Source organism: Halictus rubicundus, unplaced genomic scaffold (genome assembly GCF_050948215.1).
Source record: "Halictus rubicundus isolate RS-2024b unplaced genomic scaffold, iyHalRubi1_principal scaffold0292, whole genome shotgun sequence".
In the NCBI taxonomy this organism is placed as follows: domain Eukaryota; kingdom Metazoa; phylum Arthropoda; class Insecta; order Hymenoptera; family Halictidae; genus Halictus; species Halictus rubicundus.
In genome coordinates, this window is record NW_027488833.1 from 162937 (window position 1) to 235025 (window position 72089).

The 72089-nt window shown below is 40.3% G+C and overlaps 3 protein-coding genes and 1 pseudogene across 5 annotated transcripts; 1 reads left to right on the forward strand and 3 right to left on the reverse strand.

The window, feature by feature from the left end:
- Positions 1-6067: 6067 nt before the first annotated feature.
- Positions 6068-9065, reverse strand: LOC143364137 (uncharacterized). Of its 3 annotated transcripts, none has more exons than XM_076804636.1 (8): positions 8774-9065; positions 7973-8268; positions 7515-7566; positions 7346-7439; positions 7145-7244; positions 6895-7082; positions 6772-6822; positions 6068-6585 (listed from the first exon to the last, which is right to left on the reverse strand). In XM_076804636.1, exons 4-8 carry the CDS (start codon positions 7430-7432, stop codon positions 6502-6504), a joined length of 510 nt encoding a protein of 169 aa, XP_076660751.1. In that variant the 5' UTR covers positions 7433-7439; positions 7515-7566; positions 7973-8268; positions 8774-9065; the 3' UTR covers positions 6068-6501. The 3 variants fall into 3 exon arrangements, with proteins under 3 accessions (XP_076660751.1, XP_076660749.1, XP_076660750.1); XM_076804634.1 differs by having other exon boundaries at positions 7515-7594; XM_076804635.1 differs by lacking the exon at positions 7515-7566.
- Positions 9066-33270: 24205 nt separating this feature from the next.
- On the reverse strand, positions 33271-34121 carry LOC143364130 (uncharacterized). The gene is made up of 5 exons (XM_076804628.1): positions 34118-34121; positions 33951-34022; positions 33695-33882; positions 33572-33622; positions 33271-33385 (listed from the first exon to the last, which is right to left on the reverse strand). The coding sequence occupies exons 1-5, from the start codon at positions 34119-34121 to the stop codon at positions 33302-33304; spliced, it is 399 nt and encodes a 132-aa protein (XP_076660743.1). The 3' UTR covers positions 33271-33301.
- Positions 34122-34161: 40 nt separating this feature from the next.
- Positions 34162-40412, reverse strand: LOC143364131 (uncharacterized; annotated as a pseudogene).
- A 25682-nt stretch (positions 40413-66094) lies between these two features.
- Positions 66095-69408, forward strand: LOC143364132 (52 kDa repressor of the inhibitor of the protein kinase-like). The gene is made up of 3 exons (XM_076804630.1): positions 66095-66101; positions 66201-68018; positions 68210-69408. Exons 1-3 carry the CDS (start codon positions 66095-66097, stop codon positions 69004-69006), a joined length of 2622 nt encoding a protein of 873 aa, XP_076660745.1. The 3' UTR covers positions 69007-69408.
- Positions 69409-72089: the final 2681 nt, after the last annotated feature.

A 72089-nucleotide genomic window follows, 5' to 3' on the forward strand; every position in this document is an offset into this window, starting at 1 on the left:
ATACACTTCCGCGAGATTTTATCGATTTAATATAGAGCGATCTATGTCTTAATTATGTACTTCGATCAATAAAATCGATAAAAATAGTCCCATTTACATAGTGTTTGGACTTATTTTAATCGGAAGAATCTTGAATGTCCATTGGTATTACAATTATAAAGATAAGACAACAATTACTGAAAATAAAATTTTCCAGTCACCGCATTGCTGCGGTCAATTTTCTTTATTAAGCATTTCCACAATGAAATGTGAATATAACTCGTATTTTTATAATCTTTTGTAATGATTGGCACCCAAAAAGACAAAAAAATGTATTTAATTAAGCATAGTAAGCAAAGACATACTTGAGTGGTACCAACGTCGACTACGCATAGCGACGGCCCTGTCGAGTCGCGAAAAGGCTGCAATGGCCGTCTGGCGCGAACGCGTCGCGCACACGCTGTCAATTAACATTTTCTGATCCTTCTCGTACATTAAGGGAACCAAATACTTTTCGTGAATGGTTTCTTTACCAGAAATGTCTGTAGAATGCATTCCTGTATAGTAAATTCCTGCTAGATAAAGGATTTTTCACATAAATACAAAAATAGAGCGTACAAAGTACCCGCGTCGGCATATTTTCAAACTTTAACAACCATTTACAACTATTAGGAAGTACATAAAAATATAATTGCCTATATGAATATGTAGAGGAGAGTCCCCTCTATCTCTTGACTCAAATTTGAACTTTCTCGCGTATTTAGTTTTTGCGTAACACGTCGTTTCGTATCAAAATCGGGCATTTTTACAAAAACCAAAATTTTTCGAAAACGTTGCGTGATGGAGCAATTCTACTTTCAGATTCGGTTTTAGGATGACAAAGTGTATAAGAATCACCCAACAGGTATTGCAAAATTTTTTTGGTGTTGGAAAGTGTTATCTGTCGAAAAACGGGCGCCGTTGTCCCAGCGTTGGAGCAATCCCACCGGCCGCCGTTGCCCGGCGGCTGAGCAAGCGGCTGATCATTACCAAATGGCCTTTCGAGACCGCGTTGACAGTTCCCTGCTGTGCGTGGCACAAAAAAAATGTTTTTAGGGGCTCCACAGCTCCTTAGGTAATCTATCCGTATCTCTCCTTTACGTCACCAAGGAAATAGGAAACGTTCCTGGCACTTAGTGAATCAGCATCGCACATCCTTATACAGGGTGGTCCACGCAATTGTTTCAAGTCATAACTCCGTTATTATTGCATTTACGACAAAAAGATAAAGGAGAAAGATAAATGGTTCGAAGAGCACTACATCTGTAGGCCTTTAAATTTCTTTTAGATGCAGCAGTGCATGTGCAATTAACAATTGCATCATTTCTTTAAATAGAAATCCATATTTTTTTTGCACAGATCGATTCTTCCTTTCATTCTACGTAAAAAATGATTAGGGTACCAGGCAAAAAATTATTAGATCTCGAGATATTTTCAAAAAATGTCTTTATTGAAGAAGATACTCAAACACTTCATAACTATGTTGTAAAGGTAAACACCCTTTCGACATTGTTATCATAACAGAAACCGGTTTGTACGAGTAACCATTTCATACTTCAGTAGCAATTCACGTATCGTAACTCGAGTACGAAAACTAAGATTTTGAGAAAGTGTAGCTGTATTTCACTAAATACAAGAAAATCTATGACATTTTTTGAAAATATCTCGAGATCTAATATTTTTTTTGCCATGGTAACCTAATCATTTTTTACGTAGAATGAAAGGAAGAAACGATCTGTGCAAAAAAAAAATATGCATTTCTATTGAAAGAAATGATGCAATTATTAATTGTACATGAACTGCTGCAATTGCACATGAATCGCACATCCTTATATGTATTTTATCATACGTAAATTATACATATAAAATTATTTTTAAATAATTTATCATGTTATACGCAAATGTAATTTCTTAATGAAAATATATTAGAAACATCTTTGTTCTGGAAATTCTCCCACCGGTTATAAAGTGAAAAAATTTTTTAAAATATGGTCGTACTCTACGATTCTTCCTGTTTGAAATTCCGTTTTTTAATTCGCGGAGCATCAAAAATTGCAAATATTGGGTACTTGAAACTGTTATAAAAATATATTAGATTGGAGGGAAAGTTTTGCCGTATTTTAAAGAAAACATTTGAATCAATTTATAAAACTACGTGTTTAATATTATTCAATGATATAATTTCCATTATTTGTAAGGACTTGTTGCCATCTTTCAGGTAACCTGTGCATTCTTGTTTCCCAATGACTCAATAGCAACATGTGTTTTTGATTCACAAACAAAATTACCTGCCTATTTAAAATACGACAGAAGTTCCCCCCAAACCCAACATATGGTAGCTCGAACCGATAGCTCCGAAAGGGAGTACCGTATTATTAATTATTCTGGTAGCTTTTTACACTCGGCAAGTTTTGGGACGGGCAGCAATAATGCAGGTAAAAGGTGTTGAACCGTTCGCCCGTTAGCTCAAGCCCATCAATTTTACGACGGGCAAAGTCAGATGTTGGGGTCAACTGTAAAGATGAGGCTAGCGTAAAAATTAGTTTCTGCGGCAAGTTTTAATTACTTAATGTTCACCGTCCAACGAATACACGAAGGAAAACACACGGCCAACACGTGCTGGAAGGGACTCCATCTCGTAGTAAATCATAATATCGCACCTCCTAGTCGGGAAACATAACAATAGATACTAGTTTTACTAAGAAATTCCCATGTGATTAACTCCATGATATTGGACGTGAGCTGTGGGTTATAGGAGAGGGCTAAGATATTAAACTGTTACCGCCCACTACTACACGATTGTGGGGGGTGACAAGACGCCATTTCGTATGGGTTCGAAATGGTGACATTGTATTGATGCGAAGCTTAGAAGAAGGTTCCACGGCAGGACTGCGGAGACTAATCTAGATACGAATGCGCGGCCGATTGGTTCAGAGTGGAATAGGCAGGCCTCGTTTCACACGCATTTTCGGCTGAATTCGAAATATTGGCTACAGCGGTCACACATACTGTGTAGCGTGACGGCCTTCGGCGTCAAAACATTGGGCCACCAGCTGCGGCTGAGATGGGGATAGGCGTACCTACGATAGACTCGGTTTGTTTAGGTACCCTCCCCCGGCGCACAGTGGTGCCACGGCGGCAAAAAATCCATTTTATAAATTTTCGATTTTTATATTAAAAAAAAGACAAGCAAAGCGGCGGTAAGCAAGCAAGCGGTTCATTTGCTTCATGAATAAGCAAAGGACTCAAGCGCGTATAATTCCATAACGCTATTTCCGAGAGCTTCAAGTACCTACAACTCGAAAGTTCAAGCTGTTATATCACATCATGGAAGTATCTGACAAAAAAATGTTTCAGACAAAATTGACTTGTTTTTTCCGGTAGAATCTAAATATGTAACATTTTATAGGGGGTTCCATTTAAAATTACAAAGGTACCTCCCCTCCCCCGTTAAAGGGGAAGGGAGGCCACTTCACGTTTATGTAGTCAGAAAGGCCCTTCAGTTCCATGCAATTTAAGACTAAGAACTTTAAAATCGATGGCATAGTTTTCGAGATATTGAGCGGTTCAGAGTTATGTGGGCCACCCTGTATATTCTAATAAATTTAATCATTTGGGATTGAAGAAAGATTGAACAACAATATTTATAATAAGTAGTTTTGAACATTATGTAAGGATAATTAAATTTAAAAAACAAAAAGAATGATTTAAAAATACAAAATTAAGCCCGATTCTTTTTCATTTTTTCAGTTTAAATTTCACTTTGGTATCTTCTTTAGTTCAAAAGTTATAGCAAAATGTGCAACCGGGAATCCAATGCATAGCTCATTCCTGACAGAGTTGGGCACTATTTAGATAACAATTATGTAAATAACGATTCGAATAAAACATTTTATATTTTATCTTTATTCGTTATTCGAAGGTTCGAATAAAAAAAAGTATTTTTGTCGAATAAATAATTTTATTCGACGAGAATTTATCGGACGAATAAAGACAATTTTTATATTCGAAGCGGATTTATTTGAACTTGGAATAAAGTTTCATCTTTTATCTGTATCTTTTATTCAAAGACTTCGAATAAATCTTCGAATAACTTTTGTCAGCTCGAATAAAAGGCGACGAGGTTCGACGAACGCCGATCTTCAATGACCCAGCGACTGACAAACGGCATACAATGTAATCAGATGGAGAATCGCGCACGAATGAAAGTTCAAATTTTTAGATTTTTCAATATACCTCCATAAAATTGCGATGAGTGAATTGAGGGGCTTTTCCTGGTGAAAATGAGTCCAAACTCGAGTGTAATCGAACAATTTTATTGATACGTAATGTTACGATAAAAATTACGTAATAACAACGTTATTACCTTATAACAATTCCTTTCGGCAATGATGTCGACAAGCACTCTCTTGACCATCATGCCATCTAATTATTTAGTAAAAATAAATTATAGAAACCGAAATATAGAATAACTTTTAAGCCATGAATATTCGCACGCATTAATTTATCGTACGAAATTCACTGTTAAATTTATTATTTCTGGCTGTTTAATGTTTATAACAATTCCTTTCGGCAATGATGTCGACAAGCACTCTCTTGACCATCATGCCATCTAATTATTTAGTAAAAATAAATCATAGAAACCGAAATATAGAATAACTTTTAAGCCATGAATATTCGCACGCATTAATTTATCGTACGAAATTCACTGTTAAATTTATTATTTCTGGCTGTTTAATGTTTATAACAATTCCTTTCGGCAATGATGTCGACAAGCACTGCCTTGACCATCATGCCATCTAATTATTTATTGAAAATAAATTATAGAAACCGAGATACAGAATATTTTTCGAGCTCGAGGCCGGCCTTGGGTGAACGAACGGAGACGTAAGCCTTTTGTTTACGTCTATTGTCATACTTGTCGCGAGGCCATTGTTTCCCAAATTCTAAAATATCAAATCCGCTGCCCGTCGTCCTTGGCTCGCTTAATTTACCGCCTTATCATCTCGCCGTTTGTATAAACCTTACCTCCTGTTATAATATAAATGTTTATAACAATTCCTTTCGCCAATGATGTCGACAAGCACTCCCTTGACCATTTTGCCATCTATTTATTTAAAGCAACGATCTGCTAGAAAATCCTCACTGATGACTCTATTAGCAGATACCGGAAGGAAACACTATCAAGTTTAATTTGAAAAGCCCGCTCTACCTTTGTTCTTAGTGAGTCATCTGGTGTCGTATCACGACACTAAGACATAACTCTTCGGTCACAAGAGTTCTTAAAACACTTCTTACACCGTGGTCTACAATGTTTATCAGAAAAATTCAAATACTGTGTTCCCTTGTTTTCATTGCATTGGTCCAAAAAGATATTGTCAAGTAGAAGGCGGTGTATACATATTTGATATCTGTTGGCAAACAAAGACAAAAATCGGCGTTCTTCACGTGAGATTACACGTATTGTATTTTTAATTTTGCTCTTCTATTTGTTACTGTCCATTTGGTAAATGCCGCATCAAACCAGAATTATTTCTCGAAATTTAAGAATGCATTTTTGTGCTAACATATTTAGTTCACCAAATTAGGTTAAAATCTATAAAAGAATGTTGACCAAATACTCGGTTTCATACACGTTAATTTCTCAATTATTACGGTTGTGATGTAGGCATTCGAAGTGTTAAATGGCGTTATTTTTATGTGTTTTATATCGGTTTTTTGCAGTGCGATATGGTCGTTGACTTATGTGTTTTATATAATTAGTTCTACAAAATGTTGTCAAGAATAGAAAATAGATGGAAAGATTACGGAATTATATTAACGTTGTTACATTCGTTTTATTTGGTAATTTATTCTTTCTTGCTTGAAAAAATATAAAGTTTTTTCTTATATTACATAGAACGAATACATAATCTCATTCGGATACTTGCGCGAAATACAGTTACATTAGTCGAGTTCTTAAAATATATTAATTTTTAGTAAAAATTGTACTAACATTTGTTACTTATTTCAATCAATAATTTCTTAAAAACATTAGGGCACTGGAGTATTTAAAATTTGTATAAAAGTTTATTAGATATACATGCATATTTGGTTGTGTAAAGCAACCAGCTACAAAAATTTTCTATTACATAAGTTTGTTAACAGAAGTATAAAGATCTTTGAAATTTGGACGGATGTTTTCTTAGACCAATATCAGTCTTCTGTTATAAAATGAATGTCCCAGATCTTTGGATATGGGACTAATTGTACATTAATGACACTTAGTATTATACGTATTGAAATAAATAATTATAAGCAAGTCAAACATGGCAGATTATTGTGTTTTTGCTTAATTCATATTATTGTAAATAATGCTGTCGATCTGGCTATCCTTTATAAAAATATATAAAATAAAATCTGATAAACTCATCTCTACGACATTGTATCTTACTTTGGTGCCAATCAATGTACTCTGTGACTCAAAAGTACTTAAGTTAATACTTAGGGCCACAAAAGCTCAATATTCGGAGACTGCAGCTTCTCAAATATTTTGTACATAGAGAGAACAACCAGCCAACAATATACCTATAAATTAAATTGAGAGAAGTTAGAAATACATCACTATAGACTCCCAGGTTTTAATGGCTAAACTTTGTCTACGTATGTTATGGATCTAATTTCTTATACAGTTTAGATTCTTACTTGGCAATTAAAATCTAAGACAATCTGTATATTATAAGATGAGAGACAAAAATATTGTCTTATACTTACATTATATGACATCCAAAGCCAGAGACACATTGCGGCAAATGTTGCTTCAAGCTGGAAAAATTAATACCAACATATTAATTTGTAAATTCCTGAAGACTATTTAAGATTCATTCAAAAACTTACGTAGATATAATATCCTCCTACAAGCCAAAGCCCAAAAACTAGTTCGAAAAGACATGCGATAAACCACAATATAAGCCAAGGCAGTAACCAGCCTCGTATTCTCTCCCTTACTCCATGTACCATTAACAGTGCGGATGAGATGAGAAGGATGAAATAAAATATGAAGAACCCTCCGACAATTTGCATTGCTAAAAATGGTATGTGTAAAAATGATATTATCACATATATATATATATGCACTAGAACTTACATTCCCTGACATCAGCTTCAAATAAAGGGTTATACAGTTGTGACGATTCTCCTCCATGTAGTTGATAAGAAACTAATGTAATGAGTATTATACATATTGCCTGAAAAAAGAAATTTCTTGAACCTCAATAAAGAGTGATAAGGAGATTAATGTATCACAAACTTAATATAAAGAAAGTAAAACTGATATATAAATACATACAATTGTGTAAAAAGCAATGGCTTTGCATCCTGTTTTGACACTATTAGTCCAAACAAAGGGTGACCAACAGGATTCCAGAACTGCCATTATTATGCTGCAAAAAAAAAACGTGTATATTGTTTACCGTTGCTACAAAATACGAATAATGGAACTAGTATACAACACCCACTTGTTATTAGTGCATTAAATGCTTGGGCGTCGACGCGCAACATGTCTGCCAACTGTGAATATGGTGAACTATGGTTCTAGCTGTTAAAATGAAACGGAAATTCGAAATTGTACATAAATTACAAACTAATTTGCATCTTGGTATGTCCACTACGTTACATTCGTGATTCATACCATCAAATTTTCAAGAATTCAATGCATCAAAATTAATTAAGACGTACACTAGAATTATGAGAGAAACTTGTCCAGAAAGGATGAATCAGTTCTATGAAGGATATAAGTATAAAATTGTACAATCATTATTGAATTAAATATTTTAAATGATTGCAAGTGAGATCTTTAACATAGAAGTAGAATATTGTACAAAATAGGCTGCAGGTAAATGGACCAGTTTGTCATCAGAATCCAAACAACGTGCTAGGAATCACTGTAATGTAGTGCTTTATAAAGTCTACTTACTAATCGTTAGTGAAAACTTGTTTGAAGTTCTGCTCCGCTATATCTTGGGGCCTCGGTCACCAAGATTTGAACCTCTTAACCATTTAGAAGATATTTTACGGATAACCAGCAGGGCTATGCACGCGTCGGTAAGCTTACTGTTAATGGCGACGCGTTGCCAGCTAAATCCCCTCCACTTTGTAAGCGGGTCACGATGCCGGCTGTTTCGAACAACAGATGTGCTCATCTTCCAAGATTTACTGTTTCTCAAATTATCATCTTGTTTAGCGACGATGCTCCTCCACCATGGCAACAAGCTAAACACAAAAATGTCCAACATCGCTACGAATAATATTGCCCACAAAATATAAACATCATTACGTACATTTTTAATTTTGTATAGTACGTAAAAATTTTGATTGTATACACAATATAAATTTAGTAGTTTAGCTAATAGAAAAATTAAATACAAAGATGCCTAATATCGAGTTCAATTTTATTGAATATTCCTACACTTCCAATGACATTATTTTCCGCAAAATATAAACACTAATACATAATTGTTAATTTCAAATAAATCAGATGAGCAATTCGTTTGTCATGGAACGTTTGAACGTTGCCAAAGGAACTTCTGCAAAGACGTGCCTCTTTTGCATGGAACAAACGTTGGTTTTAGCAGACAATGTCCAAAGGTGACGATGATAAAACGCACCTTGACAATGCAGGGCTAAAAACATTGCAGTCTACATACGCGTATTAGCAAGAGGCAAGCATTGTCGGTGATTAACCCGTAGAAAATGTAGTTCAATGGTTTCGAGTTACCTGGTTGCGGTTTCCGCGGCGAGCAGCCATTTTGGTGCCGCAAAAGAAAATAAACCGCCTGAAACCAGATAAGATCCGCGACTGATAATGCAGTCATAAAGAAAAACGAGCCCCGTTGAATGCATTCAATGTTCACTCACTTAGAATTACGCCTGTATACAAGGATAGGGATCTCCAATCTAATTGCACGTACGCCGATACTTATAGTTCCGGAACTCGTGAAACAATGAAGTTATAAGCGTGATAACTATGTCCATGGAAGAATCCGTTAACTTTCTAAACCCACACACACACAGACTTACCGTGACCAGAGAAACACAACGAAAAAAACCTTTCCAGGTAATCTAATTGAAAGCAACGCATTTGTTCTAAATGTTAGGTGAATCTTCCGATAGAAACTTACTGTTGGAATGTCAGGATTCTACTATACAATCGAGTGGAACGAGGCGCAATCTATTCGATGGTTTTAAATTCCTATAGTCATCGAACACAATAGCGCACTTTGTAATGGATGTACCATTCTCCGGGACAATAAAATTGTAGGGTATCGCCATAATATGCTCACCGTTTTCGTCGTGGGAATGTTCCGACTACGTAACACAGGCTCAATTGAATTTGTGCAATTATTCAGTGAAGGAAACGGCGCGAGGCGATAAAATGAATGTGTAATTATTCTGTAATTAACAATACATTTGTAAAATTAGTTAAGGTACCATTAACCCCTTATATTAATACAATCTGTTAAATACGCAGGGTAAGGAACCCAATTACTATGGGAATTTTTAAAGCATAATGAATATTAAAAAAGGAGTATATATATTACTGATTTTAATGAAAAAATTTAATATCTCTTTTTTAATATTCATTATGCTTTCAAAATAAGCATAAGCGATATGAACGGACTGCGAATTTTTATGCAAAATAAACTGAAAGCACTGAAAGTGTGCATTGCAGTTACTTCTTCATGGGAAGTTGTAAAAATGGGGTATGCAAATACTTTCTCGATCCTGTATCGGCTGCTACTCTTTCGAAAAAAGAGAAATGCTGGCCTACCATACAGAATAAAATAAGAAAGCACGAATTCCCTTCGTACTAAGACGCCAATCTTAGAGCAGCAGATGCGTTTCGTAGTCCCAAACCGGCTAGTCCAAAAGCTATAAATATGTGAGTATGAATGCGTGGAACTCCTCTCAATACCTCGGACCATCAAAATCGTCTGTCTTGCTTCAACACACTGTTTCCCCCCATCCATTTCTAAGATAGTCTGTCACCATGTTGACAGTTTTAGAGGGCGATCGTAAAGTACGGTTCACACTTGGACACTCTATGTTCGAATTGAATGATAACTTTTGAACCATGAATATTCGCACGTATTAATTTATCGAACACATTTCACTGATAAATTTATTATTTATGGCTGTTTAATGTTTATAACAATTTCTTTTGTTAATGGTATCAACAAGCACTCCCTTGACCATCTTGCCATCTAATTTTTTAGTAAAAATACCCAATAGAACTCGAGATACAGAGTAACTTTTAAACCATGAATATTCGCACGCATTCATTTATTGAACACAATTCACTGATAAATTTATTATTTCTGGCTGTTTAATGTTTATAACAATTCCTTTTGCCAATGATGTCGATAAGCACTCTCTTGACCATCATGCCATCTAATTATTTATTAAAAATAAATTATAGAAACCGAAATATAGAATAACTTTTAAACCATGAATATTCGCACGCATTAATTTATCGTACGAAATTCACAGTTAAATTTATTATTTCTGGCTGTTTAATGTTTATAACAATTCCTTTCGGCAATGATGTCGACAAGCACTGCCTTGACCATCATGCCATCTAATTATTTATTAAAAATAAATTATAGAAACCGAAATATAGAATAACTTTTAAGCCATGAATATTCGCACGCATTAATTTATCGTACGAAATTCACTGTTAAATTTATTATTTCTGGCTGTTTAATGTTTATAACAATTCCTTTCGGCAATGATGTCGACAAGCACTCTCTTGACCATCATGCCATCTAATTATTTAGTAAAAATAAATCATAGAAACCGAAATATAGAATAACTTTTAAGCCATGAATATTCGCACGCATTAATTTATCGTACGAAATTCACTGTTAAATTTATTATTTCTGGCTGTTTAATGTTTATAACAATTCCTTTCGGCAATGATGTCGACAAGCACTGCCTTGACCATCATGCCATCTAATTATTTATTGAAAATAAATTATAGAAACCGAGATACAGAATATTTTTCGAGCTCGAGGCCGGCCTTGGGTGAACGAACGGAGACGTAAGCCTTTTGTTTACGTCTATTGTCATACTTGTCGCGAGGCCATTGTTTCCCAAATTCTAAAATATCAAATCCGCTGCCCGTCGTCCTTGGCTCGCTTAATTTACCGCCTTATCATCTCGCCGTTTGTATAAACCTTACCTCCTGTTATAATATAAATGTTTATAACAATTCCTTTCGCCAATGATGTCGACAAGCACTCCCTTGACCATTTTGCCATCTATTTATTTAAAGCAACGATCTGCTAGAAAATCCTCACTGATGACTCTATTAGCAGATACCGGAAGGAAACACTATCAAGTTTAATTTGAAAAGCCCGCTCTACCTTTGTTCTTAGTGAGTCATCTGGTGTCGTATCACGACACTAAGACATAACTCTTCGGTCACAAGAGTTCTTAAAACACTTCTTACACCGTGGTCTACAATGTTTATCAGAAAAATTCAAATACTGTGTTCCCTTGTTTTCATTGCATTGGTCCAAAAAGATATTGTCAAGTAGAAGGCGGTGTATACATATTTGATATCTGTTGGCAAACAAAGACAAAAATCGGCGTTCTTCACGTGAGATTACACGTATTGTATTTTTAATTTTGCTCTTCTATTTGTTACTGTCCATTTGGTAAATGCCGCATCAAACCAGAATTATTTCTCGAAATTTAAGAATGCATTTTTGTGCTAACATATTTAGTTCACCAAATTAGGTTAAAATCTATAAAAGAATGTTGACCAAATACTCGGTTTCATACACGTTAATTTCTCAATTATTACGGTTGTGATGTAGGCATTCGAAGTGTTAAATGGCGTTATTTTTATGTGTTTTATATCGGTTTTTTGCAGTTTTATATAATTAGTTCTACAAAATGTTGTTAAGAATAGAAAATAGATGGAAAGATTACGGAATTATTAACGTTGTTACATTCGTTTTATTTGGTAATTTATTCTTTCTTGCTTGAAAAAATATAAAGTTTTTTCTTATATTACATAGAACGAATACATAATCTCATTCGGATACTTGCGCGAAATACAGTTACATTAGTCGAGTTCTTAAAATATATTAATTTTTAGTAGAAATTGTACTAACATTTGTTGCTTATTTCAATCAATAATTTCTTAGAAACATTAGGGCACTGGAGTATTTAAAATTTGTATAAAAGTTTATTAGATATACATGCATATTTGGTTGTGCAAAGCAACCAGCTACAAAAATTTTCTATTACATAAGTTTGTTAACAGAAGTATAAAGATCTTTGAAATTTGGACGGATGTTTTCTTAGACTGTGACGACTACGCGGCCTCTCGGAAGGACACAATCCTAAGCCGAGAGCGCGGGATCTCTCTAGTCGTCTTAGAATTACACCCCTCTGTAACACTGCTTCCCCGACGAGCAAAGCATTAAAGGAACAGTTGGCTTTAAATAAAGACTATGGTTTCGAATAGTTAACAAACCATGTATAAGTGTATATATTCACGCAAAACAAAGAGAAACAATCGAGCGTACAGCTAATATCACCCGCACGGTTGTAAAGGACCGGCAAGGCCACGATCGAACAATCAACAATATTACAACTTGAATAAAATACAACATAAGAATATCACAAATGTAAGAACAACGGAAAGCACTCACCGATAACAATATCTCTCTCTCCACACAACAATAGGGATTAAGACCCTCGAAAGAGAGTGAGAGTGAAAATACAATCCGCTGGCGAACAGTCACCTAAAAGCTAAAATACAAAATAACCCAACGCCAAACGAACACTGTCACGCGAATCGGACTGACGCGGGACTAATGAGGTTACGATCAAAAGACTAAAATTGTACTTAAATCTACGAGCACCATGGCTCGGCAAAGCAAATTGAACTACAACTACTTAACGAGAAAACTAGGACTTTCCGCCCGGGCGTTATGGAAACCCTGATGCGAAACTCTGCCTAAAGGTCGCCCCAAACAAGACGGGCAAGATGCCGAAGTTGTTTGGGCGGCCAGATTCAAGAACACGGGCTAGAAATTTGCCGGTCAGGAATTGGTCTTCGTGCTCGAAATCTTTCCGGGGTCGCCCCGACGTCGTTGGGGCCATAACTTTGAACGTCCAGATGGCCTTTCGAGAGCACGTTGACACGTTCCCTGCTGTGCATGGCACAAAAAAAAATGTTTTTAGGGGCTCCACAGCTCCTTAGGTAAACTATCGGTATCTCTCCTCTACAACATCATGGGGATAAGAATTGTGCCTGTCGCTTGGTGAAACAGCATCACACATCCTTATGTTATACGTGAATTACACAATTTTTTTAAGGAAATATCCAAATTAGGAAGGGGGTCATTCCATGTGAATTAAATCTTTTTTTGGGGACCATGTTTCGAATTTGGATGAAACTGAAAGATTGAGCCATCATTTTGTAATCTTCGAAATTGTTTAAAGGATACGGACCATCAAAGTTTGCTATTTGGGATGAGTTTTACGAAAACTGCCTACACAACACATTTTATACCACAGATAAAAGACATAAAAACAAAAAGATAAAAACAAAGATAAAAAACATTTTCTTTTTTTAATCATCATCGCAAGAGACTGTTCTTTTTAAATAATTCATCATTTTATATTCGAATGTGATTACTTAATGCAAAAATATTACTAATATCTTTGTTTTGCAAATTTTACCATCGGTTGAAGTGTTAAAAAATTTGAAAAAATATGTCCACATTTTACGATTCTTCCTGTTTGAAATTCCGTTTTTTCCCGAACTATTAATTGTTTTGTGTCCATTAAGTTGCTGGATATTCTTTAGACATTTTGAAGTGAGGGTCGACAGCGTCTGCCCTAAAATAAAAATTTTCACGTAGTGAAAAGGAGAGCACGGGGAAGGTAATTTACATATTTTACCTAAACTGCTGTTAGGGTGTTGTGCACTCCGTGTGTACAGTAAAGGTTAATGCCATCCATAGTACAAAGGACATTGGTTTTTCCAAGCCTGCCGGGGAATAGCGGTCGATCAGTCGGTGCACTTGCAGTTAGCTACCTGAATCGCCGAACGCCGCGTCCTTCGCCGGTCTCACCTGGCCGCAATTTTTTAATTTTAGCCTTGCTATACGAAAAAATGTACATGGAAAACTTCAGAATTCTTATCCATAATTACTTAAAAATGATTTACGTTCTCCGTATTTTTATTTTCGTAGGCCTTTCCACTCGGCAAAGTATGGTACGGACGGCAATAATGCAGGTAAAAGGTGTTGTATTGTTCGTTCGTTAGCTTGAGCCCATCAATTTTATGACAGGCAATGCCAGATGCCGGAGCGACGAAATGTAAATGATTCTATGACCACCATCCCACGAAAACACGAAGGAAAACACACGGTCAACACGTGCTTGAAGGGACTTCCTCATACTAAATCACAATATCGCTCCTCCTACTCGAAAAGCGTAATAATAGATGCCTATCATTTTTACCAAGAAATGTACCAAGAAATATATTTAATTGACGCCACAGAATCTTAGCAATTTCTGTGTAAGTAATTTCCGGGATTTATCTCTTTCCTTGCAATTGTCGTGAGGAATATCGAGAAGTAGATAGTATAGTATTTCTTGACTGTGCATATTATGCAATGCGTTATTTAACCTATAATCGAAGTACATTGAACCTAATCCCGATATTATCTGCTGTCGATCGCTGTCACAGTCTTGCCCGCCGATTTGTTAATGCTCGGAGTACTCTAATACTGTGGGCTAAGCTGTTCAACAATTACCGCCCACTCCTATACGATTGTAGGGGATGGCAAGGCACCATTTTGTATGGGTGCAAGGCGGTGACACAGTATTGATGCGAGGCTGCGAAGAAGGTTCCCTGGAAGGAATGCGGTGACGTGTCTATACCTTGTCCAACGAGACGAGGCAGTAGACGTAAACATAGCCACTCGAGTGCGACAGAGTTGGTACTTCACTGCCTCGTCTCGTTGGACAAAGTACAGGTACGAATGCGTGGCTGATTGGATCCTGCTGGAAGAGGCAGGCCTTGTTTCACACGCATTTCTGGCTATGGTCAAAATATTGGCTACAGCCGTCACACATACTATGTAGCGTGTGACGTCGAAACCAAAACACTGGGATTGCGGGCGCGGCTGAGATGGGCATAGGCAGACCTAACGATAGACTCCCCAAAAGTGGTGACACTTTAAAAAATGGCGAAATTAAAATTATTCTCGGACGGCCGACGAATTTATACCACGTCTTTATACCATGCACATAGATGTGCGACCGCCGCTGGATTTAACACCGTTATGAATTAATAAAATATAAATTGTTGGAAACATTAACTGTCATTGCTCTATGGACATCGCGAGAAAGTAGAGGATTCGTTTCATTGGGAAATGATGAAACAGAGTATGAAGGAAGTGTAGATTCAAGACCTAAGAAATAGGATTATTTCGGTAATATGCGGCCAGTGTAGAAAATATTCGTACACTCTTTATAGCTTCTTAAAATTGGCCCAAACGTCTTGATTTTGTTGGAGATGATAGGATTAATTTACTTGGGTCTTCAATCACAGTTTCTTACAATTCTTGCTATTTTCAATCAATTATATTTCTTAGCAACCTTGATCGATTTTAATGAAATTTTGTGCATGTACATTACTTACTTAGATCTACAAAAGGGAACTTATAAATTTTCAATACAAATACAGATAAAAAAGTCAAAAATCGTGACTTCTACTTTTTTCTTCGCAATTACAAACAAATTTTTGCAATGGGCCGCTGAAGACTCGGAGCGGCCCGATCCAGGCAGGTCTGTTGCAGGTCCCATTGTGGTTCTTTACCCCAATATAACCAATACCGTGTTTCTTACCCCCACTGTGATGCTAATTACGAGGTTACCTGCGACGAAAGTTCGTCGGAAAAATCAGTTCTACTTCCGACGTTAGACAAGTGCAAGTGACAAGTGGTTCAGCAAAATGGAAGACGAGCGTCTTATCGAATGTGTCCGCAGTCGCGAGTTTTTATACAATTTATCTCACAGGAAATTCATGGACAGCAAGTTCAAAGCAATCGCATGGAGGGAGATAGGCGACGAATTGAATCAACCAGGTTAGTACTTAATGTATTTTAATAATTGTTCAATTAACTAATAACACAATTGCTCAAATTAACCTTAACTTAATGTTAATAACTAATTAACTTAAACTAACTTAAACTAACTTAAACTAACTTAATAAGTAACTAACTAAACTTAACTTAAAATTACTGGGTCGAATATAAAAAGTTTTTGAATGTGTCCCTGACCGCGAAGGACTCCCTCGTCGCGTTGCCCGCTTGATTACTAAAGGCATCCCACGCTGCAGCTTCTGTCGGTCCAGTTTCTGGCGTTGTCGATCCCTCGTACTTTCGTATGTAATTGTGCAGGATGCACGTAGTTATTATTATGTAATCAATATTTTCCGTCTTCCCCTGGATCCGTCGGTTATAAATACGGAATTTCTGGGATAAAATTCCAAATGCGTTTTCGACTGTTCGTCGAGCCGTTGACAGGCGTTTATTAAAATGTGTTTGGTCTTCGTGACCTTCCGCTACTCGTCCCGGATACGGCCTCAAAAGATTCCTCTTCAGAGGAAAGGCTTCATCGCCGACGAAGACGCAGGGCGCACAGATTGATGTGCCCGGCAAATTAGTGTCGGGCAACATCCGATAGGACCCGTCATTCATCCCTTGCCCTATCAATGAGTGGGCAAAAACCCCTCCATCGCTGTTCCTTCCGTACGACCCAACATCAACAGCTATAAAGTTAGAATTGGCATCAGCCACAGCCAACAAAACCACTGAAAATGTTTTCTTGTAATTGTAATACAATGAGCCGGAGTTCGGTGGGGCTTGGATAATTACATGTTTCCCATCAATGGCCCCCAGACAGTTGGGAAAATGGCATTTTTCCCAAAACTCCTGCTTTATTGTTTCCCACATTTCCATGCTGGGTGTTGGTATGGCCTCAGACCTCAGTCTCTCCGTAATGACCCTGCAGGTTTCCTTCACTATTAATTCCACAGTCGATGCACCCATTCTAAAACTATAACTGATAGTTTTGAAGGAATCTCCTGTTGCTAAATACCTGAAATAATAATAAAATGTTAATTAGAAAATATTTCTTTTACAGCCGAAACATGCAAAAGTAGATGGCAGAGTCTACGGGATCAATTTAGGAAATTCCGCGCCAGAAGCAGTGCGGTGCGGGGCGGGCAGGCGGCGGACAACGCATTGCGGAAATATAAATATGAAGATGCAATGCAATTTTTGGTCCCTTTTTTCCAAGAACGTCAAACGCTTTGCAGTTTGGAGAGGTGAGCAATATTTCAAATAATATTTAATATTTCAGACCACATTATTGACTATTTACATTTATTATCCCATTTGAAATTATTTACAATTAACTAATTTAAATATTATTTTTCTCAGCTCCGTCAGCTTTAGTGGAGACTCTAATTATTGTACGACAGAAGAAAATAGGGACGTCAGCGGACCCCCGCTTGAGAGCGAGGGGGAAGAGCCGCAGGACAGGCAACCTCCACAAAAGAGGAGACGTCACCGACCACAACAGAACGAATGCCGCAATGATGGAAACGAGGATCGCTATGCGGCGATACATAAATGAAGTTTTGGAATGTGCCAAGCAGCTCAAGACTGCTACGGAGGCGGCGATATCGGGCAACCCCGGAATGTCGCAAGGAGAAGAAGATGGGGTTAAAAAAGAATTGCAAGACTTCTTCCGGTGGATATGCTCGGCCACTTCGAACCTCAAGCAAAGTACGCAGGAGCGATTCAAGTTGGAGATTATTGAGCGTTTGGCTGCGGCAAAAAAGTCGGAAGAGACCTAGGCGGTACTTAAGTTAGATTAAGTTAGATTTAGTTAGATCAAGTTAGATTACTTTATATAAAGATAATTTAGGCTAAGATAATTCTTGGTAGCATTTAATTGTATAACATGTAGTTTGTAGCGTTTTAAATAAAAATAATTTTATAAGGATTTAATTAATTATTTTACGCTCACTTACCGCAAGCAAACTGCCAACCGTTCCTCTGGCGCAATTGGTGTTTTCCAAGGCGTACAAGTTTTTGTCAAATCATCTTTGATTTTCCCAAGTAGGGCATAAAAACAATCACGATTCATACGGAAATATCCGTAAAATTTTTCCTCGTGATCCAGCATTTGCCTGAATAGAACGAATTCTCCTTCGATGGCTCGATTTCGCCACAGCGGGTGGACACCGTAGCGCCTTCTTCCTCCCCGACTTGCCTCCTGTTCCGACTGGCGCTGCTGGTTCAGTTTGCGCAACGCGAGCAGTAGCCCACTGAATTTCACCATCATATTTACCAATCCTACAGAATTCGGCATTTTGTCTGAATGCTGGATATTCGTTCTCGCGTGCTAAAGGTCGTGTTTTTTGGCCAAAAATGGTGCTGAAATCTTGGTTCACAGCCCTTAAATACACAACCGGTAAGGGGGGTGAGACATCCTCGGCCAGATGAGTGGCAATCAAATTGTATATTTTTAAAGGGTGTACGGAGACCTTTCTGATTTACTGTAGGTTGCTGTCGGCGTGCGGGTTGCAATAAAACATTTGGCCGCCAGATTTGCCGTTTTGCACGTGAGGGTCGCCATGGCGTGTACATCGAAGGTATCTATTAGTTTATTGCCGTTCCAAGGACAATTTTTTGGTAACATATTTCTCTGCGCGTCCACCGTCAACGTGTTTCAGGAGGACAAAGAGTCAGATCCTTCCGAAATTCTGCCGTGTTTATTTGACTTCTTTGACAAATTGTTTCATCGTGCCGATATCACGACCAACTCCGAAAAGTTCTAGTTTCACTCTCGACATCAATAGGAAAAACATCGGTGAAACAGCTTTTTAAAAGTAATACAGTATTTATAATGTTTTACACACACACACACACATACACACACCCACCTTGCATGACCTTGAAGGTCACTGTGCAGTATACGGATGAATTCGTCTAGACATGCGCTTTCGTGCGATTCAAAAAAATATACAGCATTCCATTTAAAAAATTGAAGGTCGCCTTCATATCTAGCAAAATAGTATAAACAAAAAAAAATTACACACGCCATTGTGTTGCATATAAAAAACAGTACCGCTTTTTCCTCTTTCATTTTTTTCTATTATTCACTATTTACGAGAAAAATGCTGGCTAGTAATTGCGTGAACAACCTGTATATTAATAATTTCATTTTCTGTGAATAATTACACATATATAAATAATTTACCAATATAATTAATATACTTGACAAGAAATTAACAATTTTCATAACAAAATTTATTTTTAAAAACTAACAAATTCAAAACGAAATTAATGATAAATGAATGTTATTCGCTATCCGACTCATTCTCAGTACTTTCAATGTGATCCCTGTTCACGTTCTTCCAAACAATCTGGATCTATCTTTACATTCTTATTATTTTCGGATAGGTACGAAACATATAGTAAAAGCAAATTAAGAATAAATAAAAATGATTGACATATTATTATTGCAAAATTGTTTATGCATAGAAATTATTATTATATGATTATTAATAACAATTTCCATTCTCATATACATACGCATTTAGTGTCATACGCATTCTATGCAAAAGGAATGTATTTAATATCGTGATATACACGAATATTGAATTTTTCCAGTAAATTCTGCACCGTGACTGCGTCCGTATCCGCAGAGATTTCTAACGCTGCTCAATCTTGTCTGTGGGTTGCCCGTGGGCAACACGCTCCAGCATAGGCATCTCGGGGGTGTAGAGGGGAGTAAACAGTTCTGCGGTTTTCGGCACTTGGCCTTTGTTGCGAGGACCGTCGAGCGCCTCTCAAGTGGCCTGTCAGTTCGCTCGGTCCTTATGGACAGCGACTTCGGCCGTTCGAACAACTTCGGCATCTTGCCCGTCTTGTTTGGGGCGACCTCATAAGGGTCTCTGCATACTTGCCGGGACCGGAGGGTTTTACGTACGGACTATAGGTCCAAATGCCATGTTACCGATATTTTGTCGAAGCTCGAGCGCCTTCGTTCCGGCCATTGGACTATTCCCAGAGACCGCCGTTGTCCGGCGGCAGAACAAGCGGCTGATCATTACCACATGGCCTTTCGAGACCGCGTTGACAGTTCCCTGCTGTGCGTGACACAAAAAAAAAGGTTTCTCGGGGCTATACAGGTCCTTAGGTAAACTATCGGTATCTCTCCTCTAGAACATTATGGAAATAGGAATCGTTCCTACCTCTTCGTGAAACAGCATCACACATCCTTATACATTAACGTAAATTATACATATATTGTAAAAACGAGAATAGTTGTTTTTTTTTATAGGAAGTATTCACGTTAGGAAGGGGATCATGCCTTGTGAATTCGATCATTTTTGGGGGACTATGTCTCGACTTTTGATGACATTGAAATGTGTTGTGGTCCAAGTGAAACTGGAAGAAATCCGAAACAATACACCCAAAAGTGTCCGATATCGTGTGTAATGACTCAATCACATGGTAACTTGTAGAATAAGAAGAATTAATTCCACATAAAAATTGCATCGTTTTGTCTTACGACACGAAAAAATGTACATGGAAACTTCTGAATTCTTGTCCATAATGACCTAAAAATGATTAGATGGAAGGTTCCCTGGCAGGAATGCTATGGCGTATCTATATCTTGTCCAATGAGACGAGACAGTAGACGTAAACATAGGCGCACGAGTGCGACAGAGTTGAAGTTACCCTTGCAAGACGATTAGCAAAGGACGCAAGCTGGGTGCTTCACTGCCTCGGTCTCGTTGGTCAGAGCATAGGTACGAATGCGCGGCCGATTGGATCAGAGTGCAAGGGACAGGCCTCGTTTCACACGTACTTTCGGCTATAGTCGAGATATTGGCTACAGCGGTCACATATACTATGTAGTATGTGACGTCGAAGCCAAAATACTGGGACTGCGGGCGCGGCTGAGATGGGCATAGGCGGACCTAACGATAGACTCCCCAAAAATGGTGGCACTATCCACTATCCTGCGATAAAATCCAAATATTTTTAATATTCTTCATATGAATTACTATTTTGAAAAACTATTTTAAAAATCTATTGCATTGAATAAAATATTTTCAAAGTTGCACGCATGCTTTAAAACAAATAAGATTATTTACTATTTCATTTTTGGGTTGGACAGGCCTGATTTATGATGTACACAGGCTTGCGATAGTAATCGAACGCCCTTTGAAACAGCACAACTTTTTTTTTTAATTGGACCAAACGACATGACTACTTCTTGAGCAATTAGAAAAATTGGTTTACCGAATGACGCGCAAAAAAAATTTGGAGTAAACACTGTTGCTAGGAATTCTAAGAACAAATGAAAAAGTCGAATTGGACAGAGTCGGTGACAATCGCTGTTCATTGAGGTATCTTCCTTGGGCCTGATTATCCCTGCCATCCCTTGCGCTCGAGGCGCACCTTTACGGGACTGCTAGGTGTGACCGTGCAGGTTGTATGATTAAGGGTCGGCATGACCTTTAAGAAATTTGGGGGTTTATGATGCCATCATTTGCTATTAAGGCTGGGAACGAAAGATTCTGAAGGACGAGACATGCAATGTCTAAAACATTGTCTACATCATTCACTTGTCGGTTTTTCGACATACATCAAAGGGGGTGCACGCAAATTTGTTTGCGAACGTGCTAAAATCATTGAAAAATTATTCCTATTTACTGATAGGTATCACTATAATAATTTTTTAATTAAGTTTAGTGCAAGTTTCATCCCAATATCTATATGCATATATATATATATTTATTATATATATATATATTAATATATATATATATATATATTTATTATATATATATATTAATATATATATATATATTAATATATTTTTTATTATTTTTTATTTATTTATTTATTTATTATATTATTTATTATTTATTTATTTATATTATTTTATATATTTATATATATTTTTATTTATATATATATATGTATATATATACAGTGGCTCACGAAAGTATTCGAACGCTTACGTTTACAATTTTTAATGAATAAAATAAGATGTACTAAACTAATCTGTATAGAACAATTTGGTATCTGTTGTAAGATTATATAAATATATCATAACTTCTGCCTACGCTGTTGAATCCTTTTCAAATTTTACTGACATAATCTTGAGACTTCCCCCTTACAACAGATATCAAATTGTTCTATACAAATCAGTTTAGTACATCTTATTTTATTCATTAAAATTTGTAAACGTAAGCGTTCGAATACTTTCGTGAGCCACTTTATATATCTATTTCTTCCTCGTAATTTTCAAATTTTTAAAAAGGCCTTTGATATGAAAACATTGCATTTGTTTAATTAAATTGGAAACACCCGGCTAGATCCGTTTACAAAACTGGGATAGGGAAGTTGATTGGTTGGAAAGAGAGAGTGGAGTTAACAATATCGTTGACCAGGGCTAGTAGAGTGGGAGCAGGGGTTGTAAAAATAATGGGAAATCACGAATTTTCCTAAACGGTCGTCCGAAGCGCATCTTCGAATGACTCGCCCAGGTATGGTTGCAATTTATATGGTTAGGGCCTAAGACGCTGTGCTATGTGCTAATAAAAAACTGAATCCTCGGCCCGCTGTTCGTCGCAATGTTCGTCGAAATGTTCAGGTCTGTACGAAGCTGTCAGTCAAAATTATATCCAAAAACTATATAAAGCGATACCAAATCGTACAGTAGAAGTAATAGAAAATAAAGAGGGATGTACCCATTATTAAATAAGTGTATATGTTTGATAAGTAATTAGTGTTAGTTAAAATTTATGTTCATTATTATTCATTGCTTTCTTTTTGTACATTTGCTATCATTTCTTTCTTAAAATGAAACAATTTTTTTGTTACACACTAAACCTTGTAATATTTTAAATTATTTTCAACGACCCGCATATTCTGAGCTCATAATGTTTGGATATTATACGTCACAAACGTACAACTTCACATGCGCATTGAGAAATTAAAGGTAGCACACCTCGGCTATCTTTTTGACGAGGAGTGTATTTCTTCCGCGATTAAGAACAATTCGTAACGTAAAGACCGATAAAAAGTTTCGTTACGATGACGCCTGTTCAACGATTTAAATAATTGACTGTGTGCAAAAATTTCACGAAGGGCCGCCGGAGTCTCGCTGAGCACCCCGATGCAGGTAGGTCCACTGTTCTTTAGCCCAATCGAATTTCGTACCGTATTTCCTACCCCCACGCAAGGGTTTGTTACGAGGTTACCTGGGACGAGAAATTCGTCGGAAAAATCAGTTCTAGTTCCGACCTGCGAGGATTTAGATATTCAGTTCCGAGAACCATGCAGGACGAACGTCTAATAGAGTGCGTGAGGAGTCGGGAGTTTTTATATAATTTGAGGCACCCCAAGTATTCGGATGCCAAGTACAAGGCCATTGCATGGAGGCAGATAGGCGACGAGCTGAATCAACCAGGTTAGTAATCACTGTGTTTTAATAACTCCTTAGTTAACAGTCAAACCTGTGTTTGTGCAGACCTTTTCTATGCCATTTTTCCAAGCGGTCTATGAATGCCAGCGGTACTGGAATCATAACACCCTTGTTATAGCTATTTATGACGTTTCTGAATATTTTTTTGTGCGGTTTCGTTTGTGAGGTCCCTACCCACAAAAATAGGTTTGACTGTATGTGTAGTGTACGTACGAGCCCCTTGACGCACACTGACAAAAGGTTAACTGCAAAATATGTTTGTTGTAGCGGCCGCGTGCAAGAAACGTTGGCAAAATATGCGTGATTTGTTCCGGAAGTACCGGGCGAAAGAAAACGCGGTACGAAGTGGCCAGGCGGCGGGCAGCTCCCATCGGAAGTACAGGCACTGGGATAGCCTACAATTCCTGTCTGCGCATTTCCTCGAAAGGGATCTGATATCGAGCACACAGGCTTCTCAGAGGTGGGAAATATTTCATGAATATTTGACAAACATTTCAAATTGTATTTTACATTTTAAATTTTATTTTACAGCCTCGAAAATCGCATCGAAGATGACAGCGAGCATTGCTTCGATGAAACGGGCGAAACGCCCATTGAATATGCTGCACCTTGCGAACGGGACATGCAGCCGCAGGTCCAGAACGAGGAACCACGACAACTTTTGGCGAAGACGATAGCCGATTGTAATGAATTCCTACAAGCCGTCGCGAGGAACAAGACGGAGGCACAGCCCGCAAAGCAGTCATCCCTCCATCACTTTTTTATGGGGGTAGCGGTTTCTGCAATGGATTTATCCAAGAGGCACCAAGCGCGATTAAAGAGGGGCGTCGTGGCACTGCTGACAAAGTACGAAGAGAGGGAGTGCGACCAGGCAGGGGAAGCCCACTTAGATTAAGTTAGATTAGAGTTAACTAAGATAGATTAAGTTAGATTAATTAGGGTAATTATATATAATTATATTAGCTACACGACACAGCTAGTAGTATAATAGTAGAAATGAAGTTTATTGAACGTAGTACAATATAATAAGGTACAAGGTGCGTATGTGCGAAGTCTCGTGTTCACTTCTTAGCGGCTACAACCGATCTGATACCTTTCCCGTATCGCGCTTGCCGCGCCGTGTCTCTCTATCTCTTCTCTCTCTCTCTCTCTCGCTCACTCACTCTCTCATCGACCTATCAGGATGCCACAATTATGTATAGGGTTAATTAGGGTAAGCCAGTTAAGATGGATTTTTTAATAAATTGTTATTTAAATAATGTTTCTACTTTTTGGTTCCTTTTCCCTCCTTTAATCATTAAGTAGACTAACAATGAGAGGCCACGGCAGATTCTGTTCAAACTTTGCACCCCAGATAGCACGCGACGTCTTAAAGACGTCTGTTTTACGTCCATTTTACGTCTGAAAGTCTTACGTCTGGAAAAGGCGTCTTTAAGGCGTCTTATTTCAGACGTAAAAACGACGTCTTATTTCAGACGTCTTTAAGACGTCTTTTTGGAGTCGTCATTTTTACGTCTAAAATAAAACGTCTTTTTCGAGACGTTTCATTTCAGAGGTCTTATTAAAAATCTTTAAGACATCGATGTCTTTTTCAAGACTAAATATTTCGGTTCTTCATAACTGTTTTAAACAGAACCGATCAATATAAGAGTTGGAAACTGTTATTCTCAGTACCATTTTGCTCCCTGATACAAATATAATGGGTAATCTTCCATTACCACCCATTGAGGTGTTACCCCCTGGCACGTTGCTGTTTTTTTTTTTATGTGGGTAGTTCGCCGGTAGCCCTATCGTCCCACAATTTGACTGGCTTTATACATGTATATATAGCACAACTGCAATATAATGTTACAATTGGCTAGGACAGATTTAATTGTAGTAAGTGTATATATGTACAGTAAGTTACACTTCACCGATTTCGATGATTGTTAAATGTTATGTATAAAGGTCAGTTTTAGAGATATTTGCGAAAAACTTTATTACTGTATATATACTACTGCAAGAAATCCTGGTCAGCGACGTCGTCGTTGGAAAAATGCGGTAACATATACGGAAAAAATGCGGTAACATGCATAGTGTATATAGGCACACAAAAATTGTTCAAAATATTGAGTTACAATATATTTATATAAATTGTTTTCAAAATCGGTAAGGAGCATCCTTATTCATGCAACAACTGCCATATACAGGGTGGCCCACATAACTCTGAACAACTCAATATCTCGAAAACTATGCCATCGATTTTAAAGTTCTTAGTCTTAAATTGCATGGAACTGAAGGGCCTTTCTGACTACATAAACGTGAAGTGGCCTCCCTTCCCTTTTAACGAGGGAGGGGAGGTACATTTATAATTTTAAATGGAACCCCCTATAAAATGTTACATATTTAGATTCTACAGGAAAAAACAAGTCAATTTTGTCGGAAACATTTTTTTGTCAGATACTTCCATGATGAGATATAACAGTTTGAAGTTTCGAGTTGTAGGTACTTGAAGCGCTCGGAAATAGCGTTATGGAATTATACGCGCTCGAGTCCTTTAATTCGATGTGGCGGCCTGTGCAACGAGCACACCGACGAACCACCAGATACATAGTATGCGCGGCGGCGACCATCCTCGGGAAACGAAACACGCGAAGATCGGTTCCGAGGTCGATCGTCGTTTGTAAAATAATCGAATGGCGAGACAAAAGTTCGGACAAACGAATGCAAACGACGAACATTCGCTCGCGTACGCTGGAACAGGACGGTCGACGATCCGTACAAATAACGAACCATACATATCAACGAGCCTCATTTAGTCTCATTTATTTCACCCGAGATCCACATAGACAAGTAAGTATTTTTATTGCTATTATTTGTTACCATTAGTGTTTTCTCTTACGCTTTTTCGCTATATATTTTTTTTTTATATAATCCTGTGAACTACAATACAGTGAAATCTCGTTGTATGTACCGCCGTTATTTTTACCTACACGAATACGAAATCGGACAATGTTGTGGCCGCAACGGCTCTCGAGCTTCTTCGTTGGAAACGTAAAGTTGGCACTGTTATACAACGAGATTTCACTGTATTCAGTCATGCTACACAAATTTTGACTGTATTTTCCAATTCTAGGCAACTACAGAATGGAGATGAAAACGTGGACAGTGGTACAATTTATAGAGGATGGCAGCGTAGAGGCTGTTCCGTCCAGGTGGTTAGAGGGCGAGAATTGTTATTGGCCACCGTACCAAAGGGCACGTTTAATCACAGCCCTTAAAAAAATGGAGGCCAGTAGCAATTTATGGTCCAAATATAAAGTAAAAATTTTTAAAAATAGCACTTTCGGTAAGTTACAACTATTATACACCATAAATGTACAATTTAAATTTAATTTTAATTTTAATTTTAATTTTAGTTTTAATTTTACTTTTAAGTTTAACTTTAACTTATTTAATATTAAGTTTATGTTCTGGCGAGTAGGGTGCGGCGTTAGATGTAATTAGGTTAAGAGCGATTTAGGTTTAAGTGAGGGGAAGGGTATGAATTTGTAACCCTGAGGGGATCAAATAAACTAATTGATTGATATTAAGTTTATGTTGTATTATTCGTTTAATTTGTTTAATGTTAATTTTAAGTTTATCTTTAAATAGTATTATTTGTTTAAGTGTGTTTAATTTTAAGTTTAACTTTATGTAGTATTATTTGTTTGAGCTTGATAATAAAATGAATATACTTTGAACTCGTTTTTCTTTAAAAATTTTTCTCTCCCAATCCCTAATTAATCCCTATTTAATCCCTCTTTAATTGCATTTTACTAAAATTTATGAACGTCTTAAAGACCTCTGTTTCGAGACGTCTTAAAGACGTCTGACAGACGTTTTAAAGACGTCTAACAGACGTTTTAAAGGCGTCTGACAGACGTTTTAAAGACGTCTTAAAGACGTCTAACAGACGTTTTAAAGGCGTCTAACAGACGTCTTAAAGACGTCTAACAGACGTCTTAAAGACGTCTAACAGACGTCTTAAAGACGTCTAACAGACGTTTTAAAGGCGTGTTTAAGACGTACAGTTTTATAACAAAGACGTTCCAGAGACGTTCACAAGACGTTCGGAAGACGTTCGTAGGACATTCAAGACGTCTTTAAGACGTCTGAATGTCCATCGACAGACGTCTTTAAGACGTCTTTAAGACGTCTCTGTGCTATCTGGGACACTTACACATCCCGTTCTCCTGTTCACGAACACATATATGAGTATACGGGCAGATACTCAATTTATCAAGTTTCATCATTGTACATTCAAGTTATTCATTTCAATCGATTAAATTTCACGCATAAAATTACATTTTGAATTATAAATCACATGTATTTATTTACTGACAACAGGACCATTTACCATTATTATATATTATTATTTATACATTGAATATACATATTAAATTTTCAGAAGTCTCTATAAATATCCTGTGTTAATTTTCCGGATTTCGAACAAGTTACTATAACGTTCGTGTGATGCGACGTAAGCTCATCTACCTTTTTTTTGAACAAGTGTGGTCGTTTCTCGCTTATATGTTAGTGTCCTTTCGATAATTGATTGATACTGACATCCTGTCCGATCCGTGTGGCATAACACGGGGAATAATAAACCTGTAATAGTCAGCATATCGAAAACTATTGAGTATCTGCCTCTATAATGGTATATAGTCGTGAACAGGAGAACGAAATTAGAACAAGTTAGATTGAGGTAGATTACATTAGACTAAGGTAGGTTAAGTTAGAGTGAGATAGATTGTTACATTACGATATAATAACTTAGATTAACTTGGATTATATTTTACATGAATAAATTATGTTATTTAAAAAATTTTTTTATTTTTCGAATCCTTTCTTCCTCCAACCATTAAGTAGACTAAGTTAGATTAAGTTAGACTGGGATAGATAAAATAAGAGTACGTTGGTTTTAACAATTTTTTATTTTTCATATTTTTAACTTACATTAACAACAACGATTACACCTAACACCTTCTACCTCTTACACCTAACGCTTATACCTAACGCTTATATCTACTTATTCTATATACACATCTTAAAACTATAAAAATTAACCGCTCAGTCCGCGCCCCTCGATCTGAATAATAAATCCTTAAACATATCCCTCACGCCGAAGGCCTCGCGTGTGGAATTGCTCCCGTGGTGGCTCAAGCTACGCCAATTTCCACCACTCTCCACGTTCATGTCTTCTCCTCTCGTCCGGCCTGGCGCTTCATGGCATGCCTCATATCCGCGGATGTAGTTATGTAGGGCGCACGTTGCAGTGATGATCTTATCTACATTTTCCGGCTTGGCGTGTAAGCGCCGAGTGTATATTCTAAATTTCTGCGCAAGTATGCCGAAGGCGTTTTCAACAACACGCCGGGCAATGGACAGCGTGGTGTTGAAGTGGGTCATTCCGGATCTCCTTCAGCTAGGCTGCCCGGATACGGCCTCAAAAGGTGTCTCTTGAGCGGGAACGCTTCGTCTCCCACCATAACGCATGGCGCGCTGACCGATGTGCCCGGCAAATGGCTGTCGGGCAACATTGGGTAAGTCCCATGATGTCTTGCCCAAGTTTGGAATAGGCAAAGATACCACCATCGCTGATCCTCCCGTATGCCCCAACCTCGATGGCGATGAAATTTGAGTTGGCATCAGCCACAGCCATTAGCACGATCGAAAAGGTCTTCTTGTAGTTGAAATACAATGCCGAGTTTGCTGGCGCCTGGATGGTCACGTGCTTACCATCGATGGCCCCCAAACAATTAGGGAATTTACACTGTTCCCAAAACTGCAGCCGGATGGCCTCCCACCTCTCCACGCTAGGCGTGAAAATCGTCTCCGGTATCAGTATCGTTGCGATGATCAGGCATGTCTCGGTTACAATTTCCTGGACGGTGGAATGCCCCATTCGAAAGCTGTAGCTGATGGTTTTGTAAGAATCCCCCGTTGTCAAGTATCTGAAACAGTGATAAAAGTTTGTCTGTTTATTGCCTGTATAAATATAGTATTAGCAAACTTAGTAAAAAAGTGTTCATAAAATGCAATGAATTGTAAACCCACTTACCGTAAACAAACAGCCAATCGTTCCCTCGGTGAGATCGGCTTTTTCATTCTTGTCTCCTTTCGGTCCAGCCCGGTGCTCCAGTTTTGCCAGCAACGTCTCGAAGCAATTTCGGCTCATCCGAAAATAGCCATAAAACTTTCCCTCGGTGTCAGTCAACATTTGACTCACTAGTACAAACTCCCCCTCTGTGCTGCGATTGCGCCACAGAGGGTGGACGCTGAAACGGCGTCTCCTCCTGGGTGCAACTGCCTGCTGCCGCTGTTGCTCCTGTTCCGCGGAATCCATCCGGCTGAGCTCGTACCGTGCAGCTGATGTCAGCAATACTGCAATGGTCACTAAGACCGATGAATCTCCAGAATATTCCATCGTGGTAAAAATAACGTGGTCACTGAGATGCTAAGGATGGGCCAAAAAATGGTGCTGAAATTTTGCCCTGCAGCCCGTTATATACATTTTCGGTGACCCCTTCCTCACGACGACATGGATGGGGGTGGAATTTTCGCTAAAAGCCATCATGGATGGGGTGGAATTTTCTCGGCAAGAAAATTTTCAAGGGCGTACGAAGACCTTTCTGACCGACTGCGGATTGCTGTCGGCATGCGGACAGCAATAAAACATTTGGCCGCCAGATTTGCCGTTTTGCCTGCGAAAGATGTCGTGCGCTTTCTGTGGAGGTAAAGCATCGGTTATTTTTTCGCCGTTCCAAGGCGAATGGTTATGGCAGAATACTTTTCCGCGCGCCACTCACGGTCGAGGTGTGCCATTATGGCAAAGAAACAGAATCTTCAGAATGTTCGCCGTGTTCGCCTGGGTTGTTTGACAAATTGACTTACTACGACATCACAAGCACGCGACCAAGGACAGGTATAAAAATCCCTATCGACGACCTACCGACCATGGACGTCATAAATCAAAAATCCTTCCGATTGTACCCACCACTTTCGTAATTTTTAAGCCAGCCGAATGCAGCACATGCGGAACCTTGTACACCGTTAGCGTACTAAGATTTACAACCGTAAATGCTTGCGAACCAAATGTTGTACGTGTACTTCCACTTTTCCAATTTTCCACTATTCCCACCACATTTCGAACCTTGAGTTGTATAGTTCCTTATAGTTTCAACCATTACTTCTTAGCATTACAACTTACAATTAAATGAACAATATTCTCTTCTATACTTCGAAAATGGATTCTGTTCGGATGCTGTCGTGGCACCCGGCGAAGAAACCCGAAACAATACTACCAAAAGTGTCCGACATCGCGTGGAATGACTCTATTACATGACAATTCGTGGAATAAGAAGAATTAATTGCACACAAATTGCATCGTTTTGTCTTACGACAAGAAAAAATGTACAGTGAGTGTAAAAAGTATTCGCACACCTCGTGTTGGCTTAAAAAACCATGTATTTCTCTATATAATTGCACACATGTTTATAAAACGAAACATAATTGTAATTGTTATATATTTCAACTACATACTGTCATATGAATATACTTCAAAAGGTTTAAAAAGAGCCGATTTCTTAAAGAATGTACAATTACATACAGAAATATATGGTTTTCTAAAACTATAAGAGGTGTAAGAATACTTTTTACACTCACTGTACATGGAAACTTCTGAATTCTTGTCCATAATGACCTAAAAATGATTAGATGGAAGGTTCCCTGGCAGGAATGCTATGGCGTATCTATATCTTGTCCAATGAGACGAGACAGTAGACGTAAACATAGGCGCACGAGTGCGACAGAGTTGAAGTTACCCTTGCAAGACGATTAGCAAAGGACGCACGCTGGGTGCTTCACTGCCTCGGTCTCGTTGGTCAGAGCATAGGTACGAATGCGCGGCCGATTGGATCAGAGTGCAAGGGACAGGCTTCGTTTCACACGTACTTTCGGCTATAGTCGAGATATTGGCTACAGCGGTCACATATACTATGTAGCGTGTGACGTCGAAGCCAAAACACTAGGACTACGGGCGCGGCTGATATGGGCATTGGCGGACCTAACGATAGACCCCCAAAAATGGTGGCACTTAAAAAATGGCGAAATTAAAATGGTTTTTTTTTGGTTTTTATTGCGTCGTAAGACCTTACGAACGACGCGACAAGCGTGCGACCAAGGCCAGGTATAACAATTCCCATTGACGACGTACCGACCATTGACGTCATAAATCAAAAATCCTTCCGAATGTACCTACCACTTTCGTAATTTTTAAGCCAGCTAAAAGCAACATATGCTTTTTTTTTTTTTTTTCCGTGAGGAAATGTTTTATACATACCCCGGCTCCCTGGGGGAAGCCGGGGTTATGTGGGATTCTCCCCGGGGGATGAACCCCCGGAGACTACCCACTAAAACCTCACGCCCACCTAAGCTACACGGGAGGTTCCTGGATCACGCGAGTACTCAACAGGACACCTCCCAGCTATCATCATACCCCGGGGGAGGGGTTAACCTCCCCCACTGCCTACGCTATAAGACCCCGGGCGGAGGGACCCGCCCGGTGTCCCCATCCCTGGAGCCTTCGGATTGGGCTTCCCGAGCCCCAGCTCGGTCCAACCACAGCTCCCGGAGTCTTCGTGCCCCGCTCGGAGCCGGTATCCCGAAGGAACCAGCCCCGGCCGAGGCAAGAAGACACCGCCACCGGGAGGAAGGGCCGTCGGAGGCGCGATCCGGCACGCCCCGACCCTTCCTTTCCCCAAACCCCCCACGGATCCCCCTCCCCAACCGGGGAGGGACGGACCGACACCCCCCCCCCCAAACCGGGAAATTAACCCGGGGGGTGTCGGCCTATCACGGGGGGAGCTATGCTCCCCCCGGGGGCCCGGGTCAGCTCACGCCCCGGGCCAAACAAAGAGATCCTTGAACGCTCAACATACCTGAGTCGAACGTTTGGAGTGTCCGGTTAGGGTGATCCCATAATTGCAATGAATTACCGAACACCCTTACGTTCCCATATTCTACACCACGCAAGCCAGCTTCTCCTCGACCGTTGGTATATTCGCCTTATGTTATGGTCCGACTGACGAGGTCGCTTAATACTAACAAGGTGACGAGCGGGCATCGTTACCTCTGCCTTTATCCTAATCTAAATACTTAAACATAGCAACGTTTCCGGACGGCGTTGATTCCAAGAAGGGTATTCGTTACATAAATACATTTAACGCGGAATAATCTAGAATGCTATACAACGTCAAAGGCCACACTGTGATCAATTAGGGAAATCCCACAATTACAAGAATTATCAACCACAGTGCTACCGACGGACAAAGCCAAAATGGTTTTAGAAACTAATAATAATTGTTCGGAATGTAACAGACCAATATCAGTCTTCCGTTATAAAATGAATGTCCCAAATCTTCGGATATGGGACTAATTGTACATTAATGACACTTAGTATTATACGTATTGAAATGAATAATTATAAGCAAGTCAAACATGGCAGATTATTGTGTCTTTGCTTAATTCATATTATTGTAGATAATGCTGTCGATCTGGCTATCCTTTATAAAAATATATAAAATCAAATCTGATAAACTCATCTCTACGACATTGTATCTTACTTTGGTGCCAATTAATGTACTCTGTGACTCAAAAGTACTTAAGTGAATACTTAGGGCCACAAAAGCTCAATATTCGGAGACTGCAGCTTCTCAAATATTTTGTACATAGAGAGAACAACCAGCCAACAATATACCTATAAATTAAATTGAGAGAAGTTAGAAATACATCACTATAGACTCCCAGGTTTTAATGGCTAAACTTTGTCTACCTATGTTATGGATCTAATTTCTTATACAGTTTAGATTCTTACTTGGCAATTAAAATCTAAGACAATCTGTGTATTATAAGATGAGAGACAAAAATATTGTCTTATACTTACATTATATGACATCCAAAGCCAGAGACACATTGCGGCAAATGTTGCTTCAAGCTGGAAAAATTAATACCAACATATTAATTTGTAAATTCCTGAAGACTATTTAAGATTCATTCAAAAACTTACGTAGATATAATATCCTCCTACAAGCCAAAGCCCAAAAACTAGTTCGAAAAGACATGCGATAAACCACAATATAAGCCAAGGCAGTAACCAGCCTCGTATTCTCTCCCTTACTCCATGTACCATTAACAGTGCGGATAAGATGAGAAGGATGAAATAAAATATGAAGAACCCTCCGACAATTTGCATTGCTAAAAATGATATGTGTAAAAATGATATTATCACATATATATATATATATATATGCACTAGAACTTACATTCCCTGACATCAGCTTCAAATAAAGGGTTATACAGTTGTGACGATTCTCCTGCATGTAGTTGATAAGAAACTAATATAATCAGTATTATTAATTCATATTATTGTAGATAATGCTGTCGATCTGGCTATCCTTTATAAAAATATATAAAATCAAATCTGATAAACTCATCTCTACGACATTGTATCTTACTTTGGTGCCAATTAATGTACTCTGTGACTCAAAAGTACTTAAGTGAATACTTAGGGCCACAAAAGCTCAATATTCGGAGACTGCAGCTTCTCAAATATTTTGTACATAGAGAGAACAACCAGCCAACAATATACCTATAAATTAAATTGAGAGAAGTTAGAAATACATCACTATAGACTCCCAGGTTTTAATGGCTAAACTTTGTCTACCTATGTTATGGATCTAATTTCTTATACAGTTTAGATTCTTACTTGGCAATTAAAATCTAAGACAATCTGTGTATTATAAGATGAGAGACAAAAATATTGTCTTATACTTACATTATATGACATCTAAAGCCAGAGACACATTGCGGCAAATGTTGCTTCAAGCTGGAAAAATTAATACCAACATATTAATTTGTAAATTCCTGAAGACTATTTAAGATTCATTCAAAAACTTACGTAGATATAATATCCTCCTACAAGCCAAAGCCCAAAAACTAGTTCGAAAAGACATGCGATAAACCACAATATAAGCCAAGGCAGTAACCAGCCTCGTATTCTCTCCCTTACTCCATGTACCATTAACAGTGCGGATAAGATGAGAAGGATGAAATAAAATATGAAGAACCCTCCGACAATTTGCATTGCTAAAAATGATATGTGTAAAAATGATATTATCATATATATATATGTCGGAGATGTCGAAGGCCGAAGAAGATTTAATTATGCAGTTTTGTTTTGTTTTGTTTTGTTTTCCTCGGCATGCGGCCGAGTATGGTTGGGCTCCTGAGAGGGGAGCGCGGCGGCGGGCAGATTGATTTGCCGAGAGAGAAGGGAGCGACGAGGAGACACTTTCGAACAGATCGTCGAAAACGACACTTGTGTTTGTTGTATCTCGAATAAAGAATAAAGTTGTGTGAATCATTGAGCGTGCTTCCAATGGAGAGAAAGAACAAGGGAAAAGCTCCGACATCAGAAGTGGGATCGGCTCGTGCTTCACCGAATTTGGATCGCAATGACTGGCAGGCGATGTATGAGATACAGAATCGGCACGTATTAGAGTTGTTTGAAGCAATTAAAGGACCTTCTGCCTCGTCAATTGCGCTGCCTAAATTCGATCCGGAAGATACGGATATTGAGCCACGCGCATGGTGTGCTACGGCTGACGTTTGTTTGGCTGAACGTCCTCTACAAGGTGGTGCTCTCATTATTACTCTGAGTAAAGCGTTAAAGGGTAGCGCATCAGCATGGCTGTCTCAAGTGGCACATGCGGGGATAACCTGGCCACAATTTAAGGATCTATTCCTCTCACGTTATGACTGTGTGGAAACCTGTGCTGCCAGTATCATCAATGTGAACAATAGCCGACCAAAAGAAGGAGAGTGCCTTGCTGCGTACGCTAGTCGTTTAATTACGTCACTATCAGCGAGGTGGGAAAACCTGAATAAAGAAGAAATTGCTGTTTCATGTGTATTAGCACATGTGGCGCGATTTGACGCTCGTTTGCAACGTATCGCATATACAACTGATATTACGACACGCAGCAAACTTTTAAAGGAAATGAAGGCACTTCCTAATTTGAAACGCAAATTGGTTTCTGACTACGACACGGTTGATACAAAGCGACCCAAATATTTGGCACCTACAGGTGTCAGATGCTATTATTGTGGTAAACATGGCCACCGGGCGGTTGATTGTCGCAATAAGACGATCAAGACTAATTTGAAGACAGCAGTAAATCCGAAGCCAGGAACGTCATTCGATACCAAGAATTCCGTCGTTTGTTTTCGTTGCGGCGAGAAGGGCCACATCGCATCGCGTTGCATCAAACAAAACATCGCTGGTAGCAGTGGGGCTGGAGCTGGTCAACAACGTGTTGATAGCTGTGAAGTTCGTGGTGTATGCGGACAAATACAATTGCAATCTGGTGAGTCGTTTCCTTTTATTTTTGATTCTGGGGCTGAGTGTTCTCTGTTAAAGGAGAGTGTGGCAATTAAATTCTCGGGTATTCGTGTAAATTCGACTATTCATATTATGGGTATCGGAAATTCTGACGTATATAGTACTGTGCAAATTCGTACTGAATGTTCAATTGATGGAAATCGCTTGTCAATTTTGTTTCATGTTTTGCCTGATATTTGTTTGAAATACGGGGTGATGATTGGTCGCGAAATTCTACAACTTGGTTTTACGGTTCAAATGACTGACACAGCTCTGAGAATTTTTAAAGCTAGGTTGGTGGATTCTTGCAATTTATTTTCATGCATTGATGTCTCGTCCGTTAACACTGACTTACCACCAGAAGAGAAACCACAACTGACGTCAGTGTTAAATCGGTTCCCATCCGCTTTTATCGATGGTTTACCCCAAACTCGTGTCACTACGGGAGAATTACGTATACGCCTTAAGGATTCAAATCGAACGGTACAGCGACGTCCATATAGACTTTGTCCAGAGGAAAGACAGACAGTTCGGAATAAAATAGAGGAGTTATTACGCGCCAATATAATTCGACAAAGTTGTTCCCCTTTTGCAAGTCCCATTATTTTAGTAAAGAAACGAGATGGTACGGATCGTATGTGTGTCGACTATCGTGAATTAAATAATAACACGGTACCGGATAAATTTCCTTTGCCTCTCATTTCTGATCAGATTTCGAGGTTATCCGGAGCCAATTATTTCACGTGTTTAGACTGTGCAAGTGGGTTTCATCAAATACCGGTTAGTCCTGAAAGTATAGAACGTACTGCTTTCGTTACTCCTGATGGACAGTTTGAGTATTTGGCTATGCCATTTGGTTTGCGCAACGCTCCCAGTGTTTTCCAACGTGCCGTGTCCAATGCTTTGGGTGACTTGGTATATTCGTATGTAGTCCTGTATATGGACGATATTTTGATTCCGTCAAACGACGTATGCGATGGTTTACAAAGATTACGTGAAGTTCTAACAGCCTTGACTAAAGCGGGATTTTGTTTGAACATTGCAAAATGTTCCTTTTTAAAGCGTCGAGTAGAGTTCCTTGGTTATGAAATTTCTGCGGGAAAAGTGAAGCCTAATCCCCGAAAGATTGAAGCTTTAACTCGGCTGCCTCCACCTGAAAATGTACATCAACTAAGACAATTCATTGGTCTTGCATCATATTTCCGTAAATTTGTGCCTGATTTCTCCCGAATTATGGCACCCTTATTTCGTTTAACCTCCGGTAAGCAACTTGACTGGAAACCTGAACATGATGAAATTAGACAGAAAGTAATTGGAACGTTAACGAGTGTACCTGTACTCACGATCTTCAATCCGGGTCTCCCTATTGAATTGCACACGGATGCAAGCGCGGAAGGTTTCGGAGGAATTCTCTTTCAAAAGATAGAAGATAAATTACATGTTGTTGAGTACTGTAGTAAGCGGACCGCGGATGCCGAGTCAAAATATCATTCCTATGAGTTGCAAACTCTGGCGGTGGTTTACGCTGTCAAGCATTTTCGATATTATTTACAAGGCCACCATTTCACCGTAGTCACTGATTGTAATTCATTAAAAGCCTCGCGGAATAAAGTTGATTTAACGCCACGGGTACATCGATGGTGGGCCTTTTTACAAGCTTTCGATTTTGATATCCTTTATAGAGAGGGTAAACGTATGGCTCATGTTGATTTTCTCTCGCGAAATCCTCTTTCAAATTCCTTAACACCGAATTTTCAGAAGGTTGAGCAGAAGCGTGTAAATTTAGCCACTTTGTCTGCCAATTGGTTACATGCGGAACAACTACAGGATGAAGAAATTCAATCTATTATTTCAAAATTGAAAGACGGTCAACTTTCTCGTGATCTTGCCAAAACTTATGAAATACGTTCGGGTATTTTGTATCGTAATATTCAAAAGAATAATCGTACACGTTTCCTTCCTGTTGTGCCGCGAGCATATCGGTGGTCCGTGATTAACCACGTGCATGAGTCGATCATGCATCTCGGTTGGGAAAAGACGCTGGATAAAGTTTACGAGTATTATTGGTTTGATACTATGTCCAAGTATGTCCGAAAATTCGTGGATAATTGCATTACTTGTAAACTCTCGAAGTCTCATTCGGGTCGCACACAGGTAGAACTTTATCCCATTCCAAAGACTAGTTCACCCTGGCACACGGTACACATTGACATTACCGGTAAACTTAGTGGCAAGAGCGATATTAAGGAATATGTGATAGTTCTTATAGACGGATTTACAAAATTTGTTCTCTTGTATCATACTTTGAATATCGACGTTGTCAATGTAATCAAAGCATTAAAATTCGGCATATCCCTCTTCGGAACACCTTCTCGAGTAATTGCTGATCAAGGGCGCTGTTTTGCAAGTAAAGATTTCAGAACATTTTGTGAATCTCATGGCATAAATCTCCATTTAATAGCTACTGGTTCTTGTCGTGCGAACGGTCAGGTGGAGCGTATAATGGGAACCTTGAAAGGAATGTTAACTTCTGTAGAGGCTTCTGAACGATCATGGCAAGACGCCCTTGAGGACGTACAATTGGCGTTGAATTGTACGATACATCGGGTAACCAGGGCTAGCCCTCTTGAACTCATGATTGGAAAACTGGCAAGACCGTTAAATTTATTGACTGTTGACGATACTGAAACTGAGGTCGATATTCTGAGAATAAGAGAGCAGGCGGTTCACAACATTAAGAAAGCATCGATTTATGAAAAATCGCGATTTGATTCTAACAAGGCAAAAGTAGTTAAATTTAAAGTTGGAGATCTTGTTCTAATTGAGAATCACGAACGTAATCAGAATAAGTTGGATCCAAAGTATAGGGGTCCATTTAAAATTCAAGAGTTGCTGGAAGGTGACCGTTACCTCCTTAAATCTTTGACTGGTAACAGAACATACAAGTATGCACACGATCGCATTCGAGGGATGCCGCAGAGTCGGCTTCCTCCAGAGTTAGATTTGTCCAGTGATGAACGAGTTGTTGAGAGTGCCGGTGAAGGCACCGCAGTTGATATTTAAATGGGCATGGCAGTTTAGCTGCATTACATGCGTTGGTCGTAGCCGTAACTGCAATTTCATTGTGGAATTGATCAGGGCGCGGTGCGCGGCTGGCGATGTAATGGAGGCCCGAGTCTCATTAAAGGAGACTGTTAATTGGTCGACTTGGAGTGACCTGGGAGTCTTAGTGACTCTATTGAGTGTTAAATTTGGCCACTGCATGCACTGTCGTAGTCGTAACTGCAATTTTCTAGGAAAATTGAACAGGGCGCGATGCGCGGCTAGTGATGCGGCGGGGCCTGAGTCTCTTTAAAGGAGATTGGTATTTGACTGACTTGGAGTGATGTGAGGATTCTGGTGATTCCTTGAGTGATAGTGTGCATACGATATTTTGATACTTAAACGAATGAATATACACTGTTACTCTATTATTCTCATTGAAATTTCGAATTTGTTAGTACAAAATTTTCTTTTCTTTAGATATCTGAAAAGATCAAGACAACCCAGGATTAAATCTAGACCAGGATGGTTTACATACACACGAGGACGTGTGATTTGTCAGAATGGCCGTGTCGGAGATGTCGAAGGCCGAAGAAGATTTAATTATGCAGTTTTGTTTTGTTTTGTTTTGTTTTGTTTTCCTCGGCACGCGGCCGAGTATGGTTGGGCTCCTGAGAGGGGAGCGCGGCGGCGGGCAGATTGATTTGCCGAGAGAGAAGGGAGCGACGAGGAGACACTTTCGAACAGATCGTCGAAAACGACACTTGTGTTTGTTGTATCTCGAATAAAGAATAAAATTGTGTGAATCATTGAGCGTGCTTCCAATGGAGAGAAAGAACAAGGGAAAAGCTCCGACATATATATGCACTAGAACTTACATTCCCTGACATCAGCTTCAAATAAAGGGTTATACAGTTGTGACGATTCTCCTCCATGTAGTTGATAAGAAACTAATGTAATCAGTATTATACATATTGCCTGAAAAAAGAAATTTCTTGAACCTCAATAAAGAGTGATAAGGAGATTAATGTATCACAAACTTAATATAAAGAAAGTAAAACTGATATATAAATACATACAATTGTGTAAAAAGCAATGGCTTTGCATCCTGTTTTGACACTATTAGTCCAAACAAAGGGTGACCAACAGGATTCCTGTTGCGGACGAAATGCCGTTTATGTTTATAGAGTGTTACGGATCCGCCGTTTGTTACTACATGTGTTCGAAAGTGGTGTGAAACATTATGCGTATTCTGTTGTATTCTGGCGTGTTCGGCTGTTTTGGTGTATTCTGGTATATTCATTTGTATTGGCGTTAGTTATAAGAAATGCGTTGTATGGCTTATATGAATGATGATTGTAAAAGTGTGTGTGTGAAGAGAGAGAGACAGAGCGAAACCGTTGTGTTCACCGGTCTCCTGAAAAGGGGATTCTCGCCGGCATCGCGTCATGTGTTCGACACCTCGAAAGGTCGGAAAGAACAAAAGGCCGCGTGGTAAGATCGCTGACACCAGCGATCTAGGCCCGTTTATGACCCAAGGAGAAGGATGTGATCACCCTTCTGCGAATTGGGGCAACGTGCACGGTCAGACCCGAAGGGTCGACCGGGGCTGGTAGGCCTGCGAGCCGGCGGGGAGCGGTACGCGCCGAAAGTGAGCATAGCGGCGAACCGAGAGGAATTTCGCTCTGTATCGTGTCACCCGTCCTCGGAGCAAGTGCGATTTTCCTACAGCGTTAATGAACAAAGTGGAATAAAGTGTTATATGTAGATACGATTAATTGCTGTATCATTTCACCCGTCTTCGGAACAACGTGCGATTTTCCTATCCTGTGTTGAAGAACTAACATTTGGTGCCGAAACCCGGGACTTTGTTCGGGGATAGCAGGATAGAGAATCGATCGCTCGGGTGAAGTGTGTAACAAGTGAAGTGTCGTGACGATGACGGCGAAAAGGAAGAAGAACTATCAAAAGGGGAACAGCGTGGTCCAGCCGCCAACGAAGAGGACTCGGGCGGTGCAAGAGGGCAGAGTGACAGCGGTCGTGGAGCCACCACGGCGCCCACTGCCACCGGAAGTTGCAGAACCGCCTGTTCCAGGATCAAGTGGGATTTTTCGTCAATCCGATCAATCGCCGCAGGGAACGAGAGGTGACGCCATGCCCACCTTCTGTTCGCCGACGGCGCACCCGAGTGACAGCCCTGGGCCATCGAACTTCGAGGACGCCGCAGGGGATGGGACATCCGCGCAGCGTCACAGCACCCCATTGCCAGGTAATTCGGGTATTTCGGCAAGCAGGCGTCCAGCCGTCGATCCGGCGACGCGTTTGGCGGAAGCAATAGAAAACACCCTGCTCGCGGTGAGGGAGTCTTCCGCGAGCGAGGCGAATTCGCGGCTCGTCAACCGACTAACCTCCGCGAAAGCCTTGCCAACCTTTTCGGGCGATCCGTTTGAGTGGCTTCATTTCAAGGAAGCGTACGAGCTGACGTCGGAGCTCGGCGGCTTCAGCGAACGCGAACATATCGCGCGGTTGTTCGGAGCCTTGACAGGCGAAGCGCGCGAAGCTGTGCGAGTGTTACTAGCGACGACCCGCGACGCTAAGGAAGTGATGCAAACGCTTGAGTTACATTATGGCAACAAGAATTTGATCGCCGAGAAACTCTCCAGCGCAATAAATGAATTGCCTCACCTAAACTCGGGAAAGGTTAACATGGTGCAGTTCTCTACGAAGCTGAAAAACACGGTCGCGGCCTTCAAATCATTAGGACTTGTCGGTTATCTACACAGTTTTGATCTACTGAAGAGCGTTACGGGCAAATTACCATCGGCCTTGATATACGCCTTTAATAGATACGCGGCCGAAACGTCCCCGGAAAAGACAAGCTTGGAAAAGATGGCCGACTTTATGCACCGAGAGGTAGAAGTGGCGGCAGCGGCGGGGACGTTGAGCTTAGCATCAACCTCGCGGTCGGACCCTAGGATGCCGACGAAAAAACCGCGGCCTTCCGAGGCGGGCACGTCCTACATGATGAGACACGAACCGCGCGCGGGAAAGGATGATAGCGACGCGGTGGGTTGCGCGTTTTGTCGAAGATCGAATCACTTGCCCGAAGCCTGTACACGCTTCCTTCGGGAACCAGTGAACATTCGTTGGCGCCTAGTTAGGAAACGGCGATTATGCTTTAACTGCTTGGGACGTGACCACATGCGAGACGACTGTAGGAAAGGAGGTTGTGCCGTGTGTCGGGCGCGACACCACGCACTTTTGCACGAGAAGAGGTCGGTTACAGCGACAAGTAAAGAAGGTCGAAGGACGACGAAAGCCGGCAAAGGTGCATCTGAACAAGCAGCTGGCGCCTCATCGCCGACCAATGACGTCAATCAAGGGTGACCCGCATCGCCGCACGTACTCTTAAAAATATTGCCAGTCCGCGTATTTGGCCCGGGGGGTTCTAGGGATACCTATGCACTACTCGATGAGGGCTCTACGGTCACGCTGATTGACAGGAAATTAACACGTCAAGTGGGGGTGAGAGGTCCGAAGGTAAATCTCGCGTTGAAAGGAATAAATGATCGAGATGCTGTGGTCTCGAGCAGCGAGAAAGTTAGTGTGGTTCTACGCGGAACACTAGAGAGCCATCGCATTGAGCACGCGTTAGCGGTACAGGATTTAGATCTTCCCAGTCAATCTCTTCCAGATCATCTTGTAAAACACGTAAGTGATACGGATCACGTGACCTTGAACGCGTATAAAGACGCACAGCCCAAATTACTTTTGGGCCAAGATAATTGGCCTCTAATAGTTACACGTGAGTTACGAAACATAAAGGAGCATGGCCTCGCGCTTTCGAAGTCTCTTCTAGGCTGGGTCTTACACGGGACGATACAGTCGCAGAGAGGTGTCGACCGAAATTCGCTAGAATACTTAGCCGACCGCGTCAACACATTAGACGTAAGGAAACGCGAGAGCCGCCAAGAGCTCGACGAATTAGTCAAGTTTTATTTTCAAATGGACGATTTTGGCGTCGGGGTTGATGCTAAACCTAGAAGCGTTCACGATCATGCCTGGAAGACGTTGAAAGAAACGAGTCGCTACACAGGCGATGCTTGGGAGACCGGCCTGCTTTGGAGATCCGATAATGTTTCAAGTATTGACAGTTTCACGACGGCGCGGAAGAGACTCCTTGCGTTGGAGAAAAGGCTGGACCGCGATCCGGAATACGCCGCGTTGTATTACAAGGAAATGGAGCGGCTCATCAATGACGGATACGCTAAAAAGAGGGTAGATGATACGCGAAACGCGCGCGTTTGGTATCTGCCACATTTTGGGGTACAAAATGCTAGCAAGCCGGGAAGACTGAGGCTGGTGTTCGATGCTGCCGCTAAAACAAAGGGTGTTTCCCTGAACGACATGCTCGAGACTGGGCCGGACCTGTTGCAGCCATTGGCAGGTGTATTGCTACGCTTTCGCCAATACGCGGTGGCGTGCAAGGCAGACATCAAGGACATGTTTTTACGTGTAAAGATAAGGGAGGAAGATCGCGACGCGCAGCGTTTCCTATGGCGCGGTCGTAGTCGCGAAATAGAGCCGGAGGTTTACACGATGACAAGCCTGATATTCGGGGCGAAATCATCACCGTGCAGCGCGATATATATAAAAAATCGTAACGCGGAGGAATACAAGCATTCGGAACCCGCACCCGCCAGAAGCATAAAAAAAAATAGCTACATGGACGACTTCCTAGTAAGCCGAAGTTGTGTGAAAGAAACGCTAGATCTCGTTCGAAACATAACGAAAATTAATGCTCGCGCAAACTTCAAGATGCACAGTTGGGCAAGCAACGCGTCGGCGATAGTCAACGCGATGACTAGGGAGGAGTCCATGAGGGATGGCGATGAAACGCGACTCTGTGACCGACGAGGAGAGAAGGTGTTGGGCCTCTTCTGGGACACGAAGACGGACGAATTGGCATTCAAAGCGGATACGGAAAGGATCCCCGTAGAGGTGACGCGTGGACTCAGGAAACCAACGAAACGCGAATATTTGCGCGTCATCATGTCGATCTTCGATCCTCTCGGCTTCCTCGCCCCCTTTACGGTGAGATCCAAGATATTAATGCAGAAAATTTGGCGTAGCGGAATCGGCTGGGACGACTCATTACGAGACGAAGAAAACGTCAATTGGCTAGCCTGGTTACGAACACTATACCAGGTACGAGGCGATCGCGTTCCGCGCTGCCTAATGCCAACCAACTGCAATCAGACAAAAGTGCAGCTACATGTTTTCTGCGACGCGAGTTTAGAAGCGTATGCTGCGGCCGCGTATTTGAGAACAGAAGTGCAGAACGGTCCGACTAATGTCGTCTTAATTATGGCGAAATCAAGAGTAGCACCCCTCAAGCCGCTCTCCGTTCCTCGGATGGAACTGCAGGCTGCGTTACTGGCGGCAAGATTAGCAAAAACCCTCTCGGAAGAACTTGATTTCAACTTTAATCAGCGTTTCCTATGGTCCGACTCAGCCACAGTTATCAGATGGATAAAAGGAGAACCGCGAATCCGGCAGGTTTTCGTTGCGCACCGACTAGGAGAGATCGACGACATCACGGAGGGCTCGGAATGGCGATGGGTCCCGTCGAAACAGAATCCCGCGGATAGCGCGACGCGTTGGTCCAACGAAGCAACCCGCACGGCTACTCAATGGTATCGTGGGCCCGAATTCCTGCAGAAACTGGAAACCCATTGGCCGGTGGAAAAGCCACTCAACGATACCGAGAAGAAGACGATAGATAACATGGAAATCCGCAAGACCCTCGTGTGCGCTTCGCGTTCATTGCCGTTGGCGAATCTTCCACTAGCGATAAGAGTTTTGGGATGGAGGGGTTTATTGGCCGTAGCTAGACGAGTACAAACTGCGATAGACCGCTGGCGAAGTAAACCGCGAACGGGAATAAGCATCGAGAGCGTAGCGGCGGCCGAGCGATATTGGTATCGTGTGATCCAGGCCGAGCACTTCGAGAAGGAAATCAACACCATCAAAAATGGGAAAGACTTAAATAGAGACAGTAAAATCGCGGGGTTAAGGCCATACTTAGACGAATGCGGGATATTGAGAGCAAGCGGACGAGCGGTTAACATTCGCGAATCCAAATTTAATAATCATCCAATAATCCTGGACGGCGAGCACCCGGCCACGCGGATGCTCATAAAAGAGTTTCACAGGCGCTTTTATCACGGAAGCAGCAATGCGGTCATGAACGAGCTGCGACAAACCTTTTACATAGTGGGGTTAAGGAAGGCCCTGCGTTCGTTGTCGAAGAGATGCATAGTGTGTCGCTTGCAGCGCGCCAAACCGCACGCTCCCATGATGTCTGCACTACCCGTGGGGCGTGTAGCGTACCGACAAAGACCGTTCAGCCATTGTGGGATTGACTATTTCGGCCCCATGTTGGTGAAAATCGGCCGGAGAAGAGAAAAACGTTGGGGAGTGCTCTTCACTTGCCTCACTATACGAGCTATTCATTTGGAGCTAGCCCACAGCTTGAGCGCGAGCTCCACCATAATGGCTTTGCAACGGTTAGCTGCACGTCGAGGCAACCCCCTTATCATGTACAGCGATAATGGGACGAATTTTAAGGGCGCAAGTCGAGAACTTAAAGAAGCGATTGCCGGGATCAACCAAGAGAAACAGCAAGGATACGCGTTGACGAAGGGCATGAAATGGGTCTTTAATCCACCGGACGCCCCACACATGGGTGGGGCGTGGGAACGCTTAGTGAGATCCGTGAAAGTCGCGTTACAAGTGGTCTTGCGCGAACAAGCTCCTACAGAAGAAGTGCTATATACGATGTTGACAGAGGTAGAGCACTCTGTGAATTCGCGCCCGTTAACCCAGGTACCTGTAGATGCTCGGGATGACGAAGCACTGACGCCGAACCACTTTTTAATAGGCTCCTCGTCAGGAAACATAAAATTGGGGAGATACGATGCTCAATCCAAGTGTTTGCGAAAGCAATGGAGGACGGCGCAAAGCTTTGCCGACGCCTTTTGGAAGCGTTGGCTACGGGAGTACCTCCCGTCGATAATAGCACGGCCAAAATGGTCAGAAAGGGCGGATCCGCTAAAGCGGGGTGACCTCGTGCTCATTGTCGATTTGCAAGCGCCACGAAATAATTGGAAAAGAGGGACGATCATCGAGGTATACCCTGGGTCAGATGGGGAAGTGAGGATAGCGAAAGTGCGTACTTCGTTGGGTGACTTCACGCGTCCGGCGCGAAAACTTGTCCGACTATTAAAAAATGAGGAAGTATAAACTCTGCGATTTATACGAAGGGGGGAATGTTGCGGACGAAATGCCGTTTATGTTTATAGAGTGTTACGGATCCGCCGTTTGTTACTACATGTGTTCGAAAGTGGTGTGAAACTGTTCGCGGCGATTTTGTAATGTCGATCGTATCATCGCGAAGGAAGACGATAATCGCGTCATGTAGATATATATGCGAGTCTAGCGAGCGATTCACGGTGGTCGCGATTGACAAGCAGGCGTTGTTGTGGAAACGGTCGAAAACAAAGAAAGAGTGTGTTGAGAAAAAAGGTTGAATTTACTTGTCAGAAGGAGAGAGTCGACTCGGGTCCTTCATGCGATAGTTCGTAATTGAAAATTGAGTTGCTTTTTTGGTTTGAATGCTCACGCGAGTGATTCCGGGTAATAGGAGATTTGGTTTCGCACTCGGTTCGGCAATACTTGAATCCTCCCAGGCCGGCTCACAGATCCAAGGGCATTGGCAGCTTTGAAGCTCCTTTCCAGTGAATCCCGAAGCTGGGACGGATTGCAAGGCTAGCCGTAGTGCTGCCGGCAGAGGAGTGCCCTATGGGCCAGCCGGCAATTGTGCAGAGTTCCAGTGGAACTCTGCTGTGGATCACTACGCGCAGAGACTTGAGTATTAACGGTAAGAGAGCTCTCTTAGTTTTAGACTAAAATGTCCTTTAGCATGTAAATTGCTTGTAACGCCGATTTTCTAACCTCGTTATCTATATTTAAGCACTATTTGATACTGGGCTTTCGTACGGCGAAATTCTTGTAGTTGCTTAATAGAATAAATTTATTGCATCTTGCTTTGGCTTTTCCTCGTAATCCGTCGAGGTTTTTATGCCGAAGCAAGAATTTGTTCAACCGGGAAATTGTGTATTTCATTCTAGTATAAGTTCGAACATTGTTTAATCTGAACTTCTATGAATCCTGTCTTTTAAATGATTGAAAAACAGAAACATTATGCGTATTCTGTTGTATTCTGGCGTGTTCGGCTGTTTTGGTGTATTCTGGTATATTCATTTGTATTGGCGTTAGTTATAAGAAATGCGTTGTATGGCTTATATGAATGATGATTGTAAAAGTGTGTGTGTGAAGAGAGAGAGACAGAGCGAAACCGTTGTGTTCACCGGTCTCCTGAAAAGGGGATTCTCGCCGGCATCGCGTCATGTGTTCGACACCTCGAAAGATCGGAAAGAACAAAAGGCCGCGTGGTAAGATCGCTGACACCAGCGATCTAGGCCCGTTTATGACCCAAGGAGAAGGATGTGATCACCCTTCTGCGAATTGGGGCAACGTGCACGGTCAGACCCGAAGGGTCGACCGGGGCCGGTAGGCCTGCGAGCCGGCGGGGAGCGGTACGCGCCGAAAGTGAGCATAGCGGCGAACCGAGAGGAATTTCGCTCTGTATCGTGTCACCCGTCCTCGGAGCAAGTGCGATTTTCCTACAGCGTTAATGAACAAAGTGGAATAAAGTGTTATATGTAGATACGATTAATTGCTGTATCATTTCACCCGTCTTCGGAACAACGTGCGATTTTCCTATCCTGTGTTGAGGAACTAACAATTCCAGAACTGCCATTATTATGCTGCAAAAAAAAACGTGTATATTGTTTACCGTTGCTACAAAATACGAATAATGGAACTAGTATACAACACCCACTTGTTATTAGTGCATTAAATGCTTGGGCGTCGACGCGCAACAGGTCTGCCAACTGTGAATATGGTGAACTATGGTTCTAGCTGTTAAAATGAAACGGAAATTCGAAATTGTACATAAATTACAAATTAATTTGCATCTTGGTATGTCCACTACGTTACATTCGTGATTCATACCATCAAATTTTCAAGAATTCAATGCATCAAAATTAATTAAGACGTACACTAGAATTATGAGAGAAACTTGTCCAGAAAGGATGAATCAGTTCTATGAAGGATATAAGTATAAAATTGTACAATCATTATTGAATTAAATATTTTAAATGATTGCAAGTGAGATCTTTAACATAGAAGTAGAATATTGTACAAAATAGGCTGCAGGTAAATGGACTAGTTTGTCATCAGAATCCAAACAACGTGCTAGGAATCACTGTAATGTAGTGCTTTATAAAGTCTATTTACCCAGTTAGCCAAATGCCTACTCGACCAAATCCTGCTCGAAGCAAAAGAGTTATGTATTTCGTACCAAACCCTGCTCGAAGCAAAATTTGGAGCTCGTGTGCTTTGATTGTGACACCAAAGTGTGTCGTGAAATTCCTAACGAAATGCGGCGACAGATGTTTGTCACATCCATGCGAAGCCTACAGGTAAAATTCCATGCGGCATCATGTGGCCGTAGGCTCGCCGGGTGAGACACTTCTAGGCCTATTTGAGCCGCACCTGGAGGCCTTTGCCTCCTTATCGGCTAAAAGAGTGAAATTGGTATTACCGATGGATGTGGGTGAGCCGAAGCTATCTGATTAAAACTCAGGAAATTTTCAAAAACCTGAGTGAATTTGCAATGAAGGATGTGCAACATCCGTGGCAAGAGCCATGGAGTATGGCCCCTAAGGGCAGTAATAGGAAATTTTTCCCTTGTTTCCGGAGGGTTTGTATAACAAACCCAGGGAAGTCGGGAATGCATCTATCTGTTTAAAGATGATGTAATGACTTTTATAATATTTAATTCTAGGATGAATAACGCCTGAATGGCTATACATAAAAATTATAATTGTAAGAAGGGAAAGATAATATATTGTTACGAGCCAGGGCTATGAGCAGCGCGAGAGGCCGGCGAGGGGATTTTTACCCCAGGAATATGGTTTCAATTGTTAGTTAGGTACGCGGACGCACCCGATGCGAAATCGAGGAGCCGCTAGGATCACCGACACACCTTTGGACGCATTTGACAAAATTTCCCTGGACACCGTTGGACCATTACCAGTCACACCAGGAGGAAATCGATACAGCCTTACCATGCAGGACAATTTAACCAAATATTGTATTGTAGTAGCAATACCCAACATCCGAGCCACTACCATTGCCGATGCTTTCGCAAGGCATTTCATCGCAGTCTATGGAACACCTCGAGCCATACTAACAGACAAAGGAACCAGTTTCATCGGAAACCTCATGAAAAATTTATCTGAGATTTTCAAAATCAAACAGATCACCACCTCAGGATACAGACCGCAAACCAATGGATCATTAGAACGAAGTCATATTGTACTCACGGAGTATCTCAAGCATTACATGGATAGCTACGAGGACTGGGATTTGCTAATTCCTTTTGCAATGCTCTCCTACAATACCTCAGTTCATGAAGCCACAAATTTTACACCATACGAATTAATTTTCGGTAAACAAGCTCGGGAACCAACCTCGTTCCCAACTGGTACGAACCTAAAAACATATGGAGACTATCTAACTGAATTAATAACCAATATAATCCGAATACGTAATTTGGCTGCAAACAACCTTAATAAAGCAAAAGCTCGCTCTAAGAGCTACTACGATTGCAAGGCAAACCCCGCCACATTCAAAGTAGATGATCTCGTTTACGTACTCTTAGAACCTCGTACTAGCAAATTCGACCCCCATTACATTGGACCATACAAAATACTAGACGTGACAGACTTGAATAATGTTGTATTACAAACACCAAACAAAACGATAACTAAACATCAGGACAAATTAAAGCACGCTCATTTTGAACCAACAGTCGGGAATGACCATGATTCTCTTCTGCGCGTTCCTGCTGCCACTGACAATGGGTCAACACCTGGGAGATAACGACTCAACAATAGAAATATTACAACAAGGCACCGGCTTATTCTTCGAGAAATTTTCGGACATCCGGACCTACCAAACACAATGGCGCCTAGTAACTTCACTCGACGTCAATAAATACCTGCAACACGCACCACCGGTACAACAACTGATTTCCATAATCGACCAGCTCTGCAAAAGGCACGATGCCACTAAATGTCTCAACGAAGACCTCGGACCTCGATTGATAAAGAAGGAAGAAAACACGCGTTATTACCGGAATTTGATAAAATCTGCGATGGGTGACCATCCATACCTCAACACAAAATCACCCCGACGTAATGCACCGTTTGGATTCATCGGAACAGTCAGCAACATTCTCTTTGGAACCTTAACTCAGGAAGACGCAGATTATTACAATCACGAATTGAATAAAATATACAGAAACGAGCATGAAATCACAGAGATAATAGCAAGACAAACCCATATTATAAAGGGAGAGTTCTCTACGGTGCATACAAGATTACTGAATTTAACGAATGGAATGTCGAAACTTATGAAAATAGTTTCCGAGCACTCCAAGCAACTATATGAAACACAATCAGAAATAGACAGGTTGCGATTCGAGGGTGCCATAAGGGAATCTTTGTTCGAAATCGAAAGAGGTTTAGACGACGACAGCACCAACTTGCTACTGCTAATAGATGCAATATTATTGGCGAAACAGGGGATTTTGCATCCAGCAATCTTCTCACCCCAACAGTTACTAAATTCCGCTTTGAAAATCAAGCAAATCTCGTCGCACGAGTTTCCTTTCTCGCCTGAGGAATTACTTACAGAACAGCTTGAAAGAATTACCAAGCTGAACATAGTTTTCACAAAAGGCAGGATAGTCTTCGAACTCACCGTGCCATTGCTAGACCACCAAATATTCAATTTCTACCAGATCTATCCCTGTCCATCCATGCAACCGTTGGGAGCCAAGATGGTGATGTCGTACATAAAACCACGTTTTACATACATTGCAGTATCATCCGACGAACAACAGTATTTCCTACCTACCGAAGATTACCTAAGGAGTTGCCGTCCCCACCATAGGCAATTACTAGGACCATCTACTCTGCCCATATATCAAACAAACCAACATGCAACCTGCGAAACCACCCTACTGTTGAACCCCGCCACAATAGACTGGAGTACCTGCAACATCAAGGTGACCGCTTACCTGCAGCCCTACTGGCGAGCTCTAAGCACACCAGCCACATGGTTGTACTTTATGCCAGAAGAAAAGAAAGCCCAAATTTACTGCAGAGGGAAAAAGGCAACCATAAAGACATTTCAAAAGACTGGAATTTTTAAATTGGAAGCTGGCTGTCAGACGATCATAAACTCCATGCAACTTAAATCATTGGACATTGTCGAGACCACAGGAAACATAATATATTACCCGACAATAGCTTACAACTTGTCATCTTTAATGCTAGAAATAACTGAGCCTCATATCAGAGTAATTGAATCGAACATATCAAATGAAGAACCCTCCAGTAGCCATTGGGTACAACTCCCAGCGGCTATATCCCTCAGTGCAATAGAACAAGAGGTGAAGACAATTACAACGCAGCAGAGAGTAACCAAACACCAACAATTTTCAACCTTTTCCACCATTGCAGTGATGACGGCATTCCTACTCTCTGTTGCCTTAATTATCATCAAATTCCGTATATTTCGGAAACAACCCAATAGAGATCAAGAACAAAAAGAAACAAACGAGATAGAGCAGGAACAGACACAAGCCTCGCATGCAGATATCAAACCCTCCGCGTCGATCTTCTAAGGAGCGGGACCTACCCCCACCCCTCGGCGTTCCCCTAAGTCAAGAGAGATAAGAGTTCCAGCCCTATATAAGCAGACCACCGAGTCCTAGCAACACATAGTCTCAGCATCAATTAGTCAGAACGCATCAACGCAAACTGAACCATTTGAAGGACGATCTAGCATCGCGATTCAGACAGGACAAAGCGGGTGGTGGAGTAAGCCGAATAGAACGGGAAAAATCCTGATTGCTCGACCTTACCAACCTGCAAAGGGAGGCAGAATCGTTAAAGGTCGGAGCACGTCAACAAGGGCAGCGAAGAAAACCACAGCTCACACCCAAACCGACCAACGGAAGCGACCGTATCACTGCCTGGAACTATTCGAAGTAACCGACCGAAACATCCAAGGCTGGACCCCGGGAGAACCATGCCGGAAAAAGGAAGCAGCCTAAGACTCATCGGTACCCGAAAGGTGGAAGGGTCCTTCCGCTGCATCGTCCGTGAGGTCGAGGACCAGACAACCGTCTGGATCACAGCGGAGGAACATCCGGAGGAAGTGACGGCTATCTTCAGGGCTTTTGCCAACCACATGGTAGAACGACACCGCCTATGCATACCGGTGTTGGCAGCGATCAAGCCGGGTCTCCTCGTGGCCGTGCAGGATGGTCCCGCCTGGCTCAGGGGCGAAGTGAGGGAGGTCGACAATCGAGCCGCGTCCATCTTTCTGGGTGACCGCGGTACCACCACGATCCGGGAGGTTACCCAAATTTGGATTCTCCCGCCACGCTTCCGGACCTTGCCCTGGCAGGCGGTAGAAATGGTGCTGAGGGGCGTCCGCCCCCGAAACAACAGAACCATCCGCCGAATCAGCACTATCTCCGAGCTGGTAATGAGGGACCGAAGAGGCTACGCTAGCGGAGTGACCATCACCAATGGTGACCACGCCGAGGGCCACCTTCTGCTGGAACGTCTACCGGGCCAACCCCCCCTGGATGTTGCGGATTTCTGGCTTCGAGTGGGCTACGCCATCAAGACCACAACCAACCCACAGCAACACCTCCAACACTAGAAGACCACACCTACCTATAAGTACACTAAACACCACACTACACTACACCGACATTTCGTTTACCATAGTTCTCAGGACGCTTTTCCTTCTCAGATCGAAAGCATCACGCGAACCGCGATGTTTCATTTAAGGGGGGAGATGTTACGTATGAAGACGTTCGCCATATTCATTTCGACTAGAAATTCTAATCTCTTTTTCTGAGAACGAAAAGCGTCCCAACAGGCTCCCTTTTATTAACACAAGATACTGTATGCCTTCTTTATATCAAAATCTCTAGACACTCCCTTCTGGCATCCGTTAATTAATATTCTGATAGGAAATAGCCCGGATAACCTTCATTAACCCCTTTTAACGAAAATCTAACTGAGGCCTGCTTTTCATTAGAAACGACAAAAAATGTGACTGTGACCCTACGTGACATTAAATCTTAAACAGAGTACCCCTTTCATTTTCAAGGTATATAAACCCGTTCATTTTCATCCTCTTCGGTTAGTCGAGAAGCGGTTCAGTTGAGATTCAGAAACGGTTCCGTAACGTTATAGTAATCGTGCAGTCACGTCGCGTTACAGAGTCAAGTCTAGTGAGATCGGGTTAAAGTCCCTTTCGAATCAATTCATAACCTTATAGATTCCGTTAGTTCGGTATATATTCTATTTGGCATTCAACAATCGCCATCTAACCCCGCATTGCCAGTGCGTCAACACCGTGCAACATAGGTAAACAATTCCTCTAATTGTACATTTATTATATTCATTCGCGACACAAACAACAACACTTGTAGTAATTTCAATTCAGAATAAATTGTCTTGTTTGTTAACTCGCGTACCCTTAATTATTGCCTAAAATCCTAATATAATAATTGAACGTTCCCACACGATACAATCTAACCGCTCGGATTGTATCAATTAAATTATATAGAAGTTACGAGGCTTACTAATACTTAAATTCGATTCAACGAAGATTTCTCCAACCTAGTGGCTCCTCCATTTCGCATTGAGTGCGTCCACGAAATTATACCCTCCTAGGCGGATCCCCGATTTCGCATTGGGTTCTTCCGCATCCTAGCAGCTCCCTGATTTCGCATCAGGTGCGTCCGCGCTCTTATACAACCTCCTTTCGTATCGGGTTCGCCGCGTGTTCCCTAGTGACTCCTCGATTTCGCATCGGGTGCGTGCACGAAGTTTCATCCTCCTAGTAGCTCCTCGATTTCGCATCGGGTGCGTCCGCGTACCCAACTAACAATTGAAACCATATTCCTGGGGTAAAAATCCCCTCGCCGGCCTCTCGCGCTGCTCATAGCCCTGGCTCGTAACAAAACTGGTGACAGCGGTGGGATCCATTCAATTATTTTAGGATCGCTTTAATTTTGGGTTTTTAACAAGTTAAATTACTCGTAACTGAGTATCGACAATATACTAGTTTTCGCTAGTCACGTCGTAATATTATAAGCAATATACTAGTTTTCACTAGTTACGCTTTTACTAAATAAAAATTATATACTAGTTTTCGCTAGTTACGTTTTTAAAAATGCCGAACGGAATAGCAAATACTTCTAACGCTGACATAATGAACTTGACGGTATCACTTGCAAATTCTATGTCACTGTTGACGCAAAGGACATGTTTACAAAACGTTACTTCGACAATTCCGACTTTTAATGGGGAAGACCCACCCTTGTCTCGTTTCGCGCAGACTATAGAGGACGGGTTAACTTTGATTCCTGAGGGTACGGAAACCGAGTATCTAGCAATTGTTCTTACTAAACTCGTCGGGCCAGCACGTAGAAGTACTTTAGAACACAAGTTTACGACCGTAAAGGCATTAATTCAGCACCTAAAGAAAAGATTCGCGCCTGGCAAAAGTCTGTCATATTTCCAAGTGGAAATCGCGAAGTTACGTATCCGCGAAGGAGAAAGCCTACGACAATACATCGATAGGACAAGCCACCTAGTCTATTGTACGCGTGGAGCCATTAAGGAAAAATACGAGGTCCACGCTGAAGAATTCATCAAAGAAATGGAGAAGGATGTTCTGGAAAACTTCATCGATGGATTACCGGATCGTATTGCCTTGAAGGTGTCGGCTCTCCTAAAAGATCCAGAAAATCTGGAGGAAGCTTACGACGCCGTGCTACAAATAGAGAAAAAATTAAGAAATCGAAGACAATCGCCTCGGCATGAATCACCATCAAGGTGGTCCCGCCGAGATTCTTTCGACCAAGATCCTCGTTATCGCGAGCGTGAAGTGTCGTATCCTCTATCTCCGAGCAGATATGATCGACACAGAGATCGACGCACGAGACCATCTGGTTTTGAGGAGGAAAGAGAAGAACGCGCTTCTGCCTGGACCTTGCGTCACAGGAGCCCCTCTCACTCCCCCTCTAATCGCTCCGAGTCATCAATGGGAGATGACGGAGAAAAACGGTATACGATTCTAAAGGGTACCGACAAAAATCGCATGTCAAACGTGTATTGTTGGCATTGCGGAACTTCCGGGCACGACGGGAAATTCTGCAGGAATCGTCCTCGTAGCCCGCGATTCCGACGAGATTCGCGAGATTCGTCCGTGGAATCGAAGAAATTTTTAAACTACGATCGCGCTCACCGTACAGGCGACACGATGAGCGAAAAGAAAGAAGATCGCCCAAGATCCGTCCGCTTCGAAGAGAAACCCTCATCAAGGAAGCACCTGCACCACGGATCAAAATTACGATCCCAGAACTGGAATCAGGAACGGGAGAATTTTTAATTGACGGTGGAGCGTCCGTAAATTTGGTAGTTCTCGACGCTCTAGAAAGAACAGCAGAGATTTCACGAGAGGAAATCGAAATAACTGGACTCACCACAACCCCGATTTTCACCGTAGGGACGACAATTCTTCGTATCCATGAAGCCCCGGCAATATTTTACGTAGTAAAACACCTTGCCATAGAAGCAGATGGACTAATCGGAAGCCCATTCCTAAAACAAGAACAGGCTGAGATTTCCTATTACCATGGAACACTGGTATTAAAGAACAAACCTATCAGGCCTATTCGATTTTCAAATTATTTGGAAGCATCAGAAAAAACAACTAAACACCACATTCCAGCAAGAACCTCACAACAAATCGCTATTCATATAGCTAATCCAAAGGTCAAGGAAGGCTACTTGCCCCGTATAAAAACACACGACCGATTGTACATAGGAGAAGCAGCTGTCATAAATAATCAAGGAAGGTGTCATGTTATGGCAACCAACACCAGCGAAGAAGACCTGGACGTAGAAATAGAACCACAAATTCTGGAACCCTATGACATTTTAAGCACTTCGGACGAAGATATCTACTCAGAGGTACAAGGTCACGCTAATTTCAATAACGGAGAAGATAGGACACAGGGAATCTCCCAAACATTAAATCTCAAGCACTTGAACAAAGAGGAACTGTGCAGCATCACCGCTCTGATAAAGGAGTTTCCCGACCGATTTTATCTCCCCGGAGATAAGCTAGGGAAGGCCTCCAATTTCAAACACTCCATACACACGACCGACGAAATTCCAATCAACACGAGACAATATCGTTACCCTCCGATACATCAACACGAAATAAAAAAACAGATAGACGCATTATTATCCGAAGGAATAATAACTCCGTCGAAATCACCATATAATTCACCCTTGTGGATTGTACCAAAGAAACCGGATGCACAGGGAAACAAACGTTGGCGTATGGTCATAGACTTCCGTGCGCTTTATGATAAAACAATTTCCGATAAATACCCGCTACCACAAATTACAGAAATATTAGATCGTCTCGGTGGAGCTAAATACTTCTCCGTTTTCGATCTCGCAAATGGTTTTCACCAAATAGAGATGGACCCGAAAGATAGGCAGAAAACAGCCTTTACCACGCCTAATGGACACTATGAATTTTCACGAATGCCGTTTGGTTTAAAGAATGCACCACCCACCTTCCAACGCCTCATGGATCAAGTTCTAACTGGACTTCAGGGAACGGACGTGTTCGTTTACCTGGATGACATCGTGGTTTACGCATCATCATTACATGAACACAACGTTAAAGTCAGGAAATTATTCAATCGCTTACGAGAACATGGCTTAACCCTTCAGACTAATAAATGCGAATTTCTACGAAAAGAAGTCACATACCTTGGACACATTATTTCAAGACAAGGAGTAAAACCTGACCCCAGAAAATTAAAAGCCGTCAAGGATTTTCCAAGACCCACCAATCAGAAGAATATACAGCAATTTTTGGGATTAGTAGGATACTACAGACGATTCATATCAGATTTCACCACTAAAGCAAAACCGTTGATTAGTCTCTTGGGAAAAGGCATAAAATTCAAATGGACCGAGGAACAGGAAAACAGTTTTAAACTATTACGCGAAGAATTATGTCAGGAACCTATTTTACAATACCCCGACTTCAGCAAACCATTCATCGTTACAACGGACGCATCAGAACATGCCATTGGAGCCGTGCTTAGTCAAGGCGAAATAGGAAATGATCTGCCGATTGCTTACGCATCACGCAGCCTAAATAAAGCAGAGAAAAATTACTCAGCTACAGAAAAAGAATGTTTGGCCATGGTTTACGCCGTTCAATATTTCAGACCGTATGTTTACGGAACCAAATTCACTCTGGTGACAGATCACAGACCACTAGTTTGGCTACACTCTGTAAAAGATCCGACGTCAAGACTCATGAAGTGGAAACTGAGACTTTTGGAGTACGATTATCAGGTTGTCCATAAATCTGGAAAAACGAATAAGAACGCTGACGCGTTATCGCGTAATCCTACCTCCATCTGTCTACCACTTATCCCGCGAGAACTCAGAGATCCTGATTTCAAAATCCAGATACCGAAAACAGACACTGGCATTGATGCAATTGGACAACGTATCAGACAATTACGTCGAGACCGAGAAAAACGACCGAGATATCAGGAAACAAGCAGTTCAGATGAAAGAGAAGAGCCCGCTCTTGGAAAAGTGCGACACTCTCCCATAATAAATAAAAACCGATCTCTTCCGACCTTATCTCGAGAGGTGATGATGCCGGATGAAGACCAGGACACCACACACCATTTTTAGGATCTATCTTTAGAATATAAAGTAGTAAAAGAAAAATATTTTTAGTGATAGAAATCTTAATACTAATGTAAGAATAATGTGGTAAATATAAGAGAGAGTAACAACTGAGCTTGGCTCTGTGGTTATGTTACCACAAAACAGAGTCAGTTTATTTAACAGGATAGTCTGTTTATTTAATCGCGTGTTCAATGTACAATGAGACCGACAGACAAAGTACGTAGACACGAAGCGCGAGAAGTGCAAGAGGTACAAGAAGTAGATTTTCTGGATTTCCTCCCTTTATATCCTGATCTTCGGAAAGGCGTTACCTTTCGAAAGATAGGAAGGCGGAGCTATGCTTCGCGGGTAGGAAATCCCGCATCTGTTGTTTATGGTCACTGGCAAAGGTGGTCGCCAAATGTTTGGAAAAAAGGTCTTGTCGGGACCGCGCGTGCCGCGCGGTCGGACAGGCCCAGCGGTACTCGGCTGGCAACGTTTATGATGGGGTAGTTAAATTTTCTACACCCGTAAAGTCATTCGGAAATAAAATAATTTCTGCCATCCTGCAAAAGTCAGGGTAGGTTTTATTACCTTAGACCCTAACATCTGCAGGCGGTCAACTCTAACATCTTGCGATGCGAATCGCGTACCGCTACAGCTCAAACGCAGAATCTTGTTGAACTACGAGCACGCCGCGAGGATTAAGTTCGCCGTGTACTGGTAGAGATTGATTTAAATGAACAATATTAGAATTGATATAATAAACAATATTATGAATTATGGTAAGGTAATACCAAAATGATTTGGAAGAACGTGGAGCGTAATCACACGGACTATGATATTTAGTTCTAGGATGAATAACGCCTGAATGGCTATACATGAAAATTATAATTGTAAGAAAGGAAGATAATATATAAGTAGTAAAAGAAAAATATTTTTAATGATGGAAATCTTAATACTAATGTAAGAATGATGTAGTAAATATAAAACAGAGTAACAACAGAGAGAGCGTAGCTCCAACGCAGGAATCTTGTTGAGCTACGAGCACACCGCGAGGATTATATTCGCCATGTGCTGGTAGGATATCAATATTAAATGAACAATATTACAAATTAATATAATGACAATAATAAGAAATATGGTAAAGTAATACCAAGATAGTTTAGGAAGAACGTGGAGCGTGACCACACGGACTATAATATTTAATTCTAGGATGAATAACGCCTGAATGGCTATACATGAAGATTATACTTGTAAGAAAGGAAGATAATATATAAAGTAGTAAAAGAAAAATATTTTCAAGGGCCAGGGCCCTTCCCTGGCGGAGAGAGCCTCTTCTGCATACGTTCCACGCTCCGGCGCTTCGCGTTCATACAAATTAATTGTATTGTCCGGTTCCGTACTTTCTTCTCGTTGAAGTTTCTTGCCGCGTCTTTTTCCGCGTCGCGTCAAGATCTCCGTCGAACGCGTCGAAGATCTCCGTTCGCGGCGGCCCCCGTTTCGGTGCTGCTCAAGATTTCCGTCGCGATCCGACGGCAGAAACCGCACAACTTAAAAAATATCAAGTGAGTGAATTAAAGAGAAGCTGGGGAAGAGCAAGTGGACCAAATCCACCCATCGAGGCCGGATACGCCTGACTCTTCGCGACCATCCCTCCGACAGGCAGGACGAAGATCTCGTACTTTTCCGCGGGCCAAGGAGGAGGGTCTACGTTTACACTCCGTCTTTCATGATGTCGCTTCTCGATGAGTAGATTTTAACTATTTCTAATCCATCACAAAATATAGTGAGGCCAACTACGCCCATTTCAGCTTCATCCTTCTTTTTTCGTTCTTTATAGCAGTCTAGAAAAAAATGCTGTGTCACTTAGAGAATAGAATAGTTAAAATTTCAATGAAATTGAACATTTGACTTCAGTTCGTGTTTCACGGTTTCGAACCGAAACGCAGTCGAATTTCGTCCACTTTCGCGCTCGTGCTCTTGAAGAATTTGCGGCGAGCTCAGTCGAGCTTAGTCGTAAATTTGTATTGCTTCCTATAGATATTTGTACAGAAATTATATCTATAATACGGTTCCATTAACTGTTGTATATGTATCTCGTTACATTGTATCTCGCGGTGTCTTTAGGTATCGAATCAAAGACAGAGCCGCGCTTCTTTTTGGTCCGCCGACGTGTCCCATTCAGATGTTTTATTTTTCTCCAACGTATCGACGAGCTGCCGAAGTCGTTTAGTAAAAGCCTAGCCTTAGTAGAGGAAACATCGATCAAATATCGTTCATGATCATATCTGTGTTTTTTTTATTCTTTCTAAATAAGTAAATACCTTGCTTCCCAAAACCAACAGGTTATGGGCCCAGGCACATAGTTAAAGTAATTTTAAAGTTACTTTAAACTAATTTGAACTAATTTTAAAGTTATTTTAAGTTTTAAAGTGAACGGGAAAGAGACGTGTGATACTGTGAAAATGAGTGCAGACACGAAGAAGACAAAGCGAAACATCAACCCCTTCGATGGGGAAAAGTATAGCGTCTGGAAACACAGAATTCGGGCATTAATAGCAGAAGAGGATGCACTGAAAGTTTTGGACTTGGATCGCCCAGAAACCCCGGGAAAAGATTGGATGCGATGCGAGAGAATTGCTACGGGAATAATTATTGAATACTTAACAGATTCAATGTTATGTTTCGCAACGGAGACAGATACGGCTAGGGATATAATTAACAAATTGGATGCGATATACCAAAGAAAAAGCCTCGCAACTCAACTTGCTGTCGAGAAGAAGTTATTGTGTTTTAAATTTAAGGAAGATATACCACTTTCAAAACATTTCATACTTTTCGACGAAATGATAGTGGAACTACACTCTGCGGGAGAAACACTGTCCGAGATGAGTAAAGTAGCCAGATTGTTATTAACGTTACCAAATTCATACGATCCACTCGTCACCGCAATCCAAACCCAATCAGACGAAAATCTAAGCCTCGCATTTGTGAAAATTAAATTGCTAGATTATGAAGTGAAACTACGAAACGAGAAAAGTGAAACAAGTGCAAAAGTATTGCATATAGAAACAAAAAGGGATAATGAGAGGATAAAGAGAGATAAAAAATTTAAGACAAGTTTTAAAAGAAATGAAAATAATCATCAACGTCGTTCTTTTAAAAATAAAGGATTTAACAAAAACTATTATAAAAAATGTGATTATTGTGGCAGAAGAAACCACGAAAAGAAAGACTGCTACTATTACAAAAGGAATTCTACGGCTGAAGAGCGGCCGCGAACAATTCAAACCGTTCAAGTGCAAGGAGAGCGTGAAAGCTTCGCGTTTATGACAGGAGTTCAAATAAAAAAATAATAAAAGATCAAATGATTCTGCTGAAATAGATTTTATATTGGACTCAGGTGCTACAGATCACTTGGTTAATGAAATGGATTTTTTCGTGACTTTATCAACATTGAAGAAGCCCATTCATGTGTCAATTGCAAAGAAAGGAGAAGTTATCACGGCAACGAAGATTGGTTCGATTAAAATAACGACAAATCTAGGAGTTACCGGAGTTCTGGAGAATGTATTATACGTACCCGATGTCCCAAACAACCTACTTTCCGTTCGCCGAATCCAGGAAGCCGGAATGAGAGTCATTTTTAGCGAAACTGGCAAAGTTACAGTAACGAAAGGTGGTAAGACCATACTCACTGGTAAGTCAGCACAAAATTTAATATGTGTAACATTTACTATTGATAAAACTATGTGTGATAAAACATATGCAAATAATATCGTAGTACCAAACACATACAAATCGTGGCATGAACGTTTGGGTCATATTGAGAGTTCTAAATTCGTTAAAATGAAACAGAATGATTTAATCGTTGGTAAGAAATTAATAGACAGAATTAATCCTACACAGGATTTATGTGAAGCTTGTGTGTACGGAAAACAAGCGCGTCTGCCTTTCTCAAAAGGAAGGGACAGGAGTCACATAACTAGACCTCTGTTTACTGTCCACTCTGATGTATGTGGACCAATTAAACCAAAAACAATCGACGAAAAAAGTTATTTTGTTACATTCATTGACGAATTTACACATTACACGGTCGTTTATCTCATCGCGTTTAAATCTGAAGTGTTCAAAGTTTTTCAAGACTTTGTAGCCAAATCTGAATCACACTTCAGTTTACAAATCGCAAATTTGAATTGCGATAATGGGACAGAATACTTATCAAATGAATTCAAAGCTTTTTGTGTGCAAAAGGGTATTCAATATCAATTGACAGTTCCGTATACGCCTCAGCAAAATCCCATAGCAGAACGAATGAACAGAACTCTATTAGAAAAAGCTCGCGCCATGATTCATGGTGCTGTTTTGTACAAAGAGCTATGGGGAGAGGCAATATTAACAGCAGCCCACTTAATTAATATTTCTCCAAGTAAAGCCATCGCGGAGAATAAAACTCCTTTTGAACTATGGCATAATAGGAAACCAAAATTAAATCGTTTAAGAATTTTTGGTAGCACCGTCTACGTGCACGACAAAAATAGAGAAAGTAAATTTGATAAGAAATCGTTTAAAGGGATATTTATAGGCTATGAGAAAAACGGGTATAAAATATTAAACGCGAATACAGGAAAATTCATGATAGCCCGTGATGTCATTTTTGATGAGATTAATTTTAAAAATTCAAGACCTTTTGTACACACAAATAACTTTGAAGAAGAAAGTATCGTAGCAATAAAATCACAAGAAGCTGATGAAGAAAAAGAAATCAGCAAAAGTCAAAGGAGCGAAACAATAGTGTCTGATAAAAGGAATATCGAAAACACTAATGCTCAAATTGACTCTAATGAACGTGGTTCGCGAAGAAGTGCAAGAATTAAAGTCAAACCTCATATAAATTATAATGAGGAGCATGATTATCATGCTTATGCACTCGCAACAAATTGTGAAGTTCCCAAAACGTATAGTGAGATAAAAGACCGTGATGATAAGATTCAGTGGGAGAAAGCGATAAAAGATGAAATCGACTCCCTAATATATAACAATACGTGGAACCTAGTTCCCCGTCCAAATAATAAAAATATAGTTGATTGCAAATGGGTTTTTAGCATTAAAATGGATGAAAACGGAAATCCATGCAAATTTAAAGCGAGATTGGTTGCAAGAGGTTTTAGTCAACAATATTTATTAGACTATAATGAGACCTTTGCGCCTGTAGCTCGCATTGCAACTTTTCGAATGCTTTTGGCCTTTGCAAATCAGTATAATTTATTAATTCACCAAATGGACGTTAAGACGGCCTTTTTGAATGGTCTACTGAAAGAGGAGATTTATATGCGTGTACCAGAAGGTATTCAAGCGCAAGAAAATCAAGTATGCAGGTTGAATAAAGCATTATATGGCTTAAAACAATCGGCCAGATGCTGGTTTCAACTTTTTGAAGTCACTCTCAAAAACCATGGCTTTCAAAACTCTTCTGTAGATCGCTGTTTATATTTCCTCGATAGGAATCATATTTGTAAAAATATATATGTCATTTTGTACGTTGACGATCTCTTAATAGTTACATACGATAGAAGCACATTAAAAAACTTTAAAGATTATTTAAAAAGAAAGTTTTCAATGACAGATATGAACGAAATGAGATTATTCCTAGGAATAAACGTTGAAAGAAAAGACGATATAATCACTCTAGATCAAAGCGTCTATTTACAGAATGTTTTGCAAAAGTACAAAATGAGTGAGTGTAATAGTGTAAGTACTCCATTGCCTGCAAAATTAGACTACACAGCCTTAGATTCGGATGAATATTTTGATGTACCATGTAGGAACCTTATTGGCTGCTTAATGTATGCTATGCTATGCACGCGACCTGATTTATGTTTCGCTGTGAACTTGCTCAGCAGATATCAAAATAAAAATAATAAGGAACTCTGGCAGAATCTAAAAAGGGTCTTAAGATATGTGAAAGGATCGTTAAGATACCGTTTAATTTATAAAAGAAATGATTTCAAAACTATATTGACTGGTTATGTAGACTCTGATTGGGCAGGTAATGAAATCGACAGGAAGAGTACGACTGGATATATTTTTAAAATGTTTGAAACGAATACGATCTGTTGGAATACAAGGAAACAAAACTCAGTTGCAACTTCCTCAACTGAAGCTGAGTATATGGCGTTATATGAAGGGATTAAAGAAGCTAGTTGGATAAAATCTTTGTTGTCGAGTATAAAAATAGACATAAAGGAACCAATTACTATTTTCGAGGACAATAACGGTTGTATAGCAATAGGAAATAATCCAACAGATCATAAGCGATCGAAACACATCGACGTTAAGTATCATTTTTCACGAGAAAAGATTGAACAAAAGGAAATAATACTAAAATATATACCTACAGGTGAACAACTAGGGGATATTTTCACAAAACCAATACCAACAGTGAAGTTCAATTATATGCGCAAGCAGATCGGACTGGAGGAGCCCGAGTGATAAGAAATTGTTAAACGATAATAATGGTTTGATTGAGTTTTTTTTTGGGTTTTCCTCAATCCATTGCAACGAATGTTGAACCATTTGTATATTGCCCAAGAATAATAATAATAAAAGGGAAATGAACGATGTTCTCTCTATAAGTATTTAAAGATTAATTTCTGAGTGGGAGTATAGATATTTGTACAGAAATTATATCTATAATACGGTTCCATTAACTGTTGTATATGTATCTCGTTACATTGTATCTCGCGGTGTCTTTAGGTATCGAATCAAAGACAGAGCCGCGCTTCTTTTTGGTCCGCCGACGTGTCCCATTCAGATGTTTTATTTTTCTCCAACGTATCGACGAGCTGCCGAAGTCGTTCAGTAAAAGCCTAGCCTTAGTAGAGGAAACATCGATCAAATATCGTTCATGATCATATCTGTGTTTTTTTTATTCTTTCTAAATAAGTAAATACCTTGCTTCCCAAAACCAACAATTATAAAACAAATCTTTATTAAATATTAGAAATAGAATATTTTTTCCTAATATACAAATAATATTTGTGTAATATTATGAACAAAACATTTTTTCTCATTATAAAATGAACCTTTATGTAATATTAGAAATAGAATATTTTTTTTAACTATGCAGGAAATATTTTATGTTTATCATGGAAAAATATTTGTTCCCGAATATGATGCGAAGTAAAATGTTTACTTTTAATTTACTTTGAATTCGTTTTTGTCACTTAATCGACATATATTTATATTATAATAACATTAATGCGACAAAGTTATTGCATGAAAAATAATCGTGTAGCTCTTACGTCTTACGCAATGTTATTGAACTGTATGTGTCACGGCCCGATAAGACCAAGACAACAACCCTCGCAACACGTCACCAGGCCCAAGTTCACGACTGATTCAGCACCCGACAACTTTGAACCATTAAACAGTCGCAAACCTTTGTACCCCAAATAAGATTACCCATTAATATATAAGACCCCAAACCAACGGCGGATCCAGGGGGGTGGTCATGGGGGTCATGACCACCCCCTGAGCTGGTTCCAGGACTTTGGTGGACCACTAATTGAACATAATGATTTTATTTATATATTTTGTCACCATACAGATTTTATGTAATTACATAAAAAAAAAAAAAAAAAAATATGAAACCCGGTCGCCTAGGACCGCACCACGGCCGGCGGACCGGTGAGATAAAAAGACGATCGGAGTTTGTAATAAACAAAAGAAGGTGGCCCTGTGCCGGCGACCCGCGACGGTCAACGGGCGACAGTCAGTCTTTATAGCGTGGCTGAAAGCGAAAGACGTGTTCGGTTAATTTTTAGTTATTCCTACACCTTTATAAGTATTCTTAAAAATTGTAGCTGCAAATTCATTAATTTCAAGAAATGGTAAGTAATCAGTTTCTGTAAAACTACCTATATTATTATGTTTTTATGTACTTATAACTCATATGTTTACAAAAGTTTGTTGTCTGATGTGGGGTGTGAAATTTGCATGGTTTTGCTTTGTTTGTGAGGTAATGCGCCTGCGCCACCAGCCTGTACTATAGCGAATATATATTTAATATGTATTTGCAACAGTCTGTTGTCTGTTGTGGGGTGTGAAATTTGCATGGATTTGCTTGCAGGGTGATTCTAAGGGAAAAGGAGATGGTAGTGGTGGATTGAAACATTCATTAAAAAAAATAGATTCATTTTTCCCAAAGAAACCAAGGCTTGAGATTGCTTACTCGAAAAATTCACCTACAACAACTACAGATGAAAATAATTGTATTGCCGATGCTTCTGCTTCTACAGCTACATTGCCTACATTAACCATAGATGAAGAAAAAACATGCTCTCCTGTTACTAACGATATTCAGCCTACAATATGTACATCGACTTCTGATTCTGATCAGATAAAGACTTCACTTTCTCAACCAAAGTTTGCTTCAGATATTGCTTGTTATATAGGGGAAAATATAAATGATTCAACTAAAGCTATGTTGCTTGAAAAGCATTGGCAGCCTCCCCCTAATTATACTTTTCCGCATTGTGTTGTTAATAAAAAAGGAAAACAAACAAAAAAATATGCTCAGAAGTCTCACCTTGACAAGTTTCACTGGCTTGTTTTGTCGCATAAAGACCAGGGTCTTTACTGCAAGTACTGTGCTTTGTTTGTCGTAGCTCCTGGAGGTGGTGTACAGACAAAAACACCTTTATGTCGACTCGTAAAAGAACCATTAAAAGCTTTCGGTAATTTGCTAGGTGAAAATGGTCTTCTGCTAACACACCAGCGAAACAAATACCACGAATTAGCTGTCCAAGCAGGGAAGAACTTTTTATTGAGTTTTCATAAACCGGAAATTAACATAATGAACCAAGTAAATAGTCAAAGACTGAAACAAATAAATGAAAATAGAGAACGTTTGCGACCAATCGTAAAAACTATAATATTTTGTGGCCATCAAAATATATCGTTACGTGGCCATCGCGACGATGGTAAATTGCTGAACTATGACAGCGTAGTAGCCGATGAAGGGAATTTTAGAGCCCTTTTAAAATTCCGTATTGATTCTGGCGATATTGCATTGCAGCAACATTTAGAATCTTCAAAATCCAACGCCACGTACATCAGCAAGACTGTACAAAATGAGTTGATAGATGTTTGCGCAGAAATCATCCAGGAAAACATTTTACAGAATGTGCGGGAAGCTAAATATTTTTCAATTTTGTTCGATGAAACAACAGATATATCACATATCTCACAGCTGAGCCTATCATTCCGATATTTGCATGATGGCGTTATTAAGGAACATTTTGTGACTTTTTGTGATACCTACGATGTTCTTAGACGTGAAGACAACAATTCAGGTGACATAGAGCCTCGATTGACAGGTGTAGCTTTGGCGAAAATCGTTGAAAATCTGTGTACCAAATTTAACTTAGATTTATCTTGGTGTGTGGGTATTGGAACTGACAGCTGCTCGGTTATGGCATCAGATACAAAAGGTGCAGTGCAAGAATTGATGAAAATAGCCATTCATGCTAAACGTTGCCCGTGCAACAACCATGTGCTCAATAACTCATTGGCAAGATCATCCAAAGTAGTTTCCTGTCGCAATACATCTGGCACAATGAGAAAAGTTGTGGCATTTGCCAATGCATCCGCTAAGAGGCATGAAATTTTTAAAATAGAACTCGGAGCTGCCATGCAAGGTATTTGTGAGACACGTTGGGTAGAGAGGCATGATGGGCATCTTCAATTTCAAGGAGACAACTTAGTCAAAATTTGTAGCGCTTTGGAGAAGATTTCTGCTTGGCAAGACAATAAAACTGCCAATGATGCGCATTGCTTGCTGCAAACATTGCGCAGTTCTGACTTTATTATATCCTCCATCTGTTTAAGTGATGTATTAGGTGGGTACTTCCCTAAATTATTTTATTTCTTATTGTTTGGCAAATGAACTTATACGAGTATACTAAACCTACTTTAAAATTATGTTGTTGTTTTGTTAATATTTTATGCTACGAGTACATACCGTTTATATTAAGTTATAAATTCTTAGTTTATGCACTACAGTCACAGTCACTTACTTTTTATTTTTCAGGTACTACTGTATCTTTAAGCAGAATACTGCAATCGAACTCAATTGATTTAAAAAAAGCTACGGACGCTATTAATGATACTTTAAGTGTTTTACAAAATAAAAGAGAAAATGTGGACGTAATCTACCGACAGCTTTTTGAAGAGGCTAAAGAAGTAGCTGAGCAGCTAGATGTAGAAATTAAATGCCCCAGAATAGTATCAAAACAAATACATAGGGCCAATAACCAACCTGCTCAATCTGCTGAAGAGTATTTCCGCAGAGCTATATACATCCCTCTTCTAGATTCAATAATAAGTGATCTCCAGGACCGCCTGTCTCCTGATGTACTTAATTTGTTTCAGCTAAGCGTTTTCATGCCAAAAAGCGAATGTAGTAATGAAGACATTGAAACTGTGAAACAACTAGCTACCGACTATACATTATTACTAGATAACACTCCATTTTCTGTCATTGTAAATGAATATCGGCTGTGGATGGTGAAGTGGCAGGCGTGGCAGCGGAGCCAGGACATACCGCAGTCGATTTCTGATCTTATTTTAAATTGTGACATCGATATGTATCCTAATATAAGAAAATTTTTATGTATTATGGCTACACTACCTGTCAGTGTAGCGACAGCAGAAAGGTCTTTCTCTACGTTGCGCAGAATTAAATCGTGGCTAAGATCTTCAATGGTTGAAGATCGCCTAACCGGACTGGCACTTCTCCACATTCATAAAAACGTACCCATTGACGTAAATGACGTAATAACGCGTTTCGGGAGAAGACGTAAAAGAAAAATTGATTTTGTTATTTAAATATATGTATTTTGTCTGTTTCTATTTTGTTTGTTGGAAACCCTTGTCGTACCACCTCTTCACTTTTGCGGAGTTTTGCGTCATACCCCTCGACATACCTCTAGCTGTTATGACAAATCATTCACCACGGTTATGGAATATAAATAGGCTGCCTCATTCCGTGCGTGATAGTGCTTCTCTGAATGTCTTCAAGAGAAGATGGCAATATGTACGTGTATATGTACAAGTTATTATGTGTTAAGTTTTTCAAGTGTACAATAAAGAATAAATATTTTTAAGTACAGTACTTACGTACATTAATAAAATACCTACTTTTTACTTGTATCTATTGTTATCAAAATTAAATTATAAGTTCTTGACTTGACCACGACTATGTGACCCCCCCCTGGCGCCAAAGCTGGATCCGCCCTTGAAACACAAACAATAATATTTACAATTCTTGAGTTTGACTCACTTATCTATGAAAACGTTTTCAGTTTAGAGCTGTTATTCAAGCAGTAACATTGTGATTGTGGCTACTTTTGGCACAGAAGTGAATATGTTATTAACGTTAGGTGAATGCCAAAAAAATTATCGGCGTGCGGCAGTGATGTTTTTTGAACGTTATGGGATCAAAAAATGTCACGCAACATTTCATAATTTAGAAAAGCGGCTTCGCGAGCACGGTGAATTGTGTAAAAAAACTCGCAATAAACCTAAAGCTGTTACTAATGAAAATAATAGTGCCAGTATTCTTGCTGCAATTACATTAAATCCTCATATTAGTCAACGTACACTTGTACAAACATCACATATTAGTCGTTCATGAATTCAACGAATTTTGAAACGGCAAAAGTATCATCCATATCACATGGTTATATCACAAGAGCTTTCGGCTGCAGGGTGTTGTGGAAAATGACTTTTTGTGCAAAATACTTTTTTCCGATGAGGCCACTTTTATGAATTCAGGGCATGTAAATAGACATAATCTGCATTATTGGGCCGTGGAAAACCCAAATTGGATGCGATGTGTTCCCTTTCAACATCGATGGTCTTTAAATGTTTGGTGTGGCCCAATAGGAGATTTTGTGATTGGATCTTATTTTTTTCAAGAAACTGTAACATCTGCAAGTTATTGTGGTTTCTTAAAAAATCATTTGCCTGCGCTTTTGGAAGATGTGCCACTGCACGTTAGAAGAGAAATGTGGTTCCAACAAGACGGCGCTCCTCCACATTTTGCAATCATCACCAGGCAATTTTTGAACGAAAAATTTGGGAACAAATGGATAGGTCGTGGGGGACCTCGTCAATGGCCTCCTCGATCCCCCGATCTAACACCATTAGATTTTTTCTTATGGGGATATGTAAAGGACAAAGTTATGTTTGAACCACCGACGACAAAAGAGGATATGAAACAAAGAATACGTGACGCTTGCGCTTCAGTGACTCCCGAAATGTTAAAAAATGTTAGAACAACTTTGATGTTTCGAGTAAATAAATGTTTACAAGCCCGTGGTGGACATTTTGAACATTTAATTTAAAGTACATTTTATTTCTTCACGAATAAGCAAAGGAGTCAAGCGCGTATAATTCCATAACGCTATTTCCGAGCGCTTCAAGTACCTACAACTCGAAACTTCAAACTGTTATATCTCATCATGGAAGTATCTGACAAAAAAATGTTTCCGACAAAATTGACTTGTTTTTTCCTGTAGAATCTAAATATGTAACATTTTATAGAGGGTTCCATTTAAAATTATAAATGTACCTCCCCTCCCTCGTTAAAAGGGAAGGGAGGCCACTTCACGTTTATGTAGTCAGAAAGGCCCTTCAGTTCCATGCAATTTAAGACTAAGAACTTTAAAATCGATGGCATAGTTTTCGAGATATTGAGTTGTTCAGAGTTATGTGGGCCACCCTGTATATTCTAATAAATTTAATCATTTGGGATTGAAGAAAGATTGAACAACAATATTTATAATAAGTAGTTTTGAACATTATGTAAGGATAATTAAATTTAAAAAACAAAAAGAATGATTTAAAAATACAAAATTAAGCCCGATTCTTTTTCATTTTTTCAGTTTAAATTTCACTTTGGTATCTTCTTTAGTTCAAAAGTTATAGCAAAATGTGCAACCGGGAATCCAATGCATAGCGCATTCCTGACAGAGTTGGGCACTATTTAGATAACAATTATGTAAATAACGATTCGAATAAAACATTTTATATTTTATCTTTATTCGTTATTCGAAGGTTCGAATAAAAAAAGTATTTTTGTCGAATAAATAATTTTATTCGACGAGAATTTATCCGACGAATAAAGACAATTTTTATATTCGAAGCGGATTTATTTGAACTTGGAATAAAGTTTCATCTTTTATCTGTATCTTTTATTCAAAGACTTCGAATAAATCTTCGAATAACTTTTGCCAGCTCGAATAAACGGCGACGAGGTCCGACGAACGCCGATCTTCAATGACCCAGCGACTGACAAACGGCATACAATGTAATCAGATGGAGAATCGCGCACGAATGAAAGTTCAAATTTTTAGATTTTTCAATATACCTCCATAAAATTGCGACGAGTGAATTGAGGGGCTTTTCCTGGTGAAAATGAGTCCAAACTCGAGTGTAATCGAACAATTTTATTGATACGTAATGTTACGATAAAAATTACAATCTTATTGAAGATAGTCCAAATCATGACGTGTTTGGGCTCATTTTCATCGGGATAAGCTCTACAACTTATTCGTATTAAAAAGATTATTCGCATTAAAAATATAAAAGCTTAAATTGCCAATAATACTCGATTCTCTATCAACATTAAGTATCAATAAAAATTGTTCCATTACACTCTAGTTTGGACATATTTTCACCAGGAAAAGCCCCTCAATTCACTCGTCACAATTTTATGAAGGTATATTGAAAAATCTAAAAGTTTAAACTTTCACTCGATGCGGGATTCAATCCCGGACCAAAAGATTCTCAGCCGGAGATGTTCCGGCCTGCGCCAACCGAAACTGTTGAGAGTCACAGTCATATATTGAAATGTAACGCAAATAAAATATTTTATATTGCAGTTTTAAATTTCTACAGTTTTCCTA

Excerpts from the sequence above, each read along its gene's own strand:
- LOC143364137 (XM_076804635.1), bottom strand. The coding sequence starts at position 7,432 with ATGGCAGTTCTGGAATCCTGTTGGTCACCCTTTGTTTGGACTAATAGT. Across the intron at positions 6,823-6,894 it reads TAGGAGGATATTATATCTAC|CTTGAAGCAACATTTGCCGC; the intron begins GTAAGTTTTTGA and ends TAATTTTTCCAG. Across the intron at positions 6,586-6,771 it reads GGCTTTGGATGTCATATAAT|GTATATTGTTGGCTGGTTGT; the intron begins GTAAGTATAAGA and ends TTTAATTTATAG.
- LOC143364130 (XM_076804628.1), bottom strand. Across the intron at positions 33,623-33,694 it reads TAGGAGGATATTATATCTAC|CTTGAAGCAACATTTGCCGC; the intron begins GTAAGTTTTTGA and ends TAATTTTTCCAG. Across the intron at positions 33,386-33,571 it reads GGCTTTGGATGTCATATAAT|GTATATTGTTGGCTGGTTGT; the intron begins GTAAGTATAAGA and ends TTTAATTTATAG.
- LOC143364132 (XM_076804630.1), top strand. Across the intron at positions 68,019-68,209 it reads CTGTTTAAGTGATGTATTAG|GTACTACTGTATCTTTAAGC; the intron begins GTGGGTACTTCC and ends TTTATTTTTCAG.